General features: G+C 38.0%; 1 protein-coding gene across 1 annotated transcript; it reads left to right on the forward strand.

Moving 5' to 3' along the window:
- Window positions 1-472: 472 nt before the first annotated feature.
- LOC139722710 (uncharacterized) lies at window positions 473-50621 on the forward strand. The gene is made up of 15 exons (XM_071634001.1): window positions 473-480; window positions 24182-24384; window positions 25808-25984; window positions 27500-27595; window positions 28737-28832; window positions 29974-30069; window positions 31211-31306; window positions 33735-33920; window positions 34501-34663; window positions 35653-35768; window positions 36014-36177; window positions 36886-37096; window positions 43593-43665; window positions 48344-48419; window positions 50298-50621. The coding sequence occupies exons 1-15, from the start codon at window positions 473-475 to the stop codon at window positions 50619-50621; spliced, it is 2085 nt and encodes a 694-aa protein (XP_071490102.1).
- Window positions 50622-63849: the final 13228 nt, after the last annotated feature.

Below are 63849 nucleotides of genomic sequence, written 5' to 3' on the forward strand. Positions count from 1 at the left end.
GTTCTTGGAATAGGGTGAGTATTTTCTAGGGTACTGTTAAGAATTTTAGAGTCCAACTTGTACAAGTTCGGTGAGAACGTTTAAGGTCTGTTATTACTGATCCTGTGATTATTCTCACAAGAACGGGTGCGACAGATGCTTCTTATGCTGGATTATAAGATTCGTTGTGTGTTTTTGTTACTTCAGAATCGACTGCCTATCAGATTTTTGTTGTCGCATATTATACTTCAGCTCATTATTACATTCTGACAACAATACCTGCAGAAAGACAACAACACCCACAGAATTAGCAATTCTGTGCCCCAATAACATTCAGTCACGTGAATCCAGCAGCAGTGTATTCACCTGGCCGCCTTCAAGCCCCTGATGGGAGCATTGCGGTCGAGTAACATTCATTCGATGTTCACCTGCCGACTAGATCACACTATTACCTTAGTTGCTGGTACGCAGTGCGAGGATTTTCGCTCCAACCATGCCGAGGTGAGTGTCAGAGTTTTCTCTGTACTCCTGAGCTTATGTTCTTCACACTGATTTCACTTGTTTCACCTTTTTTTTGTATACTTATTTAAGACAATGGTATTTGTTTTCTCTTTCTCCGTCCCCTTCCCCGGCTGTTTGACTGTTTGTCTGTCTGTCTGTCTGTCTGTTAATCTCGACTAGTCTGAAGAATAATAAAATCTCAAGAGAATAAAAACGTTAAAGGTAAAAAGGTGACGTCATATTTGATAAATGGTACACGAAAGAAGCAAACGAGGTAGTAGCTTTAAAAATTTGACGTTCACTTCATATCAGGAAAAAAAATCGTGTATATGCATTGGACATTGGCACAGGGCATTTGAAAGAGCGGCGGCAATAGTACTATAGTATCAGTAATCATGGTATAGTAGTAGCATAGTAGCAGTTAAGTGGTAGTAGTAAAACAAAATATCAGTAATATTATCGTACAGTACGAAGAATATAGTGTTGGCCACAACCACACATGAGAATTCAGCGGCAATAGACAGAGGTAAAATGTAGAATAAACTCAGGTGATGGAAGCGGAGGAAGAGGATGAAAGATGGACATATCAAGAACAAACCTCAAGCAAGAAAGGAGAGAGGAGAAAAAATAGAGAGAAAGAGTAAACAAGAAGTAGTAGTCAGGTAGTAGATCAAGATAAAGTTAATAAGAGAATGAAGGAAATAAAATGATGACGAATAATTTTGAGAGAATGGATTAGGAGCGAGAAAGTTGAGCAATGTCACAATAATGAGGAAAGAAGGAACCCAGTAGAGGTGACGTTATTTGATTTCTAAGGACCTCTTCCCGAGGGTTCCACCTGACTGATGAATCAATTGCTGAATTATTCTTTATCTACATTGCATTTGAAACATGATGGGGTCGACATTGTGTGCACCATGCTTTTCATAAGCCATTATCTTAGAGGAAAAAAAAGAATTTGTCTTTGCAAATATTTACATTTTACTCTAACCCTCATCACCTATGTGCCTCAAAAGATGATAATATCGTTAGAGCTGTTTGCTCTTTGCTATACGCTTCGTAGAAATGAATAGTTTATACACAACCACCAAACTATCGCGGAATCGAAAAGCAAATAGGACCTCATTCTGTTAGAATAAGTTTCTACCATTCAGTGGCTGTTCTAGAGCATGAATACAATCGAGACAAGGTTAATCATGAAAATTAAAAACAAAAACAACGGAGCTCCCACATGAAAGGTACAATCCTTACAATCCTTTCTGTGTTTCTGTGTTTCTTCCTTCGGGATCTCCGTACTGCCTCAAACAAACACGCACACACATCATAATCATTCACAAGAAAGTTCTGGAACCATTGCAAACTTACTGCAGTTTGACATCATGTTGGAGTTACCATTAATCGGTACAGAGCAAATTATATCTCGTCCATTAAGATTACTATAAACTTTTATTTCCATTCGATGTGCATTATGTAAATCCTTCTGATGTCTCTCGCCTTCTTATGTGTATTTGTTCTTTTTGTCGTTCTCTTTTTCCTTTTTACAACATTAACTATTACAACATTTTATAGATTTAAATCTCGGAATCGGCCCGAGAACAACCAACGGTGTATGCTTATCCCTTACAAACTGAAATACCTGTTTTCATGTCGTCCTTTGTCTCTCGTCGCAATATTACAGCACCTTTTTTTTTCATGGAATGTTCCAGGATTCTTTCATGATAGTTCTTACATTCTTTGTATTCCTTACATCTTTTTTTTATAGAATTTAAATGAAATTAAATGAAAATCGGAGAAACAGAAAGTCATGGAAATCTAACTGTTCATCTTTACTCGGCACAAGGAGGAGTTCCTAGTTTCTATCACAAATTCGAATGCATGGTATAGTGCTATAGGAAAAAATAAATGATTGTTTCGTAACCTCATAGCTTGGCATGTATCCAACGCCAATGCCCATGATCTTGAAGGTGTGTTTTACATGACTGATTTTCGTTGTTCATAATAATCACGGAGTTCTATTTTTACCTCTTTGCATGGCTAGACATTTTTATTTTTATTTTATTGAAACATATTTATTCAGGATAGCTTGATCAGCATGAGCTGTTTTTCATCAAGGTCCTGAGATAAAACATGAAAATACAAACAAAAATTCAATCATTACAATGAATTGTCACCAGTATAAAATCCAAGTCAGCTGCAGTAATTGAAGTATCAAATCAGATGAATAGTTAATTATCAACAATATAAAATTCATGTCCTAAAATTCACTTTGCAACTCCTTTGGCGAGAAGACTGCAGAGAAAGACAAAGAAAAACAAATCTGGACTAAGCATTAGAATTCATATTGTCATAAATGCCGGCATACATGTCACTCTTTTCAAAGGGAGCACATGACAGTAGAGTACTCATATCCACCCAATCTCTCACTCACACACACACTCACACACACACTCACATACACACTCACATACACACATACACATACACTCACACACACACACACACACACACACACACACACATACACACACACACACTCACATACTCACATACACACGCGCGCACACACACACACACACACCAAAGAATAATCATAATATTAACAAGCATATAAGAGATATGATAATATTCCCTCGCTGTCTCTCGCAGAAAAGAGGTTACAAAAAAAAGCCAAAAGATAAATAATTTTCAATAGCTAGAATAAAAACGACAGGAAAGATTTTCTGCAGCTGAGATGGTCACAACAACAAGTACATATTACAAAAAATATAACTGCTTATATACACGCTTAAAATTCTGAACAGCCCGGGCATTTTGTAAAATGTCTGGTAGTGAATTCCATACTTGTGCTCCTGAGAAGCGAAAGCACTACTTAAAACATGCAAGATTTGGTTTTGGAATGACCACATTGAGTGAGTCGGCTGAACCAGTGTTATGAGAATGCCTGTCACAGACCATTTCTATTTCATTAACCATACGAGTGGGGGCTAAACAATATACACATTTGTACATTAATGTTGCCAAAAAATAATCTCGTCGTTACTCAAATGATTTCCATTTAAGTTCTTTGATAAGATCAACACCATGACTATTAACATAATCATAATTACTTTTCACCACTCTTGCTGCTCTCTTTTGCAGACGTAACAAATTATCCAGTGATTTAGAAGAGCAATGGCCCCACACAGAAGAAGCAAAATCTATGCAAGGTTGTATGAGAGTGAGATACAGAAAATTCAACACATTTTGATTGACAAACTTACGCATTTTCTGTAGTAAATAAATTTTACAACCTAGCTGCTTCGTTAACTGTCGTACATAATTATTCCATAATAACTTATCATCAATTTCAATACCTAAGTACCTAATACTGTGAACTTGTTCAATACGTTCAGCATTAATACAAATATTCAGATCATATTTTTTGGACATACTCAAAACCATCACTTTGGTTTTATCAACGTTGATCTTTAACTTATTCCTAGTATACCAAAGATATAAATCATTCAGATCTGACTGCAGACGTGAGGATGCTTCATCAACATACCTACTGGTGGTATATATAACCACATCATCCGCATATATATTGCATTGTGAAAATCTAAGACACTGCGTTATATCATTCATAAATAACAAAAATAAAAGGGGTCCTAGTATTGACCACCGAACTAAAACATAGTGGAATGCGTGTCCCTATTCCCAACATACACGAGACCGTGCAGCCAAATTTACCGTGTTGCGTCGCCATTTTGTTAGGTCAATTTTTCCTTATATGGAGTGCACGCTTAGGCTTGCCTAGTACCTCCTTGGTCAGACTGGGCCACTGGTACGCGCGCAAGCAAGAGTACGCCGTCCAGTGGCTAGTGATTATGACGTAACAATGCACGTTTGTACATGACAATGGCCTTGCGCTTCGGATACATAGCCCGCAAACAGATCGAGAAGTTTGGCGGAAAGTTACGTGGAAAGTTTGCGGTCACACTGGCAAAACTTCGAGTTAAACTTCTCGATCTTTTGCCAGTCTGACAATGTCGATAAAAAGGGTCCAGAGCTCGACGAAATCATGTGTGCACGGGCGCTGTGTGTAGGCTGTATGGCGGCTATGCGGAGGACTCACATTAGTTCTCTTAACATGTTTGCGGCGTTTTTTTCTTGCTGTTGAATTTCTAGATTACTTTACTAAACCTAGAATTACATATGCACCGTAAATAAATCAAGTTTCTTCATTAATAAGCACTTTAATTTAGGCATAATGCTCGCCACTAAAAGAAGTTAGGCCCAGAGTTTCAGTTGCTCATCAAAAGCAGGCAAGATCCTGCGTCTGTCTTATTGCTTCATATCATCAGTGCTTCCACTTTTCAAGGTCAGTCCTCCTGAAATCAACACTAAAAACTCCTGGAATTTACAAGAATATCCTGGAATTTTACAAACAGGCTACAAATACATGATTAATTGTGAGCTGGGGGAGAGGGTCAATGCATGATACTCAATGATATGTGAGAGAGCGAGCTGATTTGTGTGTGTGTGTGTGTGTGTGTGTGAAAATTTGCCATCAAAATAAACTCAACCTTAAGTTAAGGATAATTATTGATATAAATTTGTCATTTAAAATTCAAATAAATACAAACATTACGGTTTCGGGACTACGGTTTCATGGAATTTGAAACGCACCAAAATTTGGCAAAACGAACATTCATTTGGGGATTTGATCTTAATCACGGCATCATCAACATCATCACCATCGATCATCATCATAAATTTACACACTGTCAGTGTCACTGTCGTAGGCCCTAGCTCTATCTAGCTATGGAACCTGATTGGTGCCAGGTAAAAATGGCAGAGGTAAAAATTGCAGAGGTAAAAATGACAGAGGTAAAAATGTCATAGTAAAATGGCAGAGGTAGAAATGGCAGAGGTAAAAATGGCAGAGGCAAAAATGGCAGAGGTAAAAATGGCAGAAGTAAAAATGGCAGAGGTAAAATGTCAGAAGTAATGAGAGCGATTTCGTCAGAGGTAAACGTATGAAGAGGTTTTGAATAATGACCTATAGCCAGAGCAAACTGTATTTATCAAATTATCAAATCCAAATTGCAGATTTGAAGAATATTTATTGAATTATGTTTTAAAAAGATGACAGCGCTCTCATTATTCTGATTTTGATTCAAGTGCAGTGGCGTAATCTGTCTGTTCAGAGGAATAAAAAACCAGCTAAAAAAGAGCCTAGTATAGGCCTATGGGAAATTATCATTATTATTATCATTATTATCATTATTACTAAAGGGGGTTTCAACAATGCTGCATAGCCCTTAAACAGTATAATCCTATACGTTGTTTCGCCCAATGAAGTTATCACACACACAAACACACACACACACACACACACAAACACACACACACGCACGAACCCACTTTTGGTATAAACATACTTCTATACGCAGATATACAACATTTACTCTCACATACACACTCTTACACAAACGAATTCCGCTCACTTCCAGGCTAGTATATTGTCATTATTTTTCATTTTTTGAACTGTTTAGTGTAAAGAAGTGAAGGAGACATTGTAGAAGCGAACCGCTAATTTTTCACCTGTTCTATGTTATTTTCTCACATTCAGGTTTCGTAGGAGCCTATATCTTTCTCACAAGGCCTGATCACGACATAATGTAGAAGTAAAAATACAAAACGCAAAAAACAAACTACAGCTAGATGTATCGGCAGACTTCAGTAGGCTCTTGCAAAATATTTCATTACATTGTTCAAAGATTTAGGAGTGATCCCTGAGGTCACTCCAAAATGAGTGAAAATGAACATTTTCACTCAAAATTCACTCCAATTTCACTCTAAATTCACTCTTTTTTGTATTCACTCCTTTAAGAGTGAATATTTTCACTCGATTTTTTTTAAGAGAGAGTATGTAGCACAGGAGTGTAGGAACATCAATAGAGCATTTTGTGATACCCCTATATATATACATATATATATATATATACCATTTTCGTGTAATTAATGATTTGTTTAACCCCTAATTTAGGGGGAAATGGGACATCAAGCGCTGAGAAATGAGACAACCTGGAGAGAAATTAGATAACCATCATGACCAAAGTAGGATTTACATGTGCTGCGGGGAGAAATGTAACACTATGCCCTATTAAATTTCTCCCAGTGATAACAAAAACAGTAAAAGATCCCTGCCAATTTTTCATACCTGCATGTCTGTTATCAAGTAATTTTATTTTCAGAAGTTTGCACTCTTATTAAAATACCTATTAACATAGTATAGGACCTACGAGATCTAAGTTTGATATTTTACTGACAAGATACCTGTAGAGCTGTATGGTAGTCAATATGTCCTTTTTCAGGTGTACCGAGGCTCATACTGATATAATTGGATTGTTGACTTGCCGACCATTTTTCAACTTATATACATGAGTTTCAAGGCACGAAAAGCGCGTATTGCTAGAAAGGTGTCAGAAACATGAAGGAAAATAAAATCTCTGTCACTTTTACCTCGTCATCTTGCATTTCTACAACTAAATTTTTATCAATTACATTTTCATCTCTGACATTTTGACCACTGACATTTCGACCACTGACAACTTTACCTCTGACATTTGTACCACTGTCTTAATTATTTACCTCTGCCATTATTACCTCTGACATTTTCACCTCTGCCATTTTTACCACTGCCATTTTTATCTATGCCATTATTACACCGAATTGAACATACCTCCTTGATCATACCATATACCTCCCGTGTTACCAGTGTGTGCGCGATTGATGAGGAAGTGGGGGTGGGGTGCGCGATATGACGCGTGCATGAACAATCGAAAATGAGAGAGTGGTTGGATCCACATAGCGTGCACTCCATATAAGGAAAAATTGACCTATCAAAATGGCGGTGGTAGCAAGTTTTGGTGGCTGCGTATTTCCTGGGTGAACACGCATTCCACTATGTTTTAGTTCGGTGGTATTGACCGATTCGGGTTCGTTGAGGGCAGCAGACATTTTACGGCACAGGGCGCAGCCCAGGCGCAGCCATTAGTGGGTGTATCAGCGACCCCCCCCCCCCCCCCCCCCCCTGCTCTCCCCCACCCCGGGGCAACATGTTTATCACGCACTTGTAACAAAGGTTCGCGCACTAAGCAAGCATTCGCGCACTCAGTACGAGACGCACTCAGTACGAGACGCGTGCTAATGTAGGGAGAGGGGTGGGGGAGTGCGGAGGGGGGGGGGGTCTGCTGATACACCCACTATGGCTGCGCCTATGCTAAAAATACACATAGCGCGTCACAGAATCGGTCAATAGGGAGCTTTAGATTTTCGACGCGCGGACGTTCAAAAGAAAAAAACATGTTCTGAGCTTGCGCAGTAGCGCGCGTAAAGTCAATCTATTTTTAGCTTGCGTCGCCTGAGTTGTTTACTACGCGTACTGGGCTATTTTCACGTCCGCACAGTTTGCGACGTAGAGAGCTTCTTCATGCACTGATCATATGGGGGCGCGATTTTATTTTTTATACGTTGCGTCCCAGCGTAATCTAAAGCTACTTTTCGACACGACGCAGGGAGAGGAGAACGTCCAGCGCAAGCGTCGGCTCAAACGTCCGCGCGTCTAAAATCTAAAGCTCCCTAATAATACTACCCTGGGGCACACCAACTCTAATATCACGGAACTTTGACAAAGATCCATGCGCCCGGACAGCTTGACTTCGATCATGTAAATAACTGGAGAACCATTTATACTCATATTCCTGAACTCCGTACCATTTAAGCTTGGTCAACAAAATATTCATATCAATACTATCAAAACATTTAGATATATCAAGAAAACAGGCTACTACACATTCATTGTTGTTAAACGCTTCGTACCAGTCATCCACAACACGATGCAAACAAGTTTGCGTTGAATGTTCGGGAAGGAAAGCGAATTGATCAATATTGATTAAATCGTTGCTCTGGAGATATTTCAGAAACTGTTTTTGGACCTCTTTTTCCAAGAGTTTAGATATATGGCAAACTACAGAGATTGGCCGATAATTGGTAGGGTCATTCTTCGAACCCTTGCCTTTGTAAACAGGTGTAGTTCTTGCTTTCTTCCAATATACTGGTACTTGACCAGTTGTCAGGCTTTCATTGAACAATCTACAAAGAGAGGTATAAATCACTGGTGCAGCAACCTGCAATAGTTTTGCATCCATTTCTAACACATCAATACTGCTATCTGTTGGTAGATTCGATAGTAATGTAAAGATTCTATTTGAGTCGATACTATCGAATTGAAAAGAATGAATACACTGCGGGTGATACCATTTAAAAGCTTCGTCTTGAAAAGATCTAGATATTGTTTCACCAACATTTACAAAAAATATGTTTAATTTATCACCATCAAGTTCACCAGGTATAATAGATATATGCTTATTGTCACCTCGAATTCTATTCAATTCCTTCCATAATACTTTACTATTTCTACCATACTTTCGAGTGACATTATCAAAATACAGTTTCTTACTCAATCTAATTTCTTCAGATAACTTATTTCTGACTTGCCGATATTCTGACAAGACTTCTGGAGATTTGACAGAAACAGACTTTTTTTTCAAAAAAAAATCTTTTCTATAGATCAACGTGATAATGTCTGGTGTCATCCATGGATTATGTCTTCGTTTCAACCTACATTGTTTAATCGGAGCATGCTTATCACATATGTCCATGAATGCAGATTTCCATCTATTCCATTTCATTTCCATGTTATCGTCCATATCATTTTCTGAATGAAATATATCACACTTTTCTAAATCATCAATAAAATGAGTAGAATCAAACTTACTATAATCACGAAAATGTATCAAATTATGTCCATACTCTTTCTTATAAAATACCACACACGTATAAATCAGATAATGGTCACTGACGGAAATCTTTGCGACTCCACAGAAATCATGATATTCGGGTATAGAAGTCAATATATGATAAAGGCATTTACAACCGGTTTCAGTAACCCTAGTTGGTTCACTCACAAGTTGGGTCATCATAAATAAATTCTCAATATCATTAATTGGATTACTGGTATCACTTATTACATCATTTCTTTTATAATCATAATTCATATCCCCTAGGATTATAAGTTCTTTATCTTCCGTCATAATTCTTTCTAAAGTATCAAATATGATATCCATATACAAACTATCAGCATTTGGGGGTCTATAAAGACAACCAACAATCAACTTGTTAAACTTTGTCCGTGGTAGCTCAATCCAAACAGCCACAAGAACATCATTACAGAGCTCATCACGTTTCATAAAAGTTAGCGAAGTATGGATGTACATACATACTCCTCCTCCTCGCCGATTATTTCGTCTATCTTGTCTTATTACCGTATAATCAGGGATTTGAATTAAATTATCTTGAATTCTTTCATGCAGCCATGTTTCAGATATACATAGAATATCAAACTTGATTTTGGATAACATAAATCGGACTTCATCCAGTTTATCAAACAAACTTCGTACATTTATATGACCAAGTTTTAACCCCTTACATTTTGATAAATTAAGGTAACATTTACTATACTCATCAGTGAAATCGTCATCATTATCTTTGAGATTGTTTTCTGTTCTAATACCTGATTGGGGATGCGTACAGAGTCAGCGTTATCTTCAGTGGCTCTCTCTTCTTGGCCAAGGACCTAGAATTGGCAGAACTTTTCCTTATGGCCGAAGTTTGCACATTTCCTACATTGCAGCTGATAGGTGTGTCTGCATGACAAGGCACGATGATTTGGTTCACCGCACTTTTCACATCCTATGAGGTACACTGCAAAAAGTCCGGTGTTAAATAGTGAACACCGAGCTGGTGTTGAATTTTCGGTGCTCATTTATGGTGTTAAATTAACACCTCCGGGTGTCATTTCCAAATTTTAAACTGTTTTTTGAAGAGTTTCTTAGTAACTGCACTTCTTGTTGTTTTTTAATTTAAACAAGACGATCAAGAATTTTACATTAAAATACTAGATTTTTGAAAAAATGTAAAAATAAATTTACACCAAAGTAACACCAGCTGGTGTGGTCTCTTATTGAAGCTGGACGGGTGTTAAACCATTGATATTAACACCAACAAATATCAAATCAACACCATGTGGTGTCATTTTTGAATTAACACCAGTACAGTGTCAAAATAACACCAGGTACAGTGTCAAATTAACACCACGAAGTGTCAGGTGAACACTTTTCAACACCATCACAGTGCATTTTCAACACCTGTGGGTGTGGTCCTTTATTGAAGTTTGATCGGTGTTAGATTTAACACCCGTGGTGTTAAATCTAACACCGATGTTTTTACAGTGTAGTCACGTGACTCAATGGCGAACCAAAGTTTGGCATCAATGGGGACTTACCGCGAATCTGGGGTGGGGCTTGCAATACGGAAGCATAGCTTGGCATGTATCGACCTACATCATGCATCGACCTACAACAGCTCATTCCGCCAATAATGCTTTAAATTGTTTTGTTTTTGTTTCTCTTTTTTTTTTTTGGCTGAGGACAACTATATATATTATGTCCATTAAGACAAATTATGCATTTGCGGATTAGCAAAACGCTCAGTGGCGGGGCTCCTCCGGGTTTAAATTCGTTTAATCCATGCCACTAACGCGCAAAGCTTGGTCAGTTGCTTCAGACCATTGTTGACTTTCACGCAGGCAACATTTACGTTGTGATGAAAACGTCGCCATTTGAATATTCTTTCTCCCCAGAAGTTGCGTAATCATCATCATCATCATCATCATCATCATGACCATCATGACTATATCTATTATCATCACTGTCATCAATATTTTCACCTTCGCTATCATTATCACACCGTAAAGATCTAACTGCAGCTTCAATGATGCAGTATAGTACAATGTGCTTTGACGTCGAGTTGTCTTGACCTTTAAGTTTACATCTTACTTTCCTGCATTTTGGAAGGTATAGACTTATGTTGATGCAATAAATGAACAAATGCGCCTATATAAATGAATATATTTATACATAGCTACAGGGAAGAAAAATCAAGAATCCGTCAAGGCAAACCTTAGTAACTTGCTGAATATATAACATTATAGTCCATCAGTGCGTGCGATCCTGACTTCTCTTCAAGGTCTGGCAAAACCAATGCAGGTTTATGATTACTCGTATAAAATAGCCATAATTCATTAGGAACAAGGACGGCAATGTTTCCCAAGGCTAAATACTTGTATTTGTATACATGTCAAAGAATATTCGTTCGTTCCTGCGTATTTAATTATTTTGTTTTTCTAATCAAATCAACATAAATGGCATGGGTATGACAAATTTAAACAAAACGCAACCAAATAACAAAGGGGCAATACAACTGCAGCAGCAGCTGCAGTTCTTACTACACGCATAACAAAATCATTGCATGAATGGTTGCGTACAACACAGAAAAGGAAGTACATTTGCTTCAACAATGAAGTAGGAGACCGTCAGCGTCAGCATAAGCATAGCTTGACTGAGCTGATGGTCTCGTATACATAGCTCTGATTTGGCCCTCACGAAAAGTAGTTTTGTTCTTTTTTAATTGCAATATTATATGTTTAAGAGGGCAAAAGAAGATATGAGTGAGTGCTGTGCATGTACAGTAGGTTCATGTTTAGGTGTAATACGAATTGTCGATTACACATTGTATATATCATGTGTGTTTATGTACTGCGTGAGTGTAGTTAATACACAAAGTGATACAATGGTAACTCGTCTGGATTGAATTTGAAAGTGTAAGAATGCACGTATGTCAGAATGTGTGTTCATATATCTCCTTTCTCTTTCCATTCGATTAAATTCACAGTTTGATTTGAACGATGTTTTCAGTGTGAAATGGGGCCTACGAGCAATGACGAGCAATTGTGAATAGGTGTATTATACGTTATGATATACCTCCTGTACTGTACAAGTAATGTGTGTAATTTGATTTCACTTGCAAGTGTTTGTTCTTCTCTGTAGAAGAAAAGCTGATTCTTACCTTTAAGCCTCGAACTATGATGTACTTACGGTTAACGGTATAAAGGTACCACGGAATTCAATCAGGTGGGACTTATACACCAAGGCATTGCGGCACTAATGACATCTTTCTTTGGCAGAGGTAAAAAATTACCGGTTCATCTGAAAACGGCACAGTAATTACACTTTGGATGCTTTTGATTAGCTTATGATCCAGATTACCAGAGCGAGAAGACGTCATTTTGTTTTCTCGTTTTGTTGCGTGACATTTTAGTTAGTGAGGTGTGTTACTCCGTGTACCTGCTGGTGTGTACGAAAGCTCAAAACTGCAGCCAGAAGGCAACTTGTTGAAACTCGCTAAGGCACCCCTCACTGGCCTGCACATAGCATGAGAAGGTAACAGGGCGCCTCGCTGAGTCTTAGCAGGTTACCTTCTCCTCATCAGAGCGCCTGTCGAGGTGCAATGGTGGACTCTCAGCCTTCTAGTTCTATAATATGATAAGGCCTCGTGGTTAGAACGAGTACACTTTTCGTCCCACATGAGGTGTCTTCGACCCTTCTAGGCGTCAGTTAACAATTAAGAGTCCTCATTGGCGAGCTGTACAAAGCTGTTACTCGCAGATATATGAGGTTAGTTCCTTATCCCAGTGTCAATCAATGATTTAATGAAAGCGTGTAAATATTTCAGAAAAAAGACCAATGGTCTTAATGACCCTTGACATGATGTTAATTGCATGGGGTAAGTTTGCAGTTTTCAGGTTTGACCCCGTTCATGTTCTTCTCTCTCGTTTTCATCAGGTCTTGGGGACCATTGCTTGAAAGAGGAAGAGATAGAAAGAGGAATATTGAAGAGGGAAACAACATAGGGAGAGTGTAAGGAAGGCAAATAGTGACAAGTGAGGGGCAGCTCGCAGAGAGGTGGAAGTTGAAGTTGCACCAGTGGAGACGGAAAAGGGGGACCGAGAGAGACGTAAGGAATAGAGTGGAAATCGGGTAAAGGTGTGGACATCGTTGGATGGAGAAAGATTAAATGGAAAGGAGAGAGAAGTGAGAAAAGTTAGAAGGTTTTAAACATGATGGAGATAGGAGAGAGAAGTGAAGTTTCACGAAACCAAAGGGAGAGAAACCAAGTTGACGATCGATGTGGACTATGGAACGGGGAATCAAAACGACAAAAGGAGGAATAAATTGGGGGGGGGGGGGGCAGAGGTAAGTCTAATAGAGACGAGACTATTGTGTCAAAGAAAGGAAAGAAAAGGAGAAATGACAGCTCGAAGTGATGGAGATTGGATTGAGTGTATCCTATGGAGGATTGCTGTGGGAGAGAGGGAGACAACAATAAAATGATTTAAGTTAAGTCCTGAAAATGTTCTTGTGAAAGAACGGGAATGGGACAGAATATAAAGTCTCCCTCAACACAAATAATAGTTCAATGTATACCTGATCCGTACGGTGCATTACAATATTGTAAGCAACGTTCCAGTCAGCACGTACACCGGGCTCACTGATGAAAAAAAAAATGGTTTTATCATCATTCAATGTGAGGGCACAAATTGATGAGGCTTTTCATAAACTTTATGCGTTGTTGTCGAGAAACATAATCATGGTTCTGCTGGCAAAGATCAGATTCATTGTCGCGTGTGTTTGGATTTTGGGCTCTGTCACTTCGCTCAGGCATTGACATAACATGAAAGCAATCAAGCGCTTCCAACGTCACAAAGAAACGGGCGCTTCTCACCATATCGCAGTTTGCACATTCAAAGGCATTAAGCTTCCATTATGTTTATTAGACAGAAATAAAACAGCCAAGTAAAGGCCATTGTCATGCGAAGCTTACACATTGACAGGAGAGGGTTCGGATATTACTTCCATCCCTAAATTAAACATTCTCACTACAGGATGAAAAGCGGAGTTTGGGTTTAGATAATGGCTTTATCGATTAAAGTTTCATCGCAGATCAGTATTTATAGACATTAATAACGAATAGTGTCTGTCCGATAACATGTTGTAAAGCATTAGAATACATAATTTGAAATTTTACAATGAATAAATTTAATTTTGTGAAGTGTTTCGTAAGCACGACATCAGCTCCTCATCTTTTCCTGTAGGCTGCGTTCTCTTGAGGCATCGATCATTTTTACTGCGTACTAGTATTCCGTATGGTCGTGCCCTCACGGTTAGCAGCTCTACTCATATCACTCTCTAATTATTGTCTATGCAGGCTTTGGCCCTTGGTGTATGCATCAACATGATTTAGGTTTTTCTTTCTCTCTCTCTCTCCCTCTCTCTCTGATTCATATTCAGATTCAGATTTATTCAACACTTGCAGTAAAAAAAACAGGAGAATACAGATAATTGACAACACCATGGTATAACAAGAAAAAAATTATCGCAATAAGCATCAGTACGAATATACAATACAATTGAAAGTGTTCGGAGACAGACAGAAAGGCTATGCCTTATGTAAAAGTCCTGTCCCCATACTATTTCATTCATGTAACATCAAAATATTGAATGAATACATTTCTTTATGAATTAATACACACATACATACGCGCACACACGCACACACACACACACACACACTGACATATTTTATATGAGAAAAGTTTATCCCACCATTTCGGCATACTGATTTAAAACATGCAATCTTAATTTTCTTTTAAACACATTTAGCGCTGAACTTTATCTTATTTCAACCGGAATAGAATTCCAAATTTTGGGTCCATTTAAAAATATAGAATTATATGATTGCATAGTTCTGGCATAAGGCAATGTAAATTTATCTTTGATTCTCATATCATATCTTCTGTTATCACTCATTTGAAAATAGTTAATCAAACATTTTTGGAAGCATAAGTACATAGAAATTGCACTTTGATAATGATTATATATCATTAGACTTTAAAATCTTCAGATTAAAAAATATAGTCGATGAATGGGCAAGAAAATCACAGTGATGAATAATACGGACCAGCTTTTTCTGAAACAAAAACAATCTCCTGGCATTGGTCGTACCTGAATTTGCCCAAGCTATTGCACAGTAGTTTAGATGAGGTAATACGAGAGTATTATAAAGAAGAAGCAACACCTTTCTTGACAGAAAACGCAATTTATGAAATATCCCTCCATTTTTGGACAATCTTTTGCAGACGACACCAGTATATTCGTTCAAATTAAGTTTGTTATTAATTGTCACACCAAGGAATTTAATCGAACAAACTTGATCAAAATGTAAATCTTAAATTCAGTCTTAATTTTGTTGATATCTGTCTTTTCGTGAATACCATATAATTTGTTTTCTTTGCAATAAGAACAAGTTTATTACAGTCTAACCGATCAAAACAATTTAGAAATTCTTTATTAAAATCATTTTGAACTACAACTGGATCTCTACCCTTCATGAACATACTGGTGTCATCCGCAAACATTATTAACTGCAAAGAATCTGAAACATTACACATTATCATTTATATATAAAATAAAAAAAGCAAAGGACCAAGGATAGATCCTTGTGGCACACCACATCTTATTGTCATATCAGGTTCAATATCATCATACACAACATATTGCATCATACACAACATATTGCTTTCTTCCACTTAAATAGCTATCAAACCATTGTAGGTTCACTCCTCTTACGCCATACAAATTAAGCTTTTGCAATAAACTTGAATGGTTTAGTGAATCAAAGGCTTTACTCAAATCTAAAAAAAAAGACAAATCATTATTTCTTTATCATCAAAAGTATCAGCGACCTTGAGTATAAATTCAACAATTGCAGAAGATGTAGAATGTCCAGCTCGGAAGCTAAACTGCTTATTACTGATTATGTTGCACTTTCAAAAAAAAAAACCAAAACAAAACAGAAAAACGATTATACACACATTTTTCTAATATCTTCGAGAAAAGAGGAAGAATAGATATAGGGCGATAACTACTAACTCTCTTCCTCTTCTAACTCTCTTCCTCTTCTCCCTATTTTCTGTTCCCATTTTTTTTTCAAACTTATGCTTTCTTTTCTCTTTTTTTTTATTCCCGACTTTCCAAGTTTCCAGCACTCTTTATAGTTGTAAGCTTTTCACCGACCCCCCCCCCTTATTTCCCCCTCTCCCTCAGAGGTATACCCACACATGATACAAGCATATAGTCTTTTGAGTGGGTACCTCTACTTTTTTTCTCGTCGAGTGTATATAGAGTATCGTTTCTTTTTTGTATTGATCATGTAGACATGAACATCTTCTTATCCTTCTCTGGTTATGTATAAACGACTCGCGTGTCAAATTTATCATTGTTTCTTGTACACTCTGTGGAAAAAGGTGAAAATAAAATTTGAATTTGGATTTGAATAATAGAATACTGGTACACCGTATTTTCTAACAATAAACCAGTTTCCCATACATTCCTGCTGCTATATTGTTCGAGCTCACAACTAAACCATCTATATCGACAACGCTAGAAAAATTTTACTTAATAAACATATTTGACACCACTCCTAACTCTTCCTAATAACTACAATTCATGTCATGGTTTTCCTTTTCTTGTATGTCATTATTATCCCCCCCCCTTTTTTTTCTCTCTCTCTCTCTCTCTCTCTCTCTCTCTTTATAGGTATATAATACGTCTGCGCCTTCGACCAGGAGCAGACGTATACCCTTGTGTGTATGTCTGCTTCAGAAACGGATTTAATCTAAAATCTCATCGCATCCTGGTCGCTGATGAAGAATGCGATGACTAACCTGTTTGGTGTCTTGTTTCTAAAACATGCGCTTTCCTCGCCAGGATAAAGCGTTTTAATGCCATTTTAGGTTTTTATCACATATATATATGATATATATGTATATATATATATATATATATATGGGTCAGAATTTTGAACGATGTACAATTGAGCCAAAACAAGGCAAAATTTAAAAAGTAGGAAATTCTCCAAATCATTCATCTTACCTGAAAGGGTATAACTCAAGCTTTGATATGAACCCAATTATACTAGGATTTTCCCAGAGGAACAAGTTTTTATTCACCGCTGAAGTTTACCATGTCCAGAGCAGCGAACGTCCGTGAGGTATAGTACTTCACATACATTTGAATACCATTTAACATAGTTTCAAAAGATCTGATTCAGTTCAAAATCCTAACGAAATATCTTAAGGGACATGTGTACGTGATTGCAGAATATTAAGCTTGTACTCTAAACCTGTACGTAATGGTAGACAACTGATGATTTAACTAAATTCGTCATTTCTGTGGAAATATTGCTCTTCCGCTAAACACTATCTTAACTTTACGCGCATTTTACAGAAACTCAATATTTTCACCTCTTATTTCACTATCCCATACTTTAATCCTCACTCCCACATAATAATATACCTTTTTAAGATGTTTCTCATCTGGGCGGTCTCTATAACCCAACAAACATAGCATAGTTTTCATCACGGAGGTTCGCGTGTAGCTCACGGACGTTCGGAACAAACAAGATATTGAACAATGCAGCTCTCTTGAGTTGGAAACGCATTCTATTCACAACAAACAGCAATTTAATGTCGAGAACAAACTCCTCTGCAAAATCCTGAATAGATATTACCAATTCGCAATTATATAAGCTTGTTTATCTTCTCATACTGAGGAATCAAAGAAAACAATTTTTCCATCTCTCGTAAATGAACGTACAAACGTACGTGTAATCTCAGTGACGTAGTCCATCCTTGAGAACGAATATATTTATCAAAATTTCGTTATCATGAAGTAAATATTCAGGTCCTAAACTTGTTATATAAAGTCTACAATGCAAAATTTGCCTTTTATATAACGAACATGGTCACAGCTAAAATTATGACAAAGAATTAATATAGAAAAACAACAGAAATGTGCTCCGTTATAGAAATACGAAGTTTAGCTGGGGAGGGCAAACGAATACGTTAGGATGAAATCCCTCTGTGTTTGCTCCTTGTGTTACACACTGTTACCGAGGAGAATTTGTGTTATTATATCAGTCAGAAATGATGATAGGTTCGATACTGCGAAGTTTCGTCATAACAAGACACAAAAAGTCCATATAACTTGGATGGATGTTTGTGACTTCGATATTATACAATAAGGTTTATTATAACAAACCTTTTGTAGCGCGTCATTTCGGAGGCTCGTCATTCATACAGTTTGTCAATACGAGAATTGATAGAGTTCGTATAATTATGAAGCTTTTTTATTCGGTAAATGATAGGAATCTCCGAAGGTTAACCGAAAGGCTTATTAATTGGAACATGAAAATTTATGTTCGCTTATCCAAATGTGGAGAAACAAGTTAGCAACTAAAATCCTCCAATTTTAAAACCTCATAATAACCGTTTTCACCTAAACGAATATCAGGCCCATTCCACTTTTAGAAGAACGGACCTAAAAATAATGATCCTTAATATCTAATTTTCGAAGAACATTTCTAATAACAAACCTCCTGAATTAACTACATTTTTTTTTCATTTTGGAATAACAAACCTTTGGGCATCGGAGTAACGAATCTTTGGAAGAGCGAACGTATCAAAGTGCAACCTTGAACCTATTCTTAATAATTACTTTTTTAACATGTGTTTTCAAAGTAAGCACAAAAGCACAAACAAATTGACGATCTCTCTGTCTCTTAAATGTAAAATGAAAAAAAAAAAAATCTTGGAAAAAATTACAAATGAATATTGCTTTTCATTGATGAGTATAAAACAACACCATGTGATGATATGCGGAGGATTTGTGTGTTTTCATCAGACAATAATTGTATACTGCATGGTTTCTGTTCGCTTGTGACGGCATTTCGATGAATAAAAAACATAAACAAACAAACAAAAACTTCTCCAGAGGAATTTGGTATAACGGGAGGGCACTGGCAATTCTTTTCTATGTGTGTTGGAGCTCGATCCCTTCTCTGTTTCTCAGTCATTTTCATTCAACTGCTTCCACGTCCTTTTGAAACTTTTCCGTTTCTTATTCAACACATGCTCATTACAGACTTCTTCCGTCATTATCCTGAATGTGAGTGCGTAGCACTTTTCGGATTTGTTTTGTTTTGTTTTGTTTTGTTTTGTTTTCTGTTTGGTCGCAGCATGTACAGGCTATTAAGGGAATGAGAGAAAAATCGTCATGAATAGAAAAATAAGAATGAATTAAGGCATTTAATATCATGACAATACAGCGAACGTCCGTTATGGAGACCAAAACTGGATGAGTTCTGTTTGAGACGGCAGCTACCATATTCAAAAGATAAACACTTAGAGCACCTGTCACTAAAAAGTGGCACTGATCATCTTTCTCCTACTATGTAATCCACTGACTTATTCAACCAACGAACATCCGTGAAAAAAACGTTTTCCGTTTGTTATTACAGGTAAATTGTGTGCTGAACGTTATTCACTTTTGGGTATGAGCGGCTCGGTGATTTGGTAATATTTTCAACTAACATTAAATTTATGTGCAGTAATATATTTGTAATTATCAGAAATTTCCTTTCTCGGACAGAACGTCCGTGAGCGAAACTTTCAGAACCTGTAACAGTACGAATTGTCTCCAGAACCTCATTAGAAAGAAATTCAAATGCACAGAAATTACAGATTACGCAAAATTCCATGTTCCTATAACTTTGTTTTCAGTGTTAAGCTGTTTTTGTATAATTAGAGGGAAAACAAGCGTAAAATTGTGAGTAAATTTTCAACTGTTTGTTCATCATGATCACATAGCGCCTTAAAAATTCTGTAACTACTGCTCTAAACTCATTTTCTACTTTGTAAAACTTTATTTGTCGCTATTCGAGCCAAAAGTTTTAAAGAATACAGGACACTTTCGGGACAAGTTATCCCTATCGGAGGGATTGCATACGTCACGGACGTTCTCTGGAATTGTCACGGACGTTCGTTCTACTACTAGGGTCATGTTCCAGGACGGATAACTAATCGGCAGAGAGTACCTAGCCTTCCTAACTCTTTCAAAAATTTGAAAAGGTATTGCCAATGCAAATTGTAAGAAATTTGACACCCTTACGACATATGTATTGCTCAGAGGGGGATCAGGAGGTGAATTTTCAGAGAAAATATTAATTATTTGCTTGGTTTTTGGTGAATTGCATAGTCCAAAATCTGCTGACGAACCTCAGTCCGCTCCAAAAATGGCATGCAGCTCCTCGGCTAGAGAGCCAAAGGTAAACTGCACCTTCGCCATCAAAGCAAGATGGTGTCCCACTCGAAAACGTTTTAATCATCACGGACGTTCTTTTTTTCTTGGAGGTTCGTCTAAAAATATAATTTCGGTTCCTATTTGACAAAGGATGGACAGAAACTCAAAACAAACATATTATCGTGTTGCTAGATCTTAGTTGATTACGACTCAGAACAATATCGCCAATAACGTTTCATGGGCTACGATCTTTATTAGAAAATAGCGGAAGCACGTCCGTGACGAAAACTGAGTATAATTTTGCATAAAAGAATATTACGTCCCATGTACAGCCAGCAGACGTACAATTTTTGCAGGATATGTTCATTAGGTGGAACACCAAATTTTCGTGTACGTTACAGTTGGGACAACAAAGTAGAATTTGCAGCAGCGATAGAAATAAAAGCATCACGGACGTTCGTCTGTTTAGGACTTTGATATTTTAATTGTTCTCTGTAATTTTATACGTGCTCATAAAGTTCTTATAATTTTGTGGTACATACCCATGATATGTCAGATCCAGAACATGGTCAGATATTAGATGCCACGTACCATTAAAAATGCACATCATTAGTTTGAAAAACAAAATTTATTGTGAAAATAGCGTTTTTACCGTATTTTTACGCTTTAAGTCCTGGTGAAATGAAAAATATCAGGCAAAAGTCCACCAAACCATATATTTCCTGAAAGGAAATTTACCAATCTTTGAGATGACATGAAAAAATCTGGTTGCTTAGATCATCCTGGCGTGTTCTAAGGGAAAGAATGTCATAAGGTACGAAAATTGGCAATTGTACATCGTTCAAAATTCTCACCCATATATATATATATGTGATATATGTGTATGTGTATATATATATATATATATATATATATATATACAATATCATATATCATATCATATCTTATGTAAACGAAGAGCTGGAAAGAAAATCCTTGGAATTCATTTGTATATACAAATAGTTACAATATACATTTCTATTCATGTCTCTCACTATCCTACTACTTGGACTCATTTGCTTGCTTCGGTCGTATCATCTGCTTGAGTCTCATTTTTTCTACTTCTTGAATGATTTTCATCCGTTTCTTGGTCTCCGGTACTGTACGAATTGCTTGTCTTTTCGCCTTTTATATAATTACACAAGTTTTACAAGCACATACAAACACACAAAACATACATAAACTACACCCCTTGCGCAGTCACAGCCCATGACCCAGTGTGGTGTGCGAAAGTATTTCTTTGTGAAATAACGTGAAGGTCATCAGTGATAATCACTTAAACCAAACATCATGACTATCATGCTTTAAGATATAAACGTGAGCTTTGATCTTTGTGGATTCGTGGAAACATTCATCTGAGACAAGGCAGAAATTGTCTATGCATTGTACTGTGTAAGATGGTGAGAATCGCCAAAGAAATGAGGAGGCAATTCCGATTAATATTGTCAGATAAATAATTATCGATTAAACATGAATACTTAAATCGTAACAACCAACTTGTCAACACTATCGACGTACATGAACGAAAGCATGGTCTCAGATTTGAACATGTTCAAAATGGTTACAGCTCGTTATTTCGAAGGTTCGTTATTCCAAAGGCTCTTTAGTCCGAAGATTTGTTATTCCGAAGGTTCATTATTCCGAATTTCATTTTAGAATTAACAAATCTTCGGAATAACGAACCTTCGGAATAACGCCACAAATGTTCGGATTAACGAACCCTTTTTCATTTTCGGAATAACCAGCCTCTAGGTATAGGGAATTTGTGTGTTTCGGATTAACGACCCTTCGGAATAACGAACCTTCGGAATAGCGAACCTTCGGAATAACGAACAGCACCCTTCAAAATTACCTCGCCTCAAGAAAAAATTGTTTGACATAATGAAAACCGTTTGAGAATTTGATTGGATCAGTTTAGGAATTTGATTGCAACTCTTTAGGGACCCTGACGAAACCGAGAATTCCTTACGTTTGCAAACATTAGCCGTTCAGTAAGATAACCCCGAATCGTAAAGACCAAATCGTACAGATTTAATCGTATAGATTGATAAAAAAGGAATGGCCTGTAAAACATCTTGTTCAGGAATTTACGCAACCCAACAACATAAGAACCTTGAATTCCCTGTTTTAAGCATATACTGAGCTTTACAGACAGCAGCAGACTACCGAAGCTTAAAGTGCCGCTGAGAGCATTGGAGAGACTTCCACGCCGCGGCGTCTCGTCCACTTCGGGTGGGAGACGGCGAGAGGTCCGAGTTGTCTGCTCGGCATCTTCTCATTATCTCGGGTCCGATAAGACAAAAATGTGAGATACATGACCCCGTCTTCGAGTCTTCTCTCACCCAAGAAATCGAGAAGACTAATGTCTCAACTTCTCGCCTTTTCACCGCAGGATCGGAATTGGGTATCTTGTGGCCGTTATTTGGCTTATAGTCAGACAGAGTGAACCCAGATGAACAAAAATACAGAAATAAGAAAGCATTAAAGTTAAGAGTTTGATCGCAAAATACGCTAAGAGATTTTTTTCACATTTACAAGTAATACCATCATCAAATAGAGCAAAATAAAACATTTACAATAATACCTCACTTGCTACACGACAAATAATGTTTTGAAAGTTTGATATCAATTTTTTTTTTTTGCTTTTAACAGCTTCCATGTAAATATGTGAAATCAACAAGAATGGAGTTATCTCCTTTTGCAATCAAACTCTAAATGTGATCTATGTACCTATCAACTGTCCACGCAACAATATTCATTTAGATTACGAAAAGTGATATCCTTTTCATGAAAGTTATAGATCCTGTCAACAATGGTCTACATTTAGGGGTAAGGCATCGCATTTTCTATGTTATCGATCAAAAACGTGATTTTTATCATGTTTCTAGGTGATAAAATCGTCGCCTGTTGATTTGTGCGTATGTTTGCAACGAATATCATTATTTATTTCTAAACGCATGAACCCTGAAATCTTGTTCGTTTTTATGCAGTCAACTTGAAATTCATACGTCTCAAGTTGTTTCAAAGATTATATAATACATCACAAAACATCCAGATGATGATAATTAAATGGAGATGTGGTAGAGGTGGTGTTAGTAGCCTGGTATTATTTCCCATTTATTTTTACACCACTTGAGAAGCAAGTATTATAATTCAAAAAGTATTTATATAATTGGCATAACTCCATCAATGTTTTTAGCATTGTTATCATGGATTTCAAAAGTCGTGATAACGAATAGGTTACAGATGTAATCATTATGTATCATGTTATGAAAATCACAAGTAAAATTGATCTTTTCTTTTTCAGGAATAGGGCATTATAGTTTTTAGCATTATTATTACAGGTATCACTGTTATCATCATCAGAATTGTATTATTTCAAATATGCGAATGTTATATACTGCCCTGCATATATAAACCTGCCGTGGCCTTGTAGTTATTTCGGAATAACCATGAACCCTATAGGGTCCACGGAAAACTAAGTTTAGTGTTTTCGCTCGATCTCATTAATCACTCAGCAAAGACGACGACATCGAAGTCGGGTCACGTAGTTCTGACGTGGAGTCCAGGTCTCCAAGCACCGTCACGGCTCTCTTGTCAGAGTTCGCCACCACGACCACCGCCCACGGGATACCGAATATCTACAGTGCTAGATCCATCATCGAGAAGATTTTCTGGACATTGTCCTTCTTGGTTTGCCTTGGCGTGTTTCTCTGGCAAAGTATGCTGTTTTACTAGTCAAGATTTATGAGGTTGATTGACTAATAGTTACCATTCAGAAATGTAAAAGTACAAATTTGAATATACTATGTCTGTCTAATTTGCTTGTTAAATTAAATTACCAACAGATAGGGTTCATGAAGAACAAGATTTAGAAAATTTGCATAAGAAGATTACAGAAAAGTGTTATAGGAGAAGATGAGGAAGAAGATGAAGAAAATAAATCCTGATTTTTATTTTCTTCATCTTCTTGAGATCAGAGCGCTGACGAAAATCACTTGAATTTGAACGCCTTCTCGTTTATTTGAATGCAAATCTAATGAATTTTGCCTGGAAGACCTGTATTAACGTAAATATGGAAATTATTCACTCAAACAGGCTAATGCTTTATTTATAAGCTAATAATCAATTTTACTAACTCGAGTTAGAACAAATTGCCGGATGCTTTAAAAATGAATTTCCTGTATTTCCATGATGGCTGCCAGTTTTCATGGCCAAACTTAAATCTATTCTACAAAAAAAAAAAAAAATCGGTGAAATTATTCATTGATTTTTACTACCAAACTTATATGTCTATAGAAGAGGATATACCCTTGTATTGAGTATGATAATTTCATAAATGAATCAGCGAAGTCGTCAAAAAAAAAGAAGTGTATTCCTCGTTCTTAATATTTATTGCATATAGAGACTATTCAAGTAAATTTGAACTAGCAGAAACGAGCCCTGTATCATACCTGCCAATTTGATACTGTCATGGTGTTATCATTACCTTGATGTTGTATCAAATCTTTTAATTCCCAAATCTGATTGTTTATAAATCATAGGAACAGTGGTGGTCTTTAAAACATTTTCCTCGTACTTGCCAGTTATTCACATGATATCTATGGTTAGTTCTACTACTTCGATTTTTTTTAATTATTTATATCTTTATCATTTCTTTATTTTTTTCGGGTCACCGAAATAATGAAATTTGATGATTTTGATGGATAGAAAAAAAAATGATAAGTATTATGAAGCATTGTCGTTTATTGTTTACTCGAAGTAAAGAACAGATACTTTAATTCAATAAGCTTAAAGTTTGAAAAAAATTGTATATCTTCCAAATTCTGTTACCACTTGTAAGATTCAGGTGGAAATTGATAAATTAAGTAACCTCAACAAACAATTTGGATTAAGAAATGGCTCCAAGTATTAAAAAAAAGTATGTATATATCTTCAACTCTACCTCATGACAAATTATCAAAAAACTTTGCAAATGAAATAAAATATACAGCGACATTGCACAAAAAGATGTGTTATGTGAGAATGGACGGGTTACGAGATGATGTCATTTATGACGAACAAGGTTTTTGTTTCCTGCTCCATTTAGGAGAGGGAAGACAATGAAAAATAAAGACAAAATACTTGTCTATTTTCCGATCCAGGTGAAACACTTATCGCCGACTACCTGAGCTTCCCATACACCACTAGAACAGACATCATTACTTCAGCGGCCCTCCAGTTTCCCGCCATTACCCTCTGTAACGTGAACATGATGAGGAGATCCAAGCTGATGAACACGAGGTTTCAGGGACTTCTCAAGCTGGACGAATCATCCACTAGTGAGTCTTACAGGGATGGATGGGGTGCACGTCATGAGACCGACACCCACGAGCAGGGGCGGATCCAGGAATTCTGTAAAGGGGGGGGGGGCGTGACTAATATTTCTGGTGGCACTTCCGGGTTTCATTTCATTTTTTTCTTTTTATTTCTTTTGTTCTTGACGAGAAATAAAGGGGGGGGCGTGCGCCGGTTGCGCCCCCCTCTGGATCCGACACTGCACGAGTCATACAGCCCACGAGTCATACAGATCATAAATCATACAACCAATGAATTATATAGCTCACGAGTCATACAGCCCATTAGTTCGACACTAAGCTAACAAGGCCCGCGAGACCGACACATTAATCCCCGTGTTGTATTTGTCGAACTCGTGGGCTGATTACCTAGTGTAGAACTCATGGGCTGTATGACTACGGGGTGGGGGGGGGGGGGGGGGGGGGGGTCGCACGGGGGCACGTGCCCCCCCCCCCCCCCCCCCCCCCCCAAACCGCTGGCAAAAAAAAAAATACGAAAATGGTAATTCAAGGGTTAGTAAACTGCTTTTGACATCGACATCACTGTATGTTACTACTATTAATAAAGATAATTCTACTTTTGCTTCTAAAGTACCTACTACTGATTTCCTTTTTACAACTTTATATCTACACAAGAATGAATAATACTTATACTACGATTATACATCCACTAATATACCAATGGCGCTATCACTACTACCACTTTTTCTATAAAAATCACTACTTATCATGTTTTAATATAATCACAGTCATTTACTATACGACCACTTCTACTACCATCACTACTACAACTAATACTACTACTATTTCTATACGACTACTGATACTTTCTTCGACTGATGATGTACTATATAGATTATTTTTTTAAAGTAAGTGCTGTACTGATTTAAACAAAGAAACGGACAACACTCCCAAATTTGCAGTATGCTAATCATTTTGCTACTGTTTCACTCTCCGAACCTAGCAGGTCTATAAGTTTCTAGTACAAGAATTTTTGAATGCATTTTATGTATACAAAATTTACATGGGAATGTTAGGGGAAATAAGGGATAAGTCTTATCGAGTTCCAGATATTTGTCTATGTTTATAATGTCATGTTATGACACAAGAGGGTTTTAGACCTACATGTACCTGTCTTCTCATGTCTAAAAAGAAAATCATTTGATTTTGTTTTTATATATCTAATGCATATATCTATGAAGCTGTGTGATTTCATAATAGTCATATTTAAGGATTTTGTCCTCGCATTTAAATTGTAATCTGTTTGCTTTGTTACACACAGTCTTTGACTGACGTTAGAAATAACAAGAAATGACATGAATGAATAATGATCGTATGATTGAATGAATGAATGAATGAATGAATGGATGATGGATGAATGAATGAATGGATGAATGATGAATGAATGAATGAATGAATGAATGAATGTTTATTATAGCTATCGTTTTCATTCACGTTTTCAGCATTCCCCTGTTCATCTCTCTCTTCCCATCATTTTAGGTACGAACTATGATTATTCCGATTGGTTCAGCAGCCAGTACAACCAGGAGATAAGAGGAGACGAGTCTCCCACTGTGTCTTCCTCGGGCCCACCAGGTAACCATCAAGGTGGAGGGGATATCAACCTGTAAGACTCATATTCTTCTCCTCATCAAGAACGGATGCTCTAGCTTTTCCGTTTATATACCTACATACTTTCATATACAAATGATGCACAGGATAGAGTGCGTTAGTGGAGGTGTAGCGCACTCGAGGGTATTTACAATTGTGAAACATGCACGAGGCGAAGCCGAGTGCATGTTCCACTACATTGTAAATACCCGAGAGTGAGCTGCATCTCCACTAACGCCACGAAATAATCCTGTGCATCATTTGTTTTATAAAATGGGTCGAAAATTCGAAAACTAACAGCATTTTTCACGTACCTTTGTGGGTCAAGATGTCCGAAGATGTTCGTCCCAAACATTTACGCACGTCGCACTCGGAAATCCCGCACATAATATAAGTATGATGGGGGTTGGGTTCCGGACACTCATCACTACTACAACTAATACTACTACTACTATTTCTATACGACTACTGATACTTTCTTCGACTGATGATGTACTATATAGATTATTTTTTTAAAGTAAGTGCTGTACTGATTTAAACAAAGAAACGGACAACACTCCCAAATTTGCAGTATGCTAATCATTTTGCTTATGTTTCACTCTCCGAACCTAGCAGGTCTATAAGTTTCTAGTACAAGAATTTTTGAATGCATTTTATGTATACAAAATTTACATGGGAATGTTAGGGGAAATAAGGGATAAGTCTTATCGAGTTCCAGATATTTGTCTATGTTTATAATGTCATGTTATGACACAAGAGGGTTTTAGACCTACATGTACCTGTCTTCTCATGTCTAAAAAGAAAATCATTTGATTTTGTTTTTATATATCTAATGCATATATCTATGAAGCTGTGTGATTTCATAATAGTCATATTTAAGGATTTTGTCCTCGCATTTAAATTGTAATCTGTTTGCTTTGTTACACACAGTCTTTGACTGACGTTAGAAATAACAAGAAATGACATGAATGAATAATGATCGTATGATTGAATGAATGAATGAATGAATGAATGGATGGATGGATGAATGAATGAATGAATGAATGAATGAATGTTTATTATAGCTATCGTTTTCATTCACGTTTTCAGCATTCCCCTGTTCATCTCTCTCTTCCCATCATTTTAGGTACGAACTATGATTATTCCGATTGGTTCAGCAGCCAGTACAACCCGGAGATAAGAGGAGACGAGTCTCCCACTGTGTCTTCCTCGGGCCCACCAGGTAACCATCAAGGTGGAGGGGATATCAACCTGTAAGACTCATATTCTTCTCCTCATCAAGAACGGATGCTCTAGCTTTTCCGTTTATATACCTACATACTTTCATATACAAATGATGCACAGGATAGAGTGCGTTAGTGGAGGTGTAGCGCACTCGAGGGTATTTACAATTGTGAAACATGCACGAGGCGAAGCCGAGTGCATGTTCCACTACATTGTAAATACCCGAGAGTGAGCTGCATCTCCACTAACGCCACGAAATAATCCTGTGCATCATTTGTTTTATAAAATGGGTCGAAAATTCGAAAACTAACAGCATTTTTCACGTACCTTTGTGGGTCAAGATGTCCGAAGATGTTCGTCCCAAACATTTACGCACGTCGCACTCGGAAATCCCGCACATAATATAAGTATGATGGGGGTTGGGTTCCGGACACTCATCACTACTACAACTAATACTACTACTACTATTTCTATACGACTACTGATACTTTCTTCGACTGATGATGTACTATATAGATTATTTTTTTAAAGTAAGTGCTGTACTGATTTAAACAAAGAAACGGACAACACTCCCAAATTTGCAGTATGCTAATCATTTTGCTTATGTTTCACTCTCCGAACCTAGCAGGTCTATAAGTTTCTAGTACAAGAATTTTTGAATGCATTTTATGTATACAAAATTTACATGGGAATGTTAGGGGAAATAAGGGATAAGTCTTATCGAGTTCCAGATATTTGTCTATGTTTATAATGTCATGTTATGACACAAGAGGGTTTTAGACCTACATGTACCTGTCTTCTCATGTCTAAAAAGAAAATCATTTGATTTTGTTTTTATATATCTAATGCATATATCTATGAAGCTGTGTGATTTCATAATAGTCATATTTAAGGATTTTGTCCTCGCATTTAAATTGTAATCTGTTTGCTTTGTTACACACAGTCTTTGACTGACGTTAGAAATAACAAGAAATGACATGAATGAATAATGATCGTATGATTGAATGAATGAATGAATGAATGAATGGATGGATGGATGAATGAATGAATGAATGAATGAATGAATGTTTATTATAGCTATCGTTTTCATTCACGTTTTCAGCATTCCCCTGTTCATCTCTCTCTTCCCATCATTTTAGGTACGAACTATGATTATTCCGATTGGTTCAGCAGCCAGTACAACCCGGAGATAAGAGGAGACGAGTCTCCCACTGTGTCTTCCTCGGGCCCACCAGGTAACCATCAAGGTGGAGGGGATATCAACCTGTAAGACTCATATTCTTCTCCTCATCAAGAACGGATGCTCTAGCTTTTCCGTTTATATACCTACATACTTTCATATACAAATGATGCACAGGATAGAGTGCGTTAGTGGAGGTGTAGCGCACTCGAGGGTATTTACAATTGTGAAACATGCACGAGGCGAAGCCGAGTGCATGTTCCACTACATTGTAAATACCCGAGAGTGAGCTACGCCTCCACTAACGCCACGAAATAATCCTGTGCATCATTTGTTTTATAAAATGGGTCGAAAATTCGAAAACTAACAGCATTTTTCACGTACCTTTGTGGGTCAAGATGTCCGAAGATGTTCGTCCCAAACATTTACGCACGTCGCACTCGGAAATCCCGCACATAATATAAGTATGATGGGGGTTGGGTTCCGGACACTCATCACTACTACAACTAATACTACTACTACTATTTCTATACGACTACTGATACTTTCTTCGACTGATGATGTACTATATAGATTATTTTTTTAAAGTAAGTGCTGTACTGATTTAAACAAAGAAACGGACAACACTCCCAAATTTGCAGTATGCTAATCATTTTGCTTATGTTTCACTCTCCGAACCTAGCAGGTCTATAAGTTTCTAGTACAAGAATTTTTGAATGCATTTTATGTATACAAAATTTACATGGGAATGTTAGGGGAAATAAGGGATAAGTCTTATCGAGTTCCAGATATTTGTCTATGTTTATAATGTCATGTTATGACACAAGAGGGTTTTAGACCTACATGTACCTGTCTTCTCATGTCTAAAAAGAAAATCATTTGATTTTGTTTTTATATATCTAATGCATATATCTATGAAGCTGTGTGATTTCATAATAGTCATATTTAAGGATTTTGTCCTCGCATTTAAATTGTAATCTGTTTGCTTTGTTACACACAGTCTTTGACTGACGTTAGAAATAACAAGAAATGACATGAATGAATAATGATCGTATGATTGAATGAATGAATGAATGAATGAATGGATGGATGGATGAATGAATGAATGAATGAATGAATGAATGTTTATTATAGCTATCGTTTTCATTCACGTTTTCAGCATTCCCCTGTTCATCTCTCTCTTCCCATCATTTTAGGTACGAACTATGATTATTCCGATTGGTTCAGCAGCCAGTACAACCCGGAGATAAGAGGAGACGAGTCTCCCACTGTGTCTTCCTCGGGCCCACCAGGTAACCATCAAGGTGGAGGGGATATCAACCTGTAAGACTCATATTCTTCTCCTCATCAAGAACGGATGCTCTAGCTTTTCCGTTTATATACCTACATACTTTCATATACAAATGATGCACAGGATAGAGTGCGTTAGTGGAGGTGTAGCGCACTCGAGGGTATTTACAATTGTGAAACATGCACGAGGCGAAGCCGAGTGCATGTTGCACTACATTGTAAATACCCGAGAGTGAGCTACGCCTCCACTAACGCCACGAAATAATCCTGTGCATCATTTGTTTTATAAAATGGGTCGAAAATTCGAAAACTAACAGCATTTTTCACGTACCTTTGTGGGTCAAGATGTCCGAAGATGTTCGTCCCAAACATTTACGCACGTCGCACTCGGAAATCCCGCACATAATATAAGTATGATGGGGGTTGGGTTCCGGACACTCAAGTTCCCGCATGAAAACTTACTTATTTTACATAGAATATGCACCCTTTACCTTAAAGACTCGATATAGACTCCTCATATAGGCCTACTAGACAACATACTCTGAAAACGGCGTGAGAATTAACCTGCTAAATCGTTGGGTTTGCCCTTCAAAGTGACGCCATGTACGCGTCCGGTCCCACAACGCTTGGTCTACTGTACGTAAGATAAGAGTATACGTACGCCACACATACTGTTACGCACAAGGAAGAAAGGCCGCCCGACCGGCAGCCCGAATTAGAAGTTCTTTACAGGATTGACAGCGCGTATGCATGCAATTCGAAGGAGCCGCCGCGCGCACAGACGATCGGCAATAGGATTTAACACGCAGTGCAATGGGACTAAAATAACCAAAGCACACGTGACTCATTTCAGCGCTTCCTATTGGATACATTCTTGAACCCATTTTATAATACACAATAACTCACTCATATCAATATCAATGTTTTATAACCATGCATAACACTGGATCCAGCTGTATTGAGACAGTGGTAGAAAACTATTGTGTACTAAGCAATGTCAGCAGTAAAGCATTCGATTGAATGGGATTAGAGATAGTTGAAAACGTTAAGGAGACACAACAATTAAAGTTGTCTCCTACAGTTCGAGTGCCTCCTTATGTAGTAATATGACCATGTTAAAGTCTCTTTAAAGCTGTATCCATGCTGGGAGAGTGGGCTTCTTTGGTACATATTATCAGTAAACATGACTCTATTCTGTTTTGATGTACTATCGTATTTAAGTGTTACCGCTGTGTAGATGAAACCCCAACTCCATTCCCTCTACTGCCCTCCTCGGCTGATCTAATCCCAGAGCTGTTTTCTGATCTCGACTTGCGCATGTAAAGCATGGGGATGAGGCTATCCATAGAACATCTGAAAATCCGTCGCGATGCCTACCGATGACACCTGTAAGATAATTATTATAAATAAATTCTGTGTCGACTGCTTATGGCGCCCGAAACGTTACCAGAGGATGGCATGCTAAACAGGTAATAGACGCAAAGGAATCTGTAATACAAGACCAATAAGGATTTAGTTACAAACAAGTAACCATAACTTAGCTGGTTAACCCTTTCTGCGCTAGTGAGTCAAATAAACCAGTTCGGAGATCCACTTTGGGCATGAGTAGTAAAAAAGGTCATTTGTACCAAGAGTCACGTTGATTTTTAAATTCACTGAGAGAATCATCTGTGATGTGATGATTGTTCATGTAATCCATATAAATGCTACTTGCCAGCACATCCACCTGACAGCAAAAGTGGTATTTTGCAATATCAATAGAAAGAGATTGTTAATACATTTAGTGCAAAATAATGAAACGGATGCTTTCCTAATGTTAATTGACGGATCATTCTGGACATCTGGTCTACGCAAGTCCATTCTTTGTTTGAACAGGATTGATGAATCCCATACATAATAAAAATAATAATAATGATAATGATGATAGTTGATATTTTTAGAGCGCCATTTCCGCTGGACACAAATCGCTAAAACATTCTTTAAAGCACAACTTATGCATTATGTCTTTCTAAAAAACGAGTGAAGTGCCCATAACCGACTGAGGAAAAAAAAAGAAGAAAGGTCATTCGTACCAATGTGCCCATGAGCTAATTCCGAGCTGGCTTATCTGACTCAAATATGCAAGAATTTCATACACATCCTAAGGTCAGGCATGCTGTGGGGTATATTAACAGGGGAATGTTCTATCTGTATTACACGCCTCATGATAACGTTACAGTTTATCCCCATAAAACGTTATGAAACACAAAGTCCTCTTCGAATGAATCCACTCTTCTCATACCGGTTTAGACGGGATTTGTTTGTTTGTTTGTTTGTTTGTTTGTTTGTTTGTTTGTTTGTTTGATTGTGTCATGAAGCCCAAAGCCACCAAACACAACTTGTCTTGCATTCCCTCGTATTTCGTCCTGTTTTGTATTTCCACGTGAACAGCGACATCAGCCCAGACTTCCTCAGCCACTCAAGGTGAATCGTCTCCGTCACCACCACCCGAGTCGCAGGATGATTCGTCCTCCTCAAGCGTGTCAAGCAGCCAGTATGAAACCTTCTCCTTTTTTCAGAGTTGGTGGGACAGCTCGCAATTTGACTTCTACAACTACGACTGGCAGGGTGTACAGGGTGAGGTCATTTAAATTCTTACATATCATGATACTTGGATTGATCGTTTCGTTGCAATGTGTTTGTCTATTTTTTTTTTTTAATTGGCCAGTCTTTGTTTCTTTCTTTCTCGACCAGCAAAGAGTGGATATATATATTATATCCGTTACCAGTGAATTAATCGCTCACGCTTATCAAACTCAAAATAGCTAGAAAACGAAAGAAAACCCAAATGAGCAAACGTCTTTACCTGTAATGAAGAGTAAGACATAAATGTAATATATGTCCATATTCAACTATAAACTTTCTCTTTCTAAAGTACATTAAGCGAGATAAGATAGTTTTGATCAATTTTCTTTCTAAAATTGCAGTGCGCAGACGAGCTTCCCATTAAAAAGACGCTCCATTGCCGAGTTTGAAAAAGTAGTGTACTCTTCACTGCGAACTACTGTCAAATGACTGTATATGCAAACTGCCCGTGTGGGTTTAGTGATGTATCTTTCTCTACCATGCTGAATAAAGCGCCAGTACGTGTTTCAATTTACCAGTCTTCTTTTCGCTGCACCTCTAGAATCTGTATATGATATGATTTTATCCAAAGGAAGCAGCGACTGGGAGGCGATTGTCGAGCAGTCACGTGACCCCGATTTCTATGACGTGCGAAGTTTGTTGAACCCATCACTGGAGGAGCTGCGGGAATACGGCCATCAGCCCGAGGACCTCATCCTACAGTGCTCCTTCGATAGACGTAACTGCAGCTACAAGTAGGGACTGTAATGGCTCGGTTGCTCTTTGTACTCGTTTGTCTACTGGTAGAAAATAGTTACTAGCGAATTGATTGAGGTGTGACCATTCAAGGAAATTGTTTGTTCCTTTGTTTATTTTTTCCTTTTTCTCTTTTGATTCTTCGTCTTCACTGACTTTCTACAACTTCTTTTGGCTTCCTTCTTCTTTTTTCTTCTTTCTATTCGGTACGCCCTTCCTTTCTTATTGCCACTCTATAATGCCTGATTCTATCTGGGAAAGTCTCATAAAACCAAAATGAATCGGAAAGAAGAAAAACAGAGAGGCGTTCGGTTCACTATTAATGATATCAACATGGGGGATTGTAATGAGGTTGCTTGTACGTGTACTCAACATGTACTTTGAATTCAAGATTTCGATAAGATGGAAGATAATTACAACTGTGTGTGTTAAAAAAAAAAAGAAGAGAGGGAGAACAAAAAATTGGGGCCTTATACAGCAAATGATTTGCCCCAGACAATACTAACGTAAAACAAAAATAATAAATCTTAGAGATATTGAACAAGAATATTAATATACCATGATGTCTCCACGAGGGAGCTGCTCATAACTTCTCCACGTGGGAGCTCATAATGGACGTCTCCGCAAAGGAGCTCATAAAGTCTCCACGAGGGAGCTCATATAGATTACAACTTTACGACTGAAATCATCATTTTATGGGGCTGTAGATGACAAGACACATTCATGTTGAGTAGTTGGTAGGTTGTGTTTTCTACCGCATGCTGCCATCGTGACCAAAGGGACAAACATGAGACTCCAAACATTCGCAACACATGATAAGGCAAAATATTCTTTATCCCTTTTTAAGTTTTCTTTTGAATGAGTATTTCTACCCTGGCTTGTAAAAAAAAGGTAATGGAACCGTAAACTAAGAATATGACGCTTGCAATGATATCTGTATCAGCATTAATCGCCTTTTGGTTTGTAATCGTTCATCCATAAACCCCAGAAATTTTACCATGTGGCAGCACGGAGACTATGGCAACTGTTTTACATTTAATGGCGCGAACCCCGCAGACAAAGCCAAGGTAGCGAGATATACGGGCAGAACTGGCGCGCAGTATGGTGAGTTAACTGTATTTTTTTTTTACAGAGAAAACACTATAAAGAGTACTATTAACATTGCATTTATTCAACACAAAGAAAGCAAAATGAACAAGGGTGAATGTGACATAAACAATAATATGATCTGTAAAAAAATTACTATGTGCATGCTTCGAGTTCGGCTCTGACTCCCGATTTCTGTTTGTTTGTTTGTTTGTTTGTTTTTTGTTTATTTGCTTGCTTGTTCGCTTTCTCATCTTTAAAAGGACTCCATCTCACATTGTTCGTGGAGCAGCCTGAGTATGTTGGCTTGCTGTCCACGGATTCTGGCGTGAAAGTCTCCATTCACCCGCCCACAGTGCAGCCGTTTCCAGAAGACGACGGTATAACAGTGTCTACGGGACAAAAGACTTCCATCAGTCTGAGAGAGGTACGTTTCTTACTTGTCGAAGTTCACATCAAATCATATTAGAATAAGATATTCTACGGTTTGAAAAAAAAACCCGATTTGTTTGGTTGTTTTAGCTGGGATTAGGATTATTGAACGGCTATCAAGTTGATGACGTCATAGCCTCACTGGATTTGCTTTATGTGATTTTTAACGAGGTGGACTGAAGTCTAGACTAAATTTCGAGGCTCTCATTAGTTCTCTAGCTAAACATCACGATATAGACATTTAACATATATTCCATTGCTACAGTTTCTCAGATGATCAATTTTACTAGTTATCAAAGGCTAAGTAGACGAGATGACTATGTAACTGTGTACACTATATCATATAAACAAATACACACACATTATATGTGTATATGATAATTGTATATATATAATAATAAATATTATGATAGATGTCATGATAATGATCAAATGCTTATATCTTTAACAAACGCAAAGTAATGTAACAAGAATTCGCTTTGAGTAGAATGGTCTTGGGATTCCTTGATAATTATGCAGTTTATGATACAAATTTACTGAATATAAGAAAAAAACCAATGAGGTCTGTAAGCTGAAATGTTTAAACAAGGCATGCAGTTTCGTTTTATTCCGTTTTGCTTGTCTTTCTCTTATATTGTATTGTATCTATGCATACTGTATAATATTCATAGTATATTATCATATTGTATATGACATTTTCCAGGTCAACGTCACGAGACTCGGGGGTCGATATGGCTTCCCGTGCACCAGAGACGGGTCGAACACTAACTTCACGGAGATGGCCGAGTTTTCTTACAGCGACAGAGCGTGTTATAAAATGTGTCTTCAGAGGGCTCTCTTGGATCGCTGTAAGTGCATCACAGACATCAGACTCATCAACACGACCCAGTGTACCTCCCTCAACTCGACACAAGGTATACGGCTTTATCATGATTTGGTCTATCAGTCCCCCGTCAGTGGATCATAACTCAAGCCACATTTTATATAATAATAATAATAATAATAATAGTAATAATAATAATAATAATAATAATAATAATAATAATGATAATAATAATAATAATGATAATAATAATGATAATAATAATAATAATAATAGTGGTGGTAGTGGTGGTGGTGATAGTAGTAGTAGTAGTAGTACGTAGTAGTAGTAGTAATCATCATCATCATCATCACCATCATTATCTGATTTATCATAATAATATCAATAATAAAAGTATGTATTTTCCAGCTCAATTTTTTATTCTTGCCACACAGTAAGCGGGAAAAGGATTCAAATTCACGATAGTTCTGATAGGCTTGGTAAATCATCATTTGAATTCCTTGTCGTCTATTCAAATTTGTTATTCGTTCAACAGCTTTTTCAAAGTGGTCAAGCACATTTGTACATTTTTTTTTTCTCATTCGAACTTCTTGTCTTTCCCAAAACATCTTTCAATGACTCGACCGAGGTTAAACACAAAATATTTCTCTCCACTTTCACTTCAAACACAATATGCCACAAAATTAACGCATTGAAGTTTGGCACATTAATGAGTAATCGTCCTGAAATAATTATAATAAAAATTAACGAGTAAAGGTTTCTAGTTTCGAAGCCAGCAAATACATCCTAATAATCCCAAAAAGATAGTGACGTTCAACATTAAATTCCGGAAACGAAACACATTATAGTGTCTGTGCAACCAACTGAATGTTATTACTTCCTGTAAGAGAAGTCCTTAAAGGGATGGTACAGTATTGGTGGAGATGAGAATTGGGCTTTTAACTTTTTGCGAGATACCAAGAAAACACTTATGATATAGTACAGAGCATACCATTATAAGAGGAATTCAAAGTTTATTTGATGAAATTTGGGTTTGGAATCACTGAAACATCCAAAAACAAAGTAAAACAAAGCGATTTTATTATTATTTATTTATTCACGTTTTCTTTAAAAATACAGGGTAAGTCTCATTCAAGCCAGAGGCCTGCTTTTCAAGAGAGCCCTGTAATTGTACAGATTCATTTTGCATATTATGATAAAAATTATACAGGGAAATAGAAGATAATACAACAAATGACAATTCAAAATACAAAGGATTAAGGAAATAGACATAGTCAAAACCTTACATATACACACAAGCGCATATACTCATGCGCGCATGCACATCATGCACACACGCAGACACACAGACACGCAGACGCACACACACACACACACACACACATGCATACGGACACAGACACATCTGTCTTTAGTAGATCCATAATAACAAATAATGCGTTTCATTAACATGTTACAATGTACACTACTGCCAAATAAACTTACTAAAACATTAATCTAATCTGCCTTTTGAATGTTGACAGTGATGGACACGTTTGTACAGTACTTGGTAGATTGTTGTATAAAGAGCATGCTATGTACGAAAAGGAGCGTTTCTTATAGTCAGTACGCGGGTGCGGAATGAATAGTGGATTATTGAGGGCGTGTCTGGTATAATACAACACAGGGCGTCTTTCGACTAAAGGGTTTAAGTACGGAGGGGCTAAATCGTTCAAGATTTTAAAAACTGTAACACAATACTGGTATTTCAATCTCCCATTTACAGACTGCCATTTCAATGAGTTTAGTAAAACAGCTTTTGGAGTAGTATAATCAGTCTTCAGAATTAGTCTTGCGTATTTGTTTTGAAGCCTTTGTAACTTTAATATACAATTACTGTATTACCTTTCGTGCAATTCCCCCATACCACTGCACAGTAATCTATGTGAGATAAGATCAGGGAATAATATAACTGTATCAACATATATTTGGGTAAGAATTTTCGGATCCTCCTTATACATGATATAGCTCGAGAGATTTTGCTTATGATTTGGGAAATATGTGGTGACCAGTTAAGGTTTTCGTCAAAATATACACCTAAGTATTTTAGACCAGACACGCGCTCTGACCTTGGTAACAAATACTAAGTTGACATTTATTAATGCGTTTCTTTGATCCAAACAGCATCAATTTAGTCTTATTAACATTAACTTGTATTTTGTTTATATTAAACCAATTACACATCAAATCAAAATTATTCTGTAATGTAATTTGAACAGCATTTGCATTTTTCCCTTTCACAAAAATGGCCGTATCATCTGCGTATAAAGATACTTTTGATTGATTATAATCAATGTTGCACAAGTCATTTATATTCAAACAAAACAGAAGCGGTCCAAGTATTGACCCTTGTGGTACGCCTGATTTAACTTTGAGAAAACTGCTCAGTGCTCCATCATAAAATACACATTGAGTTCTGTCGGTCAGGTATGATGTAAACCATTCTAGCTCCATATCCTGAATACCATAGAAAGACAATTTCTGTAATAAAAAAGAATGAGATATAATATCGAAGGCTTTTTTCAGATCTAAAAAAAATTGCCCCTGTGACGTAGCCAGCATCCATATTGTCTAAGATAAAGTCACTAATGTCTGTCAGACATGTTGAGGTTGAATGCTTGGCCGAAAACCGGACTGCCGTTCAGATAATAAAGAATTGTCGATTAAATATTTGTAAATTTGTTCATGAATAGCTTTCTCTAATATTTTCGATATTAATGGTAACAGCGAGATTGGTCGAAAATTTGAAAGTTCTGATGATTGTCCGGTTTTTGGAATTGGTATTATTTTAGCAACTTTAAAGTCACTGGGAAATTTTCCTGATGAAAGCGATCGATTAAAAAGGACGGTTAGTGGGCCAGCAATGTAAGGTGCGGCAATCTTGAGTAGTTTAGGATGCAAATCATTTAGGCCACCAGCCTTTGAACAATCAATACATATCAATTCCTTTTCAACAAACTGTACACTGATATCAGTAAATTTAAACATACTTACAGTTGGTTGCAATGTATGCATATCATTAATACCAAAATTATCGTTATTACACATATTCATACCAACATTATTAAACATTTTATTTAATTCATCAGCTATTCTATCTTTATCATGACAATGTTTTCCATCAATAATGACTTTCTGATCAGAAGCTGATGAGGTTTTATTTGGTAATAATTTTTTCATCAATTTCCATGTTCTACCCATATCATTTGTCTGTTCAAATTGTTCTTTATAATATTTCCTACGAAGTTTTTTATTTAACTTATTTGCTTTATTCCTAAAGTATATAAATCCCTCCCAATATAAAACATTTCTCGTTTGAAAAAATTTCTTTTTATTATAATTTCTTTCTCTTGCTAAATGTAAATAATCATCGTTAATCCACGGAGATCCATTCTGTTTCTTTCGTACCGTAGTGAAGGGAGCATGTTTGTTACTTAGTGTAACAAAGTTCGATTTGAACTTGCCCCACATTTCGTCAACGTCCTGCGACTCTGAAAAAAAGCAATCCCAATTGATTGCTGCCAAATCTTGTAAGAAGAGACTCTTGTCAAAACGTCTGAAAGAGCGAAAGGTAGAGATTTGGGGCGTGTACTTGGGAATGGACGCTTTCATAGTTACATACACAAGAGAGTGATCACTAAATCCCACTGACTGAACTCCAGAATTCAAAGAACCCATTGAATCCGTGGCTAGGATAAGATCTATTAAGGATGAACTGGTTGGAGTTACGCGGGTGGGAACATCAATTAGCTGGGAGAATTGTAAAGAGTTACAAAGTTCGTTGACTTTCTTTGAAAGAGGATTTTTTGTTAGCATGTTACAATTAAAGTCACCAACAAGAAAGATCTTAGAATAATGCAAGGAAGCACAGTCTACTTGGGCTTCCAGTAACTCAAAAAAGGTATTAGTGCAGCTAGGTTTCCTGTACACAATTCCAAGTAAAACTGATGGCGAGTTTGAAAACTGAATCTCAACCCACATTAATTCAATATCGTTGGTTTTTATGTTATATTTTCTCACATATGATACGTTATCTTTAATATAACATGCTACACCACCTCCGTGTTGGTCTCTATCTTTTCTTTCACATTTATAGCCTTCAATGGATAACATATTTGAACCAATCTCATCATTAAGCCATGTTTCTGAAAGTGAAAGAATATCATACTGGTTGTTCCTTAAGAACATAGATAATTCGTGAGTGATTGTTTCGAAGACTTCTTATGTTTAAATGTGCTATTTTCATTCCTTTACAAGATGGAAACTTTGAATTTTGTAAAATGACATCAGGTTTTTTCACAGATTCAAGTTTGGCATTAACTTGATCAGACGTATCGTAGAATGGTAACACTTTTAGAATACATTTGGGACACTTCCAATGTAGAAATTTTTCGGATGAGTTGTACTGATCAGATGTCACACTCGCACAAGAAATGTGAACCCATTCATTACACTCTGTACACAACAATGCTTTTTGGTTTGATTTGACAGGCAGCAGACAACATACGCATGGATACTTAAATACCATTACAAATTAACAACGACATATATCACAGGCAAAAGTCGTGGTAACTACATGAAATAGGCAAATGATAAAAACAAAATCAAGATAGAAAGGTGATATGGTTAAGTCATATCTCAAGTTCTTACAACCGGGAGTTGAGTCTCTCGAGATCGCGGTCTTTGGTGATGGTGAATCGTTCGCCTCTGGGTGATTTCACGATGATTTTACCGTCTTGCGTCCATAGTTTACAATCTTTCTTTGTCTGGTCTCGCTTGATTTTCCAGAAGAGTTTTGATCGTCGTTTCGTCAAGTTCTCGTTGATGAAGACGGTTTTGTGCTTCGAAGATTGCTTCCTGAGGTTGAATCGCGCTTGGTAGACCTTTTCTCTCACGCGATAATTTGCGAATTTGATGATGACGTTCCTTGGCTGCGATTTCCTTCCCTTGTTCGAGGTCGAGGTGTTCGAGGTCGAGGTGGCGGCAGACGACGGCTGTTCGAGGAGGGGTCCTAATCGATGAGAACGGTCGATGTCATCGTCACGTAGTTCGATTCCGAGATCCTCCTGGCATATCGTTTTGATGATGGTATCGGTGTTTTCGTCCGCCTTCTCCTGTATTCCAGCAAAGATGAGGCAGTTTCTCCTGGAATATTGTTCTGCCTCATCCATGGCGGTTTCCAGATCACGCACGGCCGCTTCCAGGGACGCCATTTTTTCATCGCGGCTTTCAATGTTGAATTGCAGAGATCGCTGAACTTCCTCACATATGGTAGCCTGGACCTCATTTAGCAGCTTGTGTTTCAGAGCGTTGACGAGCTTGGTGATAAAATCCGAGTCAGATAGCAGGTTTTCCACTGCAGCCTGAATAGTTTCAGTCAGCTCGACATCATCAGCTCCGTTTACAGCAGGATCATCATGCTGTTTCTTCGCTGCAGTACACGGGCTATCGCCGGCTTTGTTCGTAGTAGTGGCCCGTTTGGGTCGGTCGTTTGCAGGCATTTTGTGACATAGATTGCTGGTCTATTGTAAAGTATATGTTCGGCGGAGCGGTACTTCACACACGTCTATACATTACGGCGTTCAGTAGTTAGATGTTAGATCGTAATAAAGTGTGGGTTCCACACTTTATCGGAATTGCTCTTTTTTTTTTTTTGGATATCTCAGCCATTTCAAAACCAATTTTCATCAAATAAACGTTGAATTCCGCATAGAATTACATGCTCTTTCATATTTTATACAAGGTTTCTCATTATCTCACCAAAAAATGTTACACTGCAAAAAATCCGGTGTTAAATAGTGAACACCGAGCTGGTGTTAAATTTTCGGTGCTCATTTATGGTGTTAAATTAACACCTCCGGGTGTCATTTCCAAATTTAAACTGTTTTTGAAGAGTTTCTTAATAACTGAACTTCTTGTTGATTTTTTATTTAAACAAGACGATCAAGAATTTTACATTAAAATACTAGATTTTTGAAAAAATGTGAAAATGAATTTACACCAAAGTAACACCAGCTGGTGTGGTCTCTTATTGAAGCTGGACGGGTGTTAAACCATTGATATTAACACCAACAAATATCAAATCAACACCATGTGGTGTCATTTTTGAATTAACACCAGTACAGTGTCAAAATAACACCAGGTACAGTGTCAAATTAACACCACGAAGTGTCAGGTGAACACTTTTCAACACCATCACAGTGCATTTTCAACACCTGTGGGTGTGGTCCTTTATTGAAGTTTGATCGGTGTTAGATTTAACACTCGTGGTGTTAAATCTAACACCGATGTTTTTACAGTATAGAAACCCGAAATTAGGTCTCAACCAAAACTATATGATCCCTTTAAAAGAACCTACAAGCATTTATAGAATTGGTGTCTCAAGAAAAAGCAAGAATGGAGATAGAATGAGGAAAATATTAAAGTAAACATTCGAACGCCTATAACGTAGCAGTTAGGGTGCACATAATTCACGCATATATAATACAGTAATAATGATAATACTGTAGGTGCCTTACATATTCCAAATGCATGATTTCTTGTTGCAGAACGGTGCCTGCAGCTGGTCTTGTATCTCTACGAAACAAACACCCTGGGATGCGCCTGCCCGATCTCTTGCAGGTATGATGATGCATGGAGCTTAGAAATAAAATAGCTGTCGACTTAGAAGGGAGTGTATGAGAAGTTTTGTCAGAATAAATTGTTCCATTGTTGAGCGTTGCCGTTCTAGACAGACTTTGGCATAACGCAAGAAGGAGATTGTCACAGAAGAATACAGTTTATAGTTAATTATCGGAATTATAACACATGTTACACTTATCGCGAATCACTGCGTTGCTCTCGGCATGTTTCAAGTATTCTGAAATATACAATCTCATATAAAAAAATCCTGTAAATCCGTAACATCGTCATTATCATTAATATCATTTTAATTATTACCATTATTATCAACATCAGAGGTGTATGAAATAGTAATACTACAACGTAGTAGTAGTAGTATATAGCAATATAGTAGTAGCAGTAGTGTAGTGTAAGACTTCGTGTTCATCGCTGATAGTCGTATATAACAATGATATTGCAATAAAGTTATATTCCTGAAACGTCTCTCATAACGTCTTGGGACTCGAGCCATTTTCAGACATGTATAACGTGGCAACCATTATGGGAACGATAATGATCATACGAAATTAATTTTGATACTTCTGTTGGTAGAATTAATAGAGGGACTACATGACATGTGCAGTGAAGGAAACATCATTATAATTACTATAGTTATTATATTCCACATACTAAGAATCTTGCTATAGGATTGGTTATGAGCTTATCACGTGATAAAGCGTAGTTTTGCCCATCACATCACATGAGAAGAAATGTTCGTTACACTCTATGTTGATAGTAAGCAAATAATTTACGTTGGTGAAGGTGATGGGACAAACTATATAGCGTACATATTCAGATCGCCGAGGAAGTGATAGTGATTGTCTCATTGCCTGAAACTAAAAGTTGATTATTTGCTTTATATTCCACATCTAGGGTCCTAGATATTCCCATTTTATTCCACATCTGAAACCGTTTTAGCTGTCTTTAGGTATCCTCAGGGCTTAGGCTACGTATGAAGTTTACTTTAGACGTATGCGCGTAGATGACAAAACAAAGAATTTGCTCCGCGCCCCGCGCGTGGCACGAAATAAAAGAGCGTTGCACTGTGGTCTATCATTTGTCCCATGTCAAAATGATAGACCACAGTGCATCGCACTTTTATTTCGCGCGTACTCAAAATTGTAAGTTATTTCACGCGTTAAGACTGTGTGGGGTAAGAGATCAGCGAAACAAAATGACTATCATCATAGAGTGTAACGAACTTTTCTTCCCAGGTGATGTGATGGACAAAACTACGCTTTATCACGTGATCTGCTCTTGACCAATCCTATAGCAAGAATCTTAGTATGTGGAATAAATCCCTTTAGTTTCGCTGATCTCTTCAGTCCATACAGTCTTTTATACGCGAGATGAGTACGTGCGAAATAAAAGTGCGTTGCACTGTGGACTATCATTTAACTAGGTCACTTGATATATAGTACACGGTGATTTCAAGTTCGGTGCTAGTGCTGGTCTCTAGTGCTAGCTCCCAAATAACTGCGTTAAATCGAGCTCCAACACCGGCGGTCATATTAACGAAGCGATACCGATCAAAATTATCGATCCCAACACCGAGGTGCTAGCATAGCACCACCGTGCAACCCGCGAGAATTGTGCGACGAAAAAAAATTATCGCGCGTGATAAAAGTCAAAATATTAAAAGATGCCGCCATGACTGCTTAGTTTTGGACACAAAATGAGGAAGAGTGATTAAAATACCACAAATTTAATTGCTTCTTGAAATCACAATTACCTTAATTTTGTTCCTAAGCTCAGATTTACATAGCCATGTCGAGAGTGTTCCTGTACGTTACGTGATGGGCGACCACTGCATTAGCATAGACTTTGCACGTAAAACGTGCATCTTATTATGGAAGGGAATGCGGGTCTCGAACGGCAACGCTAACACCAGCACCGAACTTGAAATGACGAAATGATAATCCCTGGGGACTAGTGTTAGTCAATTGGGAAAAAGAACGTAAATCGCTAACACAAACGGCGGAGCTCGACTCAGCAGACGACATTCAACACCGAGCCCAGCACCAGCAACCGGAAATACGTCATAATTTTGAGGTCACCTCCCAACACCGACGTGATTTCAAGTTCGGTTTTATCGCCGGTGCTAGTGCTGAGATAGCACTAGCACTAGCACTAGCACCGAACTTGAAATCACCCAGTGCAACACACTTTTATTTTGGTGCCGCGTGGTGCGCGGACCAAATTCATTGTTTTGTTATCTACGCGCATACGTCTAAAGTAAACTACGTAGCCTAGCGCCTAAGCCCTAAGGAGAGACCTAAAGACAGCTAAAACGGGTTGAGGTGTGGAATAAAATTGGAATATCTTGGATACTAGATGTGGAATATAAAGCAAATACAAACTGTAATCAACTTTTGGTTTCAGGCAATGAGACAAGCTAACACTTTCCTCGGCAGTCTGAATGTGCACGCTATCTTTCCTCAGCTGCGCTTCGGAAAGATAGCTACATCCAGATCGCCTCGGAAGTGATAGTTTGTCCCATCATCTACGTTGATTATTTGCTTACTGGCATAGTCCCACATCTTCGATTCCGCGCTGGAAAAAAAAAAAGATTCGCAGTCATCGTTAAAGAGACTAAGTCACTAATGTTGGCCGTTGGCAATGCCAGTTACCAATGGCATGATGATTAGTGATGATGGTAGAGACTGTCGGTTAATCGGGAATTGCACTTAATCGGGTAAGAATAAAAAGACTACATTGAGAGCAGGTTTTGCGTTAGAAGAACAGAGTTAACCATGGTAATAGTGATCATTGTTACCTCATCTACGCGCACCGTTGACAAAACCTGTACTTACTGCCTAATATTTCTCTTGAACCTGTGTATTTCAATAGTGAGATTATGTATCGCCCGAATGCATTTGCAGCACTCTGGCCGGCGGAAAGGTATGAGGTGAGTATACAAGCCTGTAATAATTATCATAGGGGATTATTATTGTTCATCACCCACAAGACCCCGACAGTTCTTTTAAGAAGTGGTCACGCTGTCAATGTAATGATGAAGTCGTTTTGATATCCATTATTTTGTTCTTCTGCATGGATACTAGATAACACTGTGTAATTTTGATTCGATTACGTCTGATAAGATAAGGCCTGGGAAAATATTACCAGAAATTACGCTAGATAATAATCCTTTTTCTGTGCGCTGAATAAATCGTTTCAGATTATTATTTTAGCATTTCTATTCAGAAAATTGTATTTCATCGATCATCTAATAATAAGTTTTTCGATTCATGAATGTTTGATGATGATAGTATTTAAAAAAACACACATAAAATGAAATCAAATCAAGTCTAGACAAATCAATTCATTTACATTTTCTATACAGTTTTGATTTTTTTTTTTGAAAGACAAACTACACGTGTATGTTGATAGTGTGGAATAATGAAAGGTAATATTTTTCTTCGTTTTCCTCCTCCACTTTCACACACACAAACTATCATCCTCGTACACTCACACACACTCACACACACACACACACACACACACACACACACGCACACACACACACACACGCGCGCTCTCCAGGAACATCTAGCGGACCAGCTGACAGAAATTAACAAGAAAGCTGCCAGAACTCTGAACAACATAGAACTGTCCAGGTAATGTTCCAGTTGATACAGAAAAAGCATATTTAGCATCACATTCAAGAAATTTGTTTCTGCAATCTGACACTTGTTTGTTTCACACCTTGAATGCTTTCTGGTTTTAATAGGCAACACCTTTGTATAACATTTCATTGAAATATCTTATTACTGTAACAAGACAATCCAACAAAATCATTGTATTCAATGGTCATCACCAGTAATTGTGGAAGAATTTTTTTTTTCGTGGCATGGAGATTGCTGTAAATGGACGTCTAGACATACCCTCTTCCCCCACAAGTTAAAAAAAAGGAAAAGGGTAGGCCTAAATGTGTATGCAGCACGCGTACGAGGTGACTTTCACAAATCATGATTTCCGTGATTTTTAAATCATTTTCTTTCTTTATTCATTCATTGATTTTACTGATTAAATGAAATAGAAAATGAATACTACATTGAAATGCAAGGAGGATCAAAATAAAAACTACACGCTTCAATACCGACCTTTTGGCAAAGTGGCCCACATTTCTATATTTTTACGTTGGCCGCTCTTTTCAAATAACAAAATACTTAGTTTCAACAATAATTAGTTTCATGTGTATGTAAACATATAAGTATTGTTGTAATACATTGTACATTTTTCCTAGAACTTGTACCAACAAAAATGTGCTTCGGGAATAAAATCTCATTTCAATTCAATTGAATTGAATTGAAAGAAGACAAAAATTATAACTATAATAGACACAAGCTTACCATTACAATGCTACTATAATATTATCAAGTGAACAAATGGCAATGAGAACACGACGTGTTCTATATATCTAGGAAAATCAACAAGGCAACATAAATGAACAAAAATAAGAAAGGTAGAAAAACATTTCAAATAGCAAGTCTAGAGGCAAAAAATAGCATTTTGTTCGCACCTTGAATGAAAGAATGGTGTTGCGATTGTCTGCTAAAGGAAACAGACAAACAAGTGGATGTGTATGTGTGTATCTTTTAAATACATTTTGATCAATTAGATATTCTTTTTGTTACAGGAAGAACCTTGTCAACCTTATTATATACTTCGAGGAGCTCAACTACGAACTTAACTTACAAGTCGCTACTAATTCGGTGAGTGTTTCATAGAGACCGTACTCTCTTCTCGTAACGAAAGTTTACCCCGTATTCCAGTTTGATTTTAGTAAAACAGAGAAGTGGGATTATACAGAACAGACAAGACAGAAGTCAAGAAATCTTCTAACTGAGTCCTCTGCCACATATAATACACAAATATGCAAAATAAAATGATGATGTCATGGCCTCATGTGCCAACTACTTTCATAGGTTATTCATTTAATATTCTTTATGTTATAAACTCTATAGAAGTATATCCGTCGCATATTGGATCTTCAGTTGTTAAGGTTACGGAATAATTTATGGCTAACAGGAGGATCGTAAATTTTCCGATCTCTTAAGAAGAAAAGCATGAGCTTAGGATTTTTATTACATTGTAATAACAAATTGTTTATTCTGTGAGATATGGAGGGTAATTTCTTCATCTCCTTTTCTATTTTTGCCTTTATGGTGAAGACCAACTGTAGAGTAGCTTGAAAGCACTGAATTGAATTGAATTGAATTGAATTGAATTGAATTGAATTGAATTGAATTGAATTGAATTGATTTGAACTAAATTGAATGGAATTGAATTTAAATGAATTGGATTGGATTGAATTGAATCGAATTGAATTTAATTCCACATCATGGGGTGGAACACCATGATCAGCAGAGCTGGTTTCCATAGGGTAGGAACAGATTCTTATCTATTACTCTTAGATATTAACATGTTAATGTTTATTCTCTTGTTTTGAACATCATTATCAGTAAGTACGTTCACAGTCCTAGAATTCATTCGATATCTGCAGACGTGATGGTGTGCGAAGAAGTATAAGTTCACATTTTTTTTTCTTTTACACAATTATCAGTGCGATACCGAAACAAGATCTTCACTTAATCCTTTGGCAATGTCCTCGGGTTTCTTTGCAAAGCAAAATAAAGATAACGTGTCATCTACGAATAGTGACAGTTCACTATGCTTGACAAAAGAAGGCAATTTATTCACATAGTTGTTATAAGGGAAAAGAGGACAGGTTCAATCAGGGATCCCTGTGGTACCGCATACAGTTTATACTTATATAGCTCATCTGAAACGAAACCACTTAGATTGTGTCCGGTTCGACGAACGATAGTTTTAAACCATCTTATCATAGCATTTTAAGCAAAGACACATATACATTGCGTTTGTGAGTTAATGTACAATGGCAAAAAAAAAAAAAAAACCTTTAAACAACTGATTATTACCCAACAATGTCTACAGGCACAATAGTATCAAACCATTTCTTTTTTCTTTTACATTTAGCAATGCATATTTGGGTAGAGTGCTTTGGACAAAAGCCAAACTATTTATTTGTAAAAATGTGGGTATCAATCAAAGAAGTCTGAAGTAGGTCGTAAGCAACTTTCTCTATGATCTTGGCACGAAACGGGGTAACAGAAGTAGGTCTAATTACCGATATCATCTCTGCAGGTTCACTTGTAAATTTGAGTATCACGAGCATAATATCCTTCCATTCATCTGGTATTGTGGCCTTTTGTATTGATTAATTCATCAGAAATGTTAGCGAGGGAGCTATCAAAGATGAGATGCATCTCGTAAGTTTGGCCGGTATTTTGTTGTTGTTGTTTTGCCTATTCTATTTTTACATTTATACCGTGAGAATCATCTTATACCTCCTTTCTATATAAGGGTTCGTTCAATCCTTGATACTACTGCACGTATTACTCTTTTTGTCTGTTAATTTCTGTGCTTCGTTGACACAGTCTTTACCGCATAATTTCTTCTGGAAATGTTACACAGACTACGACTAGCTCTCTGAGGTTAAACACTTTGTATTTTACCTGTTGGATTATCATCAATCTCATTATCACTTTTTAACGCCTACCCCTTCCCAGATTGCCAGTCTGTTGGGTAACTTGGGCGGTATCCTTGGTCTCTATATCGGCATGTCATTCATGTCCATTGGCGAGATCATTCTTCTCTTTGGCTGCATCTTGCAAATCCTCGCCAAGAGAATCCGCCGACATCCCACATCGCCGGCAGAAGAGGCGAAGGAGAGTCCACGCGCCGACACCGCCGCTGACGAGGACCAATCTAAGCGCGACAATTGTCGCCGCGTGCTGATCTCGCTGATCGTGGCGGTTCTCCTATTGATCATCGCTGCGGTAGTCTGCCTTGTCGTGCTTTATGCTCGAGGCACAATAGCTTTCGCCCTTTGATTTACTCTCTGGGATGACAAAGCGATTTATTGTGATTATATAAAGCAGTGGAGGACATGTTATAGGTCCTTTGTCATGAAGATTTAGTTCTTTGGTTAGCTGTCACGATAGAGGTGATTTCGGTTAACTTTAATCTAATTTTTTGATTACATTTAAAAATGTTTTTGAGACCCAAGTATAGCCATGTTACAACACAAATTGAAACTTTTTTTATCATGATCTATATTGCCTACTTTACGACTAAAATTGACATTATTGATAATGAATACAACCTGAATATTTATAACGATGATCTTTTTGCCCTTATTCATTCTCATTTTGTATCAGAATTGTCGTTTGATTTTATGTTGTTGTGTTTTAAAGAAAGGAGAGAGAGAAAACAAAAAATTGATTTAAATCATGCATTTCAATTTCAAGGTAGAATAACAACTTAAGCATTATATAGGGCCTATGTACATACTTCAAAATGCATTCATCACACTACGTCTGAAATGGCAGGATTGTAAGAGGCACACACAAAGCTTGCTGAAAACGATCCCATATTCTTTCCATTTTCCAATGCTGGAAACATTCGTCAATACAACCAATATCTTGGCTATAGAGATTGAAATGGGTGAGGTGGCTTACTTTGAGCATGAGCATGGTTAGCCTATAACGGTTGTGATTAAACTAGCATTATATAAATTTGGTAGACCTGACAACAGTTTGGACATTTCTTTCCCCCACCCGCCTTTGCTTTTTTTGGTGGTTGTACATTTGGCTGGATCCTACACGCTGTTCTATGTATGGTACATGTAGGCCTATTCATAGTCCTTTTGTATTTTCATAAGTACCACGTCTATATAAAGAGTGGAGTACGTTGCATTACATCATAAAATCTAGCACACGCCTCCACTTCTTAAACGAGCTTGCTTACCAAGAGACGGATTGCCGTGAACTTGACTGATAACGACGAGCTAGTCTTGATTGAATTCCTCGTGCTTTGTAAAATAGCAAGGTACAGGCCACAGGACTTTGTCAAACGGCTTATAGATATACGTAAGTCGCCCTATCGTGGATTGGTCTCAACAGAAACTTTACATCCAGACGGGTGTATTCATGTTCCTGCGTTATTTGGAAACTCAAAAGTTGCGCCAAAGTTTGCAAGATGTGATATGTGTTGATATCGGGGCAGTCTTTGGAAGTTGGCAAGTGTGAGGAGATGACCATTATTATTATTATTTTTTAAATATTGACGTCTTTATTGACGTGCGCTTTTTCAGGACGAGAGGGAGTGCGGGCAAAGATCTTGAACACGTGAAACGCAACCTAAGGCGCCAAGGCGCGTTGGGACTATAAATTCTCAGACCACCTCCTCCAGGTTACGAAAGCGCGCCACGAAATGGAACAATCACCAGAATTCTGCAGTAGGCCTAAAGGCCTATCAAATAGGGTCTAATCATACCGTATCACACACACACACACGCACACACACAGACACACACACACACACACACTTTGGAAAGCACGGGGGAAAGTTTGAATCTCTCTTGTAATGTGTGCAATACACTTGGTGTGTGTGTGTGTATGTTTTCATGGTTTCTGTTTTACCTCTCTTTATTTTTTAGGGGGGATGGTATCGATGAGTTTCTTTTAATGCCATTATAGAAGCAATAAGACGAACACCATCCACCCCCTTTCGCCGACCTCATTATAACGCAAGTTTTAGTGTGTGACAGAAATCTTGATAAGCACTCATTATGGCACGTTCTGCAATGTAATCGTCTAGAAAATAATGATTGTATATAATATGCAAAAACGCAACCGTGTCTGCTTAGGCCTGCATTTTTGTGCAAAAATGTTTCGGAATGCAATGTTTAGGAACTTCTTCATCAAACGGTGATTTGGATCAAAGTTGTGTCAACAGTGCTTGAAAATTAAATGTGCTAACAATGCAACACAACACACTTAGTCAAACCTACCACTGCTTAAATTAGCTCACACGAATTCGGGTATCTAGGAGCAGGTTGTACGGGTAAAATTTTCATTTTCCTGTTTAATAAGAATAATAATTACATTAGTATAGCAACTGTAAATATTATTTAACAATCACAGTGATTATGATAATGATAATCATACTTGATAATAATAATAATAATAATTATTATTATTATTATTATTATTATTATTGTTATTATAATCATAATAAAGATATCCTGGGGCATTGCTTCATTATCATTTATTATGGGTATTTAACAGTGCATTGATGTAGAACAGAAAAGTGCAGGATATAATTTCGAACATTGTGATATGCGTAAAGCCCCCCCCCCCCCCCCCCCCCCCCCAAAAAAAAGAGAAAAAGATAATAATAAATAAATAAATAAATAAATAAATAAATAAATAAAAATAATAATAATAATATTGATAAAATAAGAAATGAAAGAGAATGAAACAGCATAATTATACAGGTTACCATGGACCTCAGGTCCACGAGGTTACCAAATTGTCTTTTAACAAAATCCATGTTATGAAAGTAATGCCACCTGTTTTCTGTTTTTCAATAGGAAACCATAACAGATGGATTGAAATTCAGATTTCCGCTTTATATTTAGGTGTATATAAACAATTGGTGTATCATGTACAGTTTCCATCTGGTTTTGTTTTCTTTTTGTCCAATCCAAAGCCAAAATCATCTTCAGCTTATCTCATCTTTTTATAATAATTATAAAAAGATGAGATAAGCTGAAGAGGATTATTGATGGTCGCGTCGATGCTGCTGATGTCTGGAAAATGTCCCAATCATTACATTGTAAACAGCCTTATATTGTGCTGTGTTCGGTCATAACGAAAGTGTTTAATTTGTTGTATAGTTCACATTTTTCGCAGTATATTGTATAACAGAACTGAATTTGGAGTCAGGAGTTTCATTTTTAAGCGGTTATTCAACTCGATTGTTGCTATGGCATCATACACGTTACCTCGTATCACTTTCAAATAAAGTCATATATACCCTATCGAATACTTCCTTTCTACATATACATTATAGTATGTAGTTTCCAGTATACGGGTCATGCATCTGTAAAAATGCAAATGATTAGAAAGAATGCCTAGTTAGCCTATTGAAGCGTTATCTGTTGCTGATCGTTTTATCGTGCTTTCAAGAGGAATACAGGTACTGTATATACATTGTAGATAGCAGATGATAAATATGAAGGTTAACAGAATCGGGCACTTGGAATACTTAAAAAAAAAAGAAAAAAAAAGATTCTTGCCTTATTATTCTAAGAATGTTTGTTGTTAATGTTTTGCTCATCACTGTCACGTTTTCATTAGATTTATTGTACACATTATGTATTTACATACGTGCTTTCTGTAATACGCAGTATGTGGTAGGTTGCAGGGGTACAACAAAGTTGGGTGTGTGAAATGTTTAAGTGCTATAATGAATATTATGTAGCTATTTTCAGAGTAAATTACTGCATGTATTGTGATAGACTACAGATGTCACGTTGCAGATGAAGAAATAAATGGGAAACGGAAATTACTCAGCTTATTGAGTGTGATATGTGTAAATAATCATGTTTGTCTATAGTGATAGACGCCTCAAATAAATCGCAATTATAGTTCTAGTCATTCTGCTTTAATATTCCAAGACTTCAGAACGAGTTAGTCTCACTGAGCTTCTCCGTTTCGTGTTTTTGCTTCGTTTTGTTTTTCTGTTTTGCTATATGGCTGTGGTTTGTTGTGTGTGCGTGCGTTTGTGTGTGTGTCTGTGTTTTGGGGGTCACTCTTCTTTGTATTAGAATGTGAAGATACAAGAGAGAGAGGAAGAGGTACAATATTGTATGAAGAAAGCTACGAGTATGATATACGTGTAAACATACGTTATACAGTTGTACACGTGTATCAACATCCAGAAATATCATTCTTGTGAATACAGAAGTACATTCAGGTATTTTTCACTCGATCTTGGATGCGTTCGTCAAGTAGCAGTACGTAGTAGCAGAAAAAAAACAAAACACACATACATACACACACACACACACACACACACACGCAAACACAAATCTAAAACAGTGTGCAACGTCTGCAATGTATATTCATGGTAATCCATGGCAGAGAACAAAAGCTCAGATATATTATCCATTGCATCACCCTCTTCCCCACACCCGCACATCAAAGTCCCACCCCCCCACACTCAGACGGTCAACCATATAACAATGCTTGTTCCAAATTCCTATAGAGATACCCCTTTACGGAGGGGAATGGGCTACTATTTTAACCCCTATTACGGGCTTTTGGAAGGGGAGCAATCAAAATTACCCCCTATACAAGGGTTTTGGAAGTGAGGCAGCAGAATCAATTGCTCCCCCCCCCCCCCTCACAAATTTTTGGAAGGGAAGCTATAGTGAAGGAAAAGTGCTGAAGCGCCTACAGAGTCGTCTGCTATAGTGTTATGTACGTATTTGTATAGGATGACATATACGAGCAACGCATATAAATGGCGAAATATTCTATGAGAAGAAGCCAGCTAGAGCTTGGCATGCTCTGCAGCAGAGCATGCACCCGTGTTTCAGATTTTTATCTATTTTTGCTTTTATTTTTCGGTACGCTGTTTCACGATTGCTTGGAAAAGATTTGTAAACTACCCCTAATCACATGTATAAGTAATAAAGTACCCCTTTCCCGAAAAATCGGGAACGCGCATGCGGTACAGATGACCATCTGAGCTGGGGGGGGGGGGGGGGGGATCATAGTGACTGATATCATTTGGTGTATGTGTTTAATACATAATTATGGAGTATTTCATCACGAGGGGAATATGAAAGGAACCAATTGGGCAATGTATATTTTATAGCCCTTTCTACATAATGAATGGATGCAAGTGACTTGCAATGTGAATGTGTACTAGTATTCATTTCCATTCCCACTGCATAACAGCAGCAACGCATTGTGACAAGGGAGAGATAGCAAAGACACATTTTTCATCCATTCGAAAGATTTGTGGCATTTTTGCATTTCATGATTCTAAATACATTAAGACATTTTAGAGGGGAAAATACCGGATTTATACATTACAGTGCACCCCGCTATATCAAACCCGGTTATAATGAAATTCCGGTTACAACAAAACAAAAATTCAGGCAGTAACATTATCTGCACTATGTATTTGAATTGTTTATTTGTTCAGTTATAACGAAGGAAAACTGCCAGTCCCGAGCACTTCGTTATAACGGGAGTCCACTGTACATACGAGTCCTGGCAGCACAATGCATAGAGTGGAACCTAGTTATGAGAAGGGTCATGGGATGGTGAAATTTACCTTGTTACTTCTCCTACCAGGGGAAAACATGCACAATGACTTTATCATAACAGGATATTGTTATATCCAACAGCCAATGCCCAACACCTCTTCACTCATGAAGTGACATTGTACATGTAATTGATTATTTCACTACAATGCACAGATCGATCTGAGATTCACTATAAGCGCGTCAATCTACAAGTACCACACAGTCTTCACTGTGTTGGGGTAAAAGTGAACTTTATCAATTTATTTTACCTACAAAACTGACACTCTGCTGGCATTCCTAAGATTTCAACAATTAAACTTTAATTTCATTCACATTTTCTGTCACACATTAAAGATATGTATTCTTGAAAGGTTAGTTGCATTTGAGGGTTGTGATCCGAAGTGCAGATATACACATACACAATACGAGAAAAATGTACAAGGTAAACTCAGTATACTATGGAAATCCCTTTCACTGAGAAATGTACTCCAGTCAATAGACGATTCGCTTAATTGATGTTATTTCATTCACAAAACACCACTAAACTAGAGAAGCACTGTGAGAGAGCAGACCTCCGCCAAGCAGCCACGATTATGATATCACCATTTCGTAGGCACTATCTTCAACACAAGCCTAGAGGTATATTTAGGGATATCTATGTAATACATTTCAGAGGCAAGTTTGGTGAAAATCTGATCATCCATTGTTGAGCTATTGGAAGATTAAGCTTATTGTGCACTCCCATTATAATGAACACGGTTATGTATAATGAATTCTGGTTATAACGAAGTGAAAATTTAAGCCCCAATATTATCCACTCTATGTACTTTTATAATTTATCTGTTCGGTTATAACAAAATGTTGATATAACGAAAGAAATCTGCCGGTCCCGAGGACTTCATTACAACGGGAGTCCACTGTATACCATCAGAGAGACAGACAGACATACTGAATCGAAAACATACCCTCCGCCAGCCCTAGGTTTCACCTCCTGGTGCAGGTACCAATACATATTATGTAATAAAATAAATTCATCTACTCTTTTTGAACTGTAGAAGCAGGTCTGTCGTACCAGGTTTTGTTGCATATCACATCTCTTTAAAATATTGAGTTTTCATGGCAACAGGAAACAAGTGTTGCTATCAACTCCTTGGAGTTGCAATGCATATTGAGAAGACACTAGTGTCTAAGACACTCATGGTTATACTCGTCTTTTAGACAGAAGTCCTAAAAGGCATCAGTTGTCAGATCAAAACATCATTTGTGCATTTGAATACTTTGAATACTTCAAGTAAGTACAAAGTGTACGTACAGCATTCATGTATCCAGTTAAATACAAAGTTATTGCAGCAGTGTATGAATTTTAAAATTCAATTGTTAAGACAAATAATGGCGGGAAGTGGGAATTACAATCGACAAGTCACAGTGTAGAAGTTTAAATCAGTGGAACAAGGGTCTGCAAAATTAGACTAGCCTCCTATAAAGCACATTCAGTGCTGCGTATACGACAGAAAATGGTGACGAGGATGGGATATACGTGTTGAGCGAGCAGAAACAAAACCCCTTGGTCATCCGAGGTTATTCGAGGTCATCCGAGAATCTTGGCTGCGCGACGCACATCGACGGACAGTCGTAGAGAGAGAATGATAGTTCCGGCTACACGACGTTCAGCCTGAGCGACGAACAGCGAGCTAGTCACGGAGGGATTTCACACAGGAGAGGCAGCATCGAGTCCAGCTGCCGCATGAGTGATGGGTGCATCGGGACTATAGAGATACAGTACTTCAACGGTGGTAGAGGACCTTTCTGAGAAAAAAAGGACTTATTTTATATTATGTTCATATGAAGATTGAGAGTAAGCGTACTTAATGGTTATCTGGTAAATTGTTTGTATTATAATATCGACGTATTTGATGCTTGATGAACTAATTACACATGTATCTCAGTTTGCTCAGATTTTTCTTCCCATTCTGATACTTTGTAAACGAAACCATGGCTGAAGCACCAGATGTTACCAGCATGGTCCAGGCACTCACTACCGCTTTAGAGGGCTTAAACCTCCAGAGGACACCACCACCAGTCAAGCTTATGAAGTTTAGGGGCATCCCAACGTCCCCTGGGGAACCACAGCTGCAGGAGTGGCTGGGCGACTTTGGGAGAAGTTCTCACTACCGGCTGACCGTTGAGGCGAGGGCTAGGGCACTGGTTGACCACCTGGGGGGAGCAGCCAAGGAGGAGATCAAGTGCCAGACAGATGATGTCCAGATTATGGTAAGATTGTTAGTGTACTAGAAGCGCTCTTTTCTCCCACGGAATCGCTGGCCAATGCCACAAAAGCACTCCATAATAGGGTCCAACGTCGTGGCGAGACCCTCGCTGATTTCAGCAGAGCCTTGCTACAAATATAAAGCAGAATGCTTGCTGCTGTATCTCCCGAGGAAAAGGATGCTCTGGAGAAGCTCAAAGAGAGCACGTTGAAAGAGTGTTTCGTCAAAGGTGCTCGAGAAAGATGGGTGCAACGAGAGCTTCGGAGGATCCAGATGGCTGACAAGAAGTCCTCATTCATCGACATGAGGGCGGGGGCCCTTGAGTTCTTTGACGAGGAACCAAACAGATGGCCTCGCGTCAACGAAGCGGAAGTGAGTGTTACCACTCCCACAAACCCGGAAGTTAATGTGACCATAACTAAACACGAGGAAGAGACAAGTTTCCGAGACGAACTAGCTGTACTGAAGCGAGGATAAGCAGATCTTCAGCAATGCGTGATGGCCTTTGGGAAGAATCATGTGACACCCCAGAAGAAGGATGAAGTCAAGAGCTACAATTGCAGAAAGAGAGGTTATACAAAGACAGAATGCAAAGGGGAGACTCTGTTACAATTGCAAGGGATGGGGACACACGAGCCGAGACTGCCCCGCAAAGAGAAACCAAGTTGCAGCGAATCCAGTGTCAGCAGTGTGAAGACACCAGACGTAGCCAAGTCAGAACTTGTGGACCGATTGGTGGTGCAAAGTCCAAGTCAAGATTGGAACGAGGAAAGTATGGATGCATTTTTGACATGGGAGCTGAGGCCTCTATAATTCCTTCCTCACTCGTTCAATGGCCAACTGAGGATCTGGGGGAACCAAAGCAGACCACTGGGCTATTCCTGAATGTTGTCGGTGTAGGCAGGATACAGATCCCAACTGAGGGATTCATAGAGGTCCAAATAGAGGTAAACGGACAAGAACTGAAGGGTAGTTTCCTTGTCGTTTCTGACGTTGCTTGCTTGTTGGGGTGCAACATCCTCAGGAATTTGATGAATTTGTCTTCAGCACACGAGATCCTTAGCGGAATTGAGGATGGGATGGAGAGGAGGTTTCTCAGACAGAGCTGAATGCCAAGTTCATCAAAATACACCTGATGAAAGCCGAGATCCTTCCAAATACTCACTGAGACGAGTGGTTTGCAGTTGAGGTGATCTACAGAGAGAAGTCTCTGGGGGCAACGATGTGATAATCCACCCTACAGTGCAGGAGAAACCAATGATAGAAGCGTAAGAAGGATGACACCAGATAAAGGCTGGTAACCCACTGGATCTCCTGGTTGCTAACCATTCCAACAAAGAAGTAAGGATCTCCCCAGAGATGACAGTCGCCGAAGCCTCACCAGTGACAGAGAAAGTAGAAGTGGTAGTAGAAGTAGAGGAGGACAGCCTAATGGTATCCCTCTGTGAGGTTGTACAGGAGCACATTTCAGACAATACCATCGTGGGAGGAGATGACACGGTGGGGCACCTGGGTGATAATGACCAACAGACCTCTCTCCCACCTGGGGCTAGGTTGGGTGGCCTAAATGAAGAACAAGGAATGGTGAGGGCACTCCTAGAGAGGCATAACCATGTGTTCTCACAAGGTACATATGATGTAGGCAAGTGTGAGGTCATCCCTCATCACATAGATCTCGAGGAGGGACCACCAATCTGCCTGCCCTACCGAAGGATCCACCCCAACTTAATCCGAGAAGTTAAAAGGATGCTGGATGAAATACTCCTACAGGGGATCATCCAGCCATCCAGGAGTAGTTATGCCAGCCCCATCGTCCATGTACGCAAGAAAGATAACACCCTGCATCTGTGTATTATAGCAAATTAAATGAGCGGATGGTGAAGGACTCGTTTCCCCTCCAAAGGATTGATGAAACCCTCGAGGCCCTTAGAGGGGCACAATTCTTCTCTACACTGGACCTGGCCCATGGTTACTTCCAAGTGACCATGGACAAGTGTTCAGTCGAGAAGACCGCATTCCGAGTTCCATGGGGGTTATACGAATTCCAGAGAATGCCGCAGGGGTTGGTAAACACAGGCTTTCAAGTGGGATAACGTAAAAAAGTAGGAATAAAGTAGGACTTAAAGAGGGAAAAAGTAGGGCATTAAAGAAAAAAAAGTAGGAATAAGTCAGGACATGTGCAGGCTTTTTGGAGTAGTTTTCGTCGACACTCACCAGAACTCTTGATGTTACATGTAAATCTTAATTTGTACTCACAACCCTGCTGCCTCAGCCTCACTTTTGCTCCTGGGAGAGCCTGGTAATTTTGAGCGATGATGAGAGCTGGTTGAGCACTGCTCCAAGTCCTAAGCTGCAATATCAGTGGGATCAATCACATCTGCACAGGAGCAAAAGCTGAGGGCTGGCAGCAGTCTTGTGGTTGATTGGTGTGTGTTATCCCTCTTTCATGCTGAAGAGGCTCTCCCCACCAGTAAGAATCTGCAACTAGAGTTTACTCATCATTTCTGAATATAAATTATTCAAGTAGCCTTGCACATTTTTTTTTTGCGGGTTTTTCACCAAAAAAGTACGAAAAAGTAGGAAAAAGTAGGATTTTGAGCAAAAAAGTAGGAAAAGTAGGGACAGCAGTAAAAAAAGTAGGAAAAAGTAGGAAAAGTAGGGCCACTTGAAAGCCTGTTAAAACAGTCCCTCGACATTTCAACGTACCATGGAATATATACTAGGGGACATGAACTTGACAGAGGTTGTGCTGTACTTAGACGACATTCTGATCTTTTCGAAGACGTTTGAAGAGCATCTCCCCGTGCTTGGAAAAAGTACTGACAAGTAATGATGGAGTAATGTCTGAAAATGAAACCATGGGTAGTGAAGACGATAATTACAGTGATGATGACGATTATTACGGTTCTTTTCAGTGGGTGTATTCAAACCTGCAGGACGACCGGTTGGAATCGAGTTCTGCCAGTAGCGGACATCGAAGGTCAGATAGGACTTCGAAAGGGGTCAACTCTAACCCTGGTCGTCTGCCAGTTTCGGCAATAACTGGACTTCCCGACACATCATTGACAGTTTGAGTGTATTTTAGAGGCAAATTCCGTTCAAACAAATGAAACCAGTGTGTGCAAGGAAGTGTAGGGAGCAATGACGAGACCGCTTCGTTACTTTGGGGAGGTTTGCTCAGTTAAAATTAATTCAACTCTATAGAGGGAATTTTACATATTTGGGGGTGAATGTCTTTCAAGCAGAGGGGTGAATGTCTTTCAAGCAGGGAAGGTGACAGAAAGTGGATATTGCAATCGACATGTCACAGTGTAGGAGTTTAAATCAGTGGTACAAGGGTCTGCAAATTTAGACTAGCCTCCTATAAAGCACATTCGTATTCGACAATAATGCTTCCTGGAATACAAATGTAAGCAGGTACAGAATATTACCCCCCCCAAAAAAAAAAAAAAAAAAAGACACAAAGATTTAACATAACCATATTGATGAAACTTATAATGACTGAAACATTATCTATGTCACAATACTGTATTAGCATACATGTACATCTCAAGTGTCTTGCAGATAGGATACTGGTACTGAATGAACTGAACAATTTCTTTGATGGAAAAATCAAGCATGTGTTCTGACAAACTCTCTATGTCAAAAGGGATAAGCATAACATTCAAGGAAATTCATAAAGTGGTACACAGTATGAATACATGACATTTCCATTCACAATACAGAGTAGTTTTGCCAAGTTTCTTTAAGGTGTCTTACTGACGTGAGCCATATAAGATGTGCTACAAATGAATTGGCATCATCAGTTTAATTACAAGTGTTTGTATGGGATATACACATAATAAAGTTGAAAACTTTAAGGAGACACAAACTGTTTCCTTTAAGTTGTACACCTCCTTAATATAGCTATTATGATCATAAGTGACCATGCACCTCAAAACGAACATAAAGTCGCACACACTGATTTTGCGTGAGGACTGAAAATAAGTGAAATGGGTCAACCTAGCCGAACTTGACTTTTTCATACATGTATTTTCTGAAAGAGCGGGTCTTCTTTTACATTATGCTAAAATTTGGTATCATAAAACAGGCAGAAAAGTGTATTTTTTTAACAGTTTATCTCGAACATTCTTGGTAGAATAGTGTGATTATGTGTGTCTTTAGAATCCCTTTTTCATTTCTGAAAAACCTTGTCCACACTCTTCACTTTCAACTCTAATAACTTTTGAAAGGATAGTGCTACTGCTTTGAAAGTTGGCATTAATTATGGACAGAATGTGTCAATGAGGCATTCTTAATTTCAATTCAATCTGATAATTCCTTCATTGTTGTTACTCTGGTGGTTTACTTCCTGTTTTTTGTCCCATTCATCGCTCAGCCAGCACGGTTTGGTAAAGATTAAGCGCTTGAATAGACACTGCACTTCAGAGCCTCTTTTCTCAGTTAACACTTTTCCTGAGTTTGTGCTTTCTTTCCAATATTTAGATAGGTTAGGAGAGTCCATTTGATTTGAGTTATACATCATTTTAAAGCTTAAAGTCTGTTCTTTCAGAATATGGTCTGAACTAAAAATTCATGTCTGGCGACTTTTTTTTTGTTTTGAGGTGCAGTGTCACATAATGTCTCCCTAAGGCTGAATTCACAGTTAAATACCTTTGAATATCTGGCTACATAACAAAACAGGGCAAAAAGTCAAATCTGAACTTAATTATTTTCTACGTGAAAACAAAAAAATTGTGACCTATGTTCTTTCACAGAGTTGTGACAGGATTTCTGATATGGCAAGGTTGGTGGGATCATTAAGTCGTGTCTCTGTGTCACAAGATATCTCTGTTGGATCCACAGTGGCAAGAGTGGAATGGGCAGGAACAGGGTCAGGGGTCAGAGAGGCCTGGACATCTGCCTGGCTGACAGGACCCTCAGTCATCACTGCAGAGGGCAGCGTTTTGTTCCCTGAACAAGGAACTGCTTCATAGGTGATGCTGTCCTGAGTAAGGCTGGAGGAGATAGAAAGGCCTAGAGGGAGCGAAGGTGGTACATTGATCGATCCATCAACATGTCTGGAAGACAGCATGCCATCAATATCCATGCTATTTTCCCCCAATGAGAGATTGGTCAGGCTAGAGGAATGGCAAGATATGAGGCCTGGTTCAGAAGTTGGACTCAACTGAAGTGAAGACTGGTAGCTCGGCGGGAGTTTGATGGCAGCACACCGATAGAGGTCTATGTCATGAATCTTCTTCATGTGGTAGCGCAGGGACTTCTCTGTAGTGAACTGCCGCTTGCATCCTGGTTGGAGGCAGTTGATGCGCTGGCGATGCTTCACGAGGTGCTGCTTCAGTAGGTCAGGGCGTTGATACATCCTCCCACAGATGTCACACATGTATGTTCCTGAGGGGTTATGCGTGTTCATATGCTTTCGGAGCATCTGCCGCGTGGCAAATCGCTTCGGGCACAAGTTACAGGCAAAGAGATTCTCCTGTGAATGCTTGCGGGCTTTGTGCGTCTTGTACGCCTGGCAAAGACGGAAACGCTTCCCACAGTCAGTACATTCATATGGTTTCTCCCCTGTGTGCAGCCTCTCGTGGTCCAGAAGACTGCCTTGGGTAGACATACTCCGGCCACAGTACTGGCAGTGAAACTTGCGCACCCCCTCATGTACTTTCTGTATATGGATCTTCAGGGAGA

This window comes from Diadema antillarum, unplaced genomic scaffold (genome assembly GCF_040938485.1).
Source record: "Diadema antillarum isolate AM-2024a unplaced genomic scaffold, OU_Dant_1.0 scf00000170, whole genome shotgun sequence".
Lineage (NCBI taxonomy): Eukaryota > Metazoa > Echinodermata > Echinoidea > Diadematoida > Diadematidae > Diadema > Diadema antillarum.

Coding starts and splice junctions, on each gene's coding strand:
- LOC139722710 (XM_071634001.1), top strand. Junction 34,664..35,652: donor AGACGTAACTGCAGCTACAA/GTAGGGACTGTA, acceptor CATAAACCCCAG/AAATTTTACCATGTGGCAGC. Junction 35,769..36,013: donor CAGAACTGGCGCGCAGTATG/GTGAGTTAACTG, acceptor CATCTTTAAAAG/GACTCCATCTCACATTGTTC.